The 72,089-nt window shown below is 40.2% G+C and overlaps 2 long non-coding RNA genes across 2 annotated transcripts in view; both read left to right on the forward strand.

Annotated features, from left to right (window-relative positions):
• Nucleotides 1-4,813, forward strand: part of LOC122564859 — a 7,170-nt gene extending 2,357 nt beyond the window's left edge. The window contains exons 2-3 of the long non-coding RNA XR_006316028.1: nucleotides 787-921; nucleotides 4,126-4,813. This is a non-coding gene — a long non-coding RNA (uncharacterized LOC122564859). The remainder of the gene's footprint in view (nucleotides 1-786; nucleotides 922-4,125) is intronic.
• A 22,979-nt stretch (nucleotides 4,814-27,792) lies between these two features.
• Nucleotides 27,793-42,497, forward strand: LOC122564858. Its single transcript, XR_006316027.1, has 3 exons — nucleotides 27,793-27,987; nucleotides 30,563-30,720; nucleotides 41,828-42,497. It is a non-coding gene; the product is annotated as an uncharacterized LOC122564858 (long non-coding RNA).
• The last annotated feature ends 29,592 nt before the right edge of the window (nucleotides 42,498-72,089 follow it).

The raw sequence follows: 72,089 nt of genomic DNA on the forward strand, positions 1-72,089 counted from the left end.
ATTAGCTGACTCAACTTGCTGTGGAATTCACAACACTGCAGATATTTACCATGAGCTGATCTTCCTTCACATTTCCCACTAAAAAGAGATGCAAATATTCAGAAATTATAAAGAACTATCACAGTTTTGGTCAACTTTTAACATGTACGCAGAAAGTCATAGAGATGTACAGCATGGAAACAGACCCTTCGGTCCAACCCGTCCATGCCAACCAGATATCCCAACCCAATCTTTGTCTATTTATCCTATCCATGCCCCTCATAATTTTGTAAACCTCTATAAGGTCACCCCTCAGCCTCCGACGCTCCAGGGAAAACAGCCCCAGCCTGTTCAGCCTCTCCCTATAGCTCAAATCCTCCAACCCTGGCAACATCCTTGTAAATCTTTTCTGAACCCTTTCAAATTTCACAACATCTTTCCAATAGATCATTCAATAATTAATTAATTTGTATTTTGGAATGAACACTTTACAGGTGATCATAACTACAGTTTAGTGCTTGTCTAAATCTGATTTCAAGCATCAAGGAAAAATCCAGTATTCATAAACATTTTCTTTTAAGCACACAAAACTCAAATAAGGACATCACAAAATTAGAATTGGTAAACCACAGAAGGAGGTCATTCATATCTGTAGCTTGTCTTTTATTAATGTGTCAGAAGTAAAATACCAATTTATTGCTGCAATGCCAAGAAGTAGAGTATTACAATCTTCCAACTACTTTATGTCTGACTTTTTTCTCAAAGGGTGAACCACAGAGTTTGATTAACAGACCTTTGATTTTCCAGGATTTGAGATACAGCCAAATGGAGACATGTTGAGCAACAGTTGTGGAAATCCTGCTCCCGTGGTCAGTGCTAAGAAGTTTGCTAGATGTTACCATTCTGGTGTGGTTACTTAGGTGAACAGCAGCAAGGTAAAAGGTGAGATCTATGACAGTACCATAGGACACACACCATCTTCAGAGAAGACTTTTGTGCTTTGATGCATTCTTTCACTTCAGCTTTGCCATGAGGAAGGCATCACAGTGGTCCGGGGTGACATGACTTGGGTAATCACAATTTTGAATATATTGGCAATCTTAACCCTTTATAATACCTTATTACAGTAACTGGAAAATTGCCTCCTTGCACCAAAAACACTGAAGTGGCTTTTATTTTCATCAATGTCAATAATGACAGTAATTGCTAATTATCTCTCACATCTTCCAGTAGAATGCATACATTTCCTCACTAATCATGAAACATAATTTTCAACAAGGGAGATATTCTTAGTGTCCCAGCCAATATATATCTCCCAGCCAACACCCAAAGTCAGGCCATCCAGGCATTATTCCATTGCTGTTTGAGTGACCTTACTGGGTGTGGATTGAATGCTGTGTTTTCTATATTGCAAAGTGACCAAACTTCAAAAGCACTTAATTCTTTTTAAGTGTTTTTGGGAATCTCAAGGATGAATGAATCTCCATAAAGGTGCAAGTCTTTTTAACACTATACCTATTTGGTTCCCAATGTCAGTGTTGTTTAGGGAACCCTTTGTCCTTTGCATCCTAATTTCATTGAGCAGTGAAATAGTTGATCACTGGAAGTATATAATAACTGAACTTTTTAAAGTTCCGATTGAAGAACTGTTTCACAACTAAAACATCCTGAACGCCAAAGCATACAATTAAAAATACTGTGTATACTGTGTGTTTACAGGGAACGATGCCCAGAGCTTGTCCATCATACTTGAATATATTAGATTTGATATGTCTCTGCAGATTCATTCAGATTGGCATAAATAACTGCTGTCTATTCAGTTAGCCACGCTGATTTGCTCACATACTTGATTGTCAACTGACAGGTTGGAAAAACAATGACCACAGATAAATAAAAGCATCCACGACAAAATTAACCCAAAACATTGCTTAACTATTTTAAGCTGTCAATCGATAACCAGTAATTATTAAAAATATTAACTTAACAAAACAAATTTTGCTAAGTCCTTCTAAATGTTAATGTTGGTTCTCAAAGCACTCAGTTTGAAGAGGAACATTTATTTTGAGTAAATGCATCATAACTTGCATTCTGAAGCAAATGCTAAAGATAGTTTTAAAGTCAACAATTATACATTACAAATGCATCCAAATAATTCCCATCACATAGGTTACTTTGAATTCTATTGAGCGCCTGAGTTCTGCTATATTGTGTAACTCGCATAATGCACCTGCGGCTTATTTGAATGCAGAAGTTAAATAAAGTAGCAGGGTGCTTGTGAATGGTGGTAGTGTCACTACATTTGAGCTAGGAGGCCTGGGTACAAGTCCTGTCTGCTCCAAAGATGCATAATAGCCTCTCTATGATGAGAAACTATTTTCAGTCAAGTAACAGGGAGTAATATTTAATTAGTGTCACTCTGTGTATGCTCCTCTGAAGTTCCAAAGCTTTCCTGCTGCTTATACCTTGTGTTACTGATCCTTCTGTCAATCATGGAACAGGTCCTGAAGCTTTATGGGCATACACTGATTGGATAAACATTTTTTTTCTCCTGAAATGACCGACTGACATTTTCCTCACAATAACTGCTATCATAGATCTTCATGTCCATGTTATTTGATCAGGTAAATTCATACTTTTCTCAGGATGCCAAAATTTCAATTTTAATTCTTTTATTACTTTCCTCAATGAGAGCCATTTTCTGCAAATGTCCCTCCAATCCTTGTGCTGTTCATTAGTTTTCCTATTTAATTCCTTTTTCCTATTGAAAATTGAACTATGTAAAACGTAATAACAAAATTCAGGCTTTGTCTGAAACATACCACAGGACACTTCTATCTCTGTCTAGTGGCAGACAAAGCAGATGCTTCCATAACTATTTTCTTCTGGAGTTCTGAAAAAGATTCATACAGGACTTAACATTAACTCGAATTTTCTCTCTGCACAGAACTTGCTGAGGAGATTGCAGCATTTTCCACTTTTATTTCAGATCTCCAGAACCAGTCCAATCTTGACTCTAATCTCCAGCATCTGCAGTACCCACCTCTGCCTACCTGCATAAGCGAGGCACTTGTGTGGGAAGGTTGTACAAATTGATAATCAACTTGTTTTCCACATTATGATTTTTTCTTTTGTGGCCATCAAGTCCTGCAGTTGGATTTGAACCCAGATCTTCTGGCTCAGGGGTATAGATGATATCCACTATGGCACCAGACCACCTAAGAGTTTGACTCATTGAAAATTTGCTTTGATCAATATTATAATTAGGCAAGTGCAGGATGTTTAATGTTAAAACTGAAGATGCTGAAAATACTCAGCATCTGTGGACAGAAACAGAGTTGCTACTTTTTTGTGACCTTTCATCAGAACTGGGTGGCACGGTGGGACAGTGGTTAGCTCTGCTGCCTCACAGCGCCTGAGACCCGGGTTCAATTCCCGCCTCAGGCGACTGACTGTGTGGAGTTTGCACGTTCTCCCCGTGTCTGGTCGGTGTGGACTTGTTGGGCCGAAGGGCCTGTTTCCACACTGTAATGTAATCTAATCTAACTGGTAAAATGAGAGATGTCATACATTTTGAACAAGGGGTGGCAAAGCAAAAGTGGAAGTCAGGAGAGTTTGAACGGCACAAGGATTAGTCTGCCAGAGTTAGAGGGAATGGAAATGGGTCAAGAAAAGAAATAAAAGCTGTTCCTGGAGGAGGTGAGTTATCAGCTGAATAAATAAAAAGAATAAACGCAAAGTAGAGGAAAAAGCAACCAGGGTTTATAGCCTCAAATTGTTGAACTCAATGTTGAGTCTAGAAGACTATTAAGTGTTTGGTTGAAAGATGAAGTGCTGTGCTTAGCACTGGCATTGAGTTTCACTGGAAACATGCAGTAGCTGAGGATAGAAATGTCAGCATAAGACAAGGTGCAGAATTAATGTGACAAGCCACCAACAGCTTGGGGTCATGTTTGCAGTCTGACCCTTGACATTTTTTTGAGAGGATGCTCTTTTTGTTAATATATAACCAAGCAAAGTAGCTTTTAAAGGAAAGTTATATTGATGATGACAAGCACATCATGGAGCTAGAGTGCCTGTTTATTCACAATGACGAACCCACTTGGCTCATTCCCCTAAAAAGTTGTGTCTTTATATTGTCACATGTAGGTCACACTGAGCTTGCAACAGGTGTCAGCCATGCAGCCTTTCTAAAAGGAGACTGATAATTGGAAACAACGTATGGTTAAAAGCGAACAACTGGTGAGAGAAGGCTTCAAGCTATAGATCTTACATCCACGTTTTTGTTTGTCATAATGAAAATTTCTGTTCTCCTTCTGGTTGGGATATATTCAGAAAGATGCATTGTGTCAATATAGTCCAGCCTTTTAGAAATATGTGTACATCCACTTTAATTTTGCAAAGCAAAACCTTTGGGTGCACAGGGCAGCGATAATTTGGTCAACGCTACTGCCGCTGATCATTTGCCAAGAGCTTGCGTGGACAGGGAAGATTTACCACAAACAAATTTGGTTGGTGCTTATGAATAAGTATGCTGTTTTATAATGTGCTTGCTTTAATGAACTGAATACATTTATTTAGACTGAAATAAAAGTCTCTGTAAAATAAAATTAAACTTGATGCTGCATTGCCCAGCCCAGTTGGCACATTTGTTCCTCTGATATCGACACTTTAAAGGTGCTGAAAGGCTCTCGACACAATAGCCTTAATTGTAATTCAAGTACTTGTGATATTTTGGTAACAATTACTATTGATTTTACAATTTGTTTACAGAGATGTTGTTTTATTACTAATATATTTAATGTACAAATCAATAGGAACACTTGTTTGGCTCACTCCCTAGAAGGTAATAAAATCAAATATCTCAAGAGTAAAATGTTATCTGATCCATAAATGGCAGCAGCAGATGCTTAATGTAATAGTTAAAGACTATGAAGCATTCTTGGCAGGAGACTATATTCACACCAGTAATGACAAAACTTACAGAATATACAGGCAGGAAAAATTTAAACTGCAATTTACAGCCTAAATTACTAAAGATTTATTTATTTGAAATGACTGCGAGCTATGAACACTACACTCCATTTAAAAGCTCTTTATTTTGCTCAGCCCCGGGGCATTCAGCGCATCTAATCTCGCCCGCAACTATAATTCTCAGCCAAACAGCCCTCACTTTCCACTGATTTCATTTTTGCACACGGTAATTTCACTACTTTATATTTCCCTGGATAAAACAACTGCTTGGGTTGGTAGAAAAAGTTGTAAGTGAGCAAACTTTTTTACTGGTTGGAAATGCCTTTTCATTTGCTGGATCCTTGGCACACATTCATGTAATGAAGGCTCCCAGCATTTGTTTGCTTTGGTTTTAGCCTCCATCTGTTTGCTGATGTTGTTTGAAGAATAATCAGACATCTATGTGGAACCTTTAAAGTGATGGCATTTGCCAGATTTTGCAGAGGAGAAAAATCAGATGAGATATTTTGCATCACTTCATATTTGTGAGCCAAGACTTTAACCCTTTCCAGACTGAAGATTGCATTATGCCTCCAATATCAGAGCCCCCTGAAGCGTCCTTTACTGGGTGTTCAGTGAACTCAGTCACTTGTTTAATATGAGTGAATGTGCTCCCTACTTGGACACAACTGGCTCCAATGGATTGCTGTGACCCTCAGACAGTGAACTTGGAGGCAGGAAATACACTAAATTAATGTGATGAAATTAAAAATCACACAACACCAGATTTTTTACCTTGTCCACCCCAGTCCAACACTGGTACCTCCAAGTCCTAGTGTGATGAGGTGCTCTAGTTTAGGTATTACAATGATGACCATAACATATAGGAGCTGAATTCGGCCATTCAGTCCATTGAGTCTGCACGGCCATTCAATCATGGCTGATAATGTTTCTCAAGCTCGTTCTCTCTTCCTCTCCTCATAATCCTTAATCCCCTTACCAATCAAGAACCTATCCATCTCTGTCTTAAAAACTTAATGACTTTGCCTCCACAGATGATTTCCATAGATTCACCACCCTCTGGCTAAAGAAATTCCTCCACATCTCATTTGTGAAGGGTCATCCCTTCACTCTAAGGGTGTGCCCTGAGGTTTTAGTCTCTCCTATTAGTGGAAAGATCTTCTCTACATCTGCTCCGTCTAGGCCTGACAGTACCCTGTAAGTTTTGATCAGATTCCAACCCCCCCACACCCCCACCCTCCCCACCTCACCTTTCTGAACTCCATCAAGTACAGATCCAGAGTCCTCAACGGCTCCTCATACAGCAAGCCTTTTATTGCCAGATCATTCTTGTAAACCTCCTCTGGACCTCCTCCAATTCCTGCACATCCTTCCTTAGATATGGGGCCCAAAACTGCTCTCAATATTCCAAATGCCATCTGACCAGAGCCATGTATAACCTCAGCTGTGCATCTCTGCTTTTGTATTCTAGCCCTCTTGAAATTCATGCTAACATTGCATTTGCCTTCCTAATTGCCAACTGAACCTACATGTTAACCTTAAGAGAATCCTGAACAAAGATCCTAAACCTCTTTGTGCTTCAGATTTCCAAAGCCTTTCCCCATTTAGAAAATAGTCTACACCTCTAGTTTTCCTACCAATGTGCATAACCTCACATTTTTCCACACTGTATTTTATCTGGCACTCTTTGCCAATCTCTTAGCCTGTCCAATTCCTTTTGCAGCCTCCCCACTTCCTCAAAACTACCTGTCCTTCAAATTGACAGGCATCCCCTTGCAGCAAGTTTTGTGATATCCACAATATCATACCTGCCAAGTTTAGTCTACGCTAGAAACTCATTTCCCTTGTTTCTTGGACCATATGCATTCAAGGGCAACACCCTCAATCCTGTATTGACTGCCTCCCATCTCATAGTTGTCCCCATATCTGCTTGGCATCGTACCTCTTTAACCTTGTTGATCTTGTGCCAATTTGTTCATCCCGACTGAATGCTAATTTGTATCTTGCTTCTGGAAATAAATTTTCCCTGCTGTTCCTTTTCATGGGATAAACGTAACAATTGAAAATCCCAAAGCAACATGCCCTCATGTGAAATAAACAGACTAATTGTTTTTAAGAAAAGGCCACACTTTCTGTAAAATTGAATGATTTGGAGACGCCAGTGTTGGACAGGGGTGTACAAAATTAAAAATCACTCAACACCAGGTTGTAGTCCAACAGGTTTAATTGGAAGCACTAGCTTTTGGAGTGTCGCTCCTCCATCAGGTGCAGCGCTCCGAAAGCTAGTGCTTCCAAATAAACCTGTTGAACTATAACTTCATGTTGTGGGATTCTTAAATTTGCAAAATTGAAAGTTGCAATTTTTACAAGATTATATTAACATACAGTGGATTGGAACTTTGTGGTTCAGAAAAAGATAAAGCCATGTGCACTTTGAAACCTGTGTCTAACCGTTGGGTCCAGGTCTTTGAATAGTGCAGTTACCCATCAAATAGCATCCTGTGTAGAGCGGAATCCTATAATTAAAGACAATTCTGAGAAGACCAAATCTCTGTGTGTGCAAAATGTTTTTGACTCATTGCAATGTAAAACTTTTAGCCCTAAAATGAAATCTGTGGAAAGATATCCCAATTAAACCTTTTTGTTTGCCACAGTGCATGGCAATTTAAGGCAAAGTTTGTCACCTAATTATCCTACCACAAATTGCAGTGTCAATAGGTGCCCTGTGGAAAATCAAAGATTACTTTTTCCCATTGACGAACAGCAGTACATTTTCTGTGGGCCTCGGGCAAAGAATATAGCATTGGTAATTTCTCCTATTTTCACTGATGCATCTGAGCCACTTCAATTAAATAATATTTATGTTAATAGGAACTGTGACAAGTGTAGGAATTGTTAAGAATTCTGCAAGAACTAACAGCCAGCCCAAACAGCCACTCTCTCAACTATCCATATAAATCACCCTTAACTTATTCCCTTGCTATTACACTCTGGCTACCTGGCTACCTGTCTGAGCAGTCATACCTTCAGCAGGTCTGGTGTAAGGTGGTGTCATGGAACATACAGTTCAAACTTGCGAGTCCAGCACATGACCTCTCCTATTTCATTCACTTTGTTCGCTAAATGCAGTGATACTACCCACCTCAGCCATCTCTATGTCTAATGTTCTGATCTTCCCTGGATTTAAAGAAACATTTCTGAATTTCCTGTTTGATCTCTTGATAACTATATCTGTGTTACTGATAACTATGGAATTCTTTATCATAGGGGACTGTCATGGCTGGGTTGTTATGTATGTTGAAGTCTCCAGTACACTGATTGTTAATCAGTAAGTGAATCAAGAGTTACAGGGAAAAGGCATCAAAGTGGAGTTCAAGATTATCAGATCAGTGATATCATTAAGTGCAGAGCAAAGTTGATGGACTGAGTAGCCTACATCCACTGCTATGTCTTGTGATTATAGTGTTATGTCTAATCTCTTGTTTTGCTCTTGTATACGTTATATATTTTTATATATCATGATAATCTCTGCTTTTACTTTCACCTACTGCAGAAACATTCCCTTTGTGTCTATTCTTTTCCCAAATTTTACAAAATCCTCCATAATTTTAAAGACTACTATTAGGTCATTCCCACCTGCAGTCTGCTCTTTTTGAGGAGAGAAAAAAGGCACAACTTGTGTTCGTCCCTTTTCTTCCATAAAAATTATGTTCTTCAAAAAATTTAAACAGGTAGGTGATGTAGTAGTTAAATTTGACAGTACACTGTGCAATATATGTTCAATAATTTTCATTATGTGGTACTCTGCCAGTGTAGTTAGGTACCTCAATTGTACCTGATATTTACAAGATAGTGTTACATGTCAAACATACAGCTGGAGGGATTTCACAAATCCCAACCCATTGGTGGAGGGACCTTAGTAAATGGGCTTTCCCCATTGAGCTTTTGCTGTGTTTGGCTCAAGTTTTAGTGCATCCCTTAGCATGGCATCTTGGACTTTGCTGTGTGCCATCTGCCGCTGTGGACATCTACTGGTCCTGGAAGACCAATGTATTTTGTGGAGAGCAGAGAATCTTTCACAGAGTTGGTCACCCTCCAGCAGTTAACTGTATGTTTGCCCTTGGTTGATAGATACATCTTGTATGTCTGGTCACATCCTTGTACTCCCAGATTTCTTCAAGTCTCCTCCCCATTTAGATTCTGAATTGTTAAAAGTAATACAATAAATGTAATAGCCTGTACTTTTCTCTGTTGATATTCATTATTTTAGGTCCATTCTGCACATTTTTCCTATCATCTTGTAATTTGTCAAGAGAGTGCTTTTTTTGGTGTGATGAACCAATGTATTTCTTTCTATTTCTGATGTGTACTGCAATTATAATTTATATTGCAGTCTAGGAGACACCTTTTTATAGAGTTATATGGCTGATTTTCATTTTTTTGGCTTAAGTGTCAGTTGTGTCAAGTTTTTCGGAGGGCCTTTTGATGCAAGGCATAGCGAGTTTTTGTGCTGTATCGTATCGAGTTTGCGTGTTTAACTACTCCCTCAATCTTCTTGATTGATTCTATCCAGTTTTAACACGTGCCATTCCCAGAACAACTCGCGCTATCAGGATATCCTCAAATTGACAGGTATCCCTCACATGGGCGCCATCTTTAAAAGCCTGTTGAGCACTGCCAGTCAGGACCTGTCCTGCACAGCTCCTGATATTTGCCCTGACAGCAGTCAGGAGGGAGTTGGTGCCCTGACTGTGGGCAGGGATCTGGAGGCCTGTTAGATGGAGCCCTGTGGAGGTGAGATGTCTTCATTTCCCCCTCCACATCTAGCAAAGGAGACCTCAGTACCAGACAACATCCAGCCTGGATTCAAGTAGCCTCAGCCATCTGAAGGAATATCCAGCATTGTAGGAGAAAGGTCAATGACCTTCTCCACTGGCCTGTATAAGCCACCACCTTGTCTCTAGCACCACACTGCTGCTATATCCATGTCGCACTAAAGCTCATGCTCTAAGAACTCTCACTACTGTTGACAACATCTTCCCTGACTCACTGTAGCCCACCCCAACTCCCAACACAACTAACCCTGCATGTCCTGAACTCTGCTACCTCACTTATTGGAGAAAGTGAGGACTGCAGATGCTGGAGATCAGAGTCAAAGAGTGTGGTGCTGGAAAAGCACAGCAGGTCAGGCAGCATCCGAGGAGCAGGAGAATCGACGTTTCAGGCATAAGCCCTTCATCAGGAACCTCACTCATTGGGACAGCTCTTCATCTACATAAACTCTAACAGCAGTGCCACCCACTTCATCTTCCTGAATACCTGCCTTTGTCGCATTCCTAGAAGAAAAAAGCCAGAACAGAGCAGAAAGAATCAAGAGGGGTTATGGGCCATCTGACATTTGGCTCCTCAAGCCTTGTGTGCAGAGCATCCTGACCCTGATTCCTCCCACATCTGACTGACTGTGTCCAATCCCTGAACTTGTATTTGAGACTGTCCTGGACCAATTGGGTCAGGGTCCCTTGAGCAAAGGCAATCACCCCTTGAGGGGCGACTGAAGATTGCTTCCAAGTTTTGTGTCTGCACTAGCAGCACAGCAACAAGCCTGTGTCTGAGGAATTAAAGTGTAAAAAGACAAGACAAGACAAGTTGATGTAAGGCAGGGATGGCTGTGAGCATTCACATAGTGCTCTCACACTCTAGACCTATGATAATGAGTGAAGAGCCTGGTCCAGTCCATGAGCAGTATACAAGTCCCTGAGCACACAATGTCCTTATTGCAACATTACAGTGATAATCACCCGTCTAGCATTGATGTACCTTTGCATTTTGATAGTGGATCAGGGCTATGCAATGTTCCCACTAATTTTTGTTCCAGCTGCACCGAAAATAAAAACATGCTTGGTGTATTGACACCGATCACCATACATGGAGGCTCAGAGAAGCTGGGCAGCTTAGGGGCAGCATTGCTTACCAGCCTGTCTATATTGTCCTGCAATCGAAGGCTTCCCTACTCACTATTTAGCATTTCAGCAATTTTCCAGAGAAGCGTTGGTCATTTCCCCATGTTTATGCCTGGGTCATTAATGACACTGCAAACAGCAGGGAACCCAGCACGGAGCCCTCTGGCGCACCATTGGACATGGGGCTTCCAGTCACAAAACCAAGCTTCAAAGGTCAACCTCTGCCTCTTGGCAAGAAGCAAATATTGGGATCCAGTGGACAGAGAGAGCATTTCTCCTGCTTTGAGGAAGAGCATAGCTAGATAGTCACCAGGAAATCAAATAGGGCATTAAAAGAAACTTCTTTATACATAGAAAATTCCACATTGTCACCACTATCACGGATAATGGTTGCAGCAGATGAGTGATGGGGATGAAACTGGACAGGTGTTTGAGGGCGAAGGAAGTTAGATGGGTGCAATGGAGGATTTAGATAAGGAAAGATTGGAGGAGGCTTGAGAGAAGCATTAATACTAACATGGTTCAGTTGAGCCAAATGGCCTGTTTCTGTGCCAAGTATCCTATGTAATGCTAAATTTAATAGCTTAAGACTTGATTTTATTTTTATATGTCATCAATTCAAGTACAAAGATGGGTAGTTTGTTATAAAGCATCTGCAACATGCTTTTTACCCTCAACTATACTCAAGGCCACTGTTTACTGTTTTCAGGAAACTTGACAGAATTGTGAATGGATTCCATAAAACATTGTTTTTAAAAAAATCCCAGAACTTCAAGTAATAAAAATAGGGTTTGATTTATTCTCTGTGATTCAACCTGTGGCCTTGATGATAGAAGGAAATACAGAATTCATTCCCCAAAGCCACTGATAAAATTCCATGGATTTCGACTTACTCAGTCACACAAAACATGAGGCATTGTTTATTGCTGTTTCTGCATTGTGCTGCCTCCATCAGAAAATGGCAGCCGCGGCACAGTTCAGTGATGGTTGAGTGGTGCTGTTGGAGAGAAAATTCCTGTGGCAAAGCTCTGCAGGAATCAAACTGAAACCTTACTATAAATTAAGCATTTCCCTGAATAACTGCAATTTACAAAATTATTTATTTTGTTTTGAGTTCAGAAGAAGCCTGTGACAAACACACACCAAGTGAACATTAATGAAGTGGTCAGGGATATTGACAATAAAAAGGACTACAAACTGGATAAAGTCATATTAATCATATTAAATGGTAAAGTCACCAGACCATAGGGCTGCTCTCTCATTAGACAACGTGAAGGAGAGAGAGATATCTAAAGGTGTTTTAACCTGAGGGTGACCAGTTGAGGGGCAGAAGTTGAGAAAGAGAGTCTTTCATGGTAACCTCAGCCAATGCAGGAATTAAACCCACATTGTTGGCATCACAAATCAGCCATCCAGCCAACTGAGCTAACCATGTTCTGCTTTGACAGTTGGATTCTACAATTCTCCTTTTTAAGTTTAGAAATTCTGCAGAAGAGACAGGGAACTTGTTTCAATATTTTTGGTCTCTGTTCACAACAGTCAGACTGACATAATGGTAAATCTATTTGCTGTTTTTAGATTTTCTGAAATCTCTCTGATGTAAGCCGTAAAATTTTACTTATTTTTATAACAAACATCATGATCAAATTTTGGTTTAATTGGAAAACAACCCAATACAAAGATAAACGATTTTTATAAAAACATAAGTGTGTCCAAGATGATTGGTCATTTACAACTGCCCGTGTGTCCAAATGAATGGTAGATAACGAGACTTTTTGGATTAAAAGCATTTAATAGATATGGCAGCATGATTGCCTAAAAAAAGTTTGAATTGATTTTGGTATGTGTTTCAGGGTTTTAATATTCCCTTAGCTGTTGTTTCACAGTATTCAACAGCAATGCAAAAAATGTAAATACAAATTAGAAGCAAAACCTGCATTGTAAACCACAGCAACACTAACTGTTTTTTATTCGCTGTCACAGTCTGAAAGCCATTGAACCTGATGCTAGGTTAATTGGACGAATTTTCTTTCACAAGTGCATTCAGATTTCAGAATTATTCCTTTTAAAGCCTCCTGCTGAAGATGTTTGCACTTCAAAAGGTATTAATACCATTGTCCTGTATGATAGGATACAGCTACATTTCAAAAGCAGCCATAGTTTTCCAATGTGATCTACATTTTATTTAAATCTGTAAAAAAGAAAGGAAGCTGTAATTGTGAGTAACCTTTGTTTATTTGGTGTTTTTAACCCCCTGAGTCCCAGTCAAATGAAACTGTTTCAAACAAAGCCCAGAAATGCAGGAACTATGTATAGGAGTGACACTGACTGTTAAGTGTTATAAATGCATTGAATTTTTATTCAGCAGATCAATTTTGTAATCATGCCATTTTGGTGCTCCTTTTCCATTTACTCTTTCGTTGAATGGAATAGATTGAAACCAGACATTCACTTCTTGTTATTATCTTTCAATGACCATGAATGGGTTACAACAGACTGATTATTTACACACTCCTCCATTTCGATACTGTCTTAGTGAGGATCAAGCTGCACTGTACCTTTTTATTATGGAGCAGAAAGAGTGCTCTTGCACATTTTACAGGGTGTTGGTTTTGCTTCTTGTCTTTTTAATCCAGCTTTATAATAACAGCTTTACAACATATTGCAGAGTTGTTTGGTGATAAAACTCTCTTGAGTGTTGCAAAGTGGTCATTACGAAGCAACCAGTATCCAGTTTGCAACCCTGAGTTAGCTTCATTTCATTACGATCAGATATCAGCATTTTCTTAGAGCTTATGCTTTTTGATGATATTTTCCTATATACTTTAATCAAAGAACTTCCCTATGTCCATTACGTTATTATTAATAGATTCTCCCAGAATATTTAATACCAGCTGGTTAACACTTTGAGGACTGCAATAACACTATATTCATGCAAAAATGATATTTTTGCAATCATCAATATATTTGTAAATAATTAGACGGAAGAGATCTTAATATATTTCTCAATAAAAAACTGAAAGAATTCCAGGTGCTGTAAATCGGAAACAAAAACAGGAATTTCTGGAAAAGTTCAGCAGGTCTGGCAGCATCTGTGAAGCGAAATCAGAGTTAATGTTCCAGGTCAAGTTACCCTTCCTCAGACCCTTCCTGGTATATTTCTCATTGTCTTATCATTCAAATGCATACACTGGGAGTGATTTGTGAGATAGATTTATGGTGGAAAACGTGTATGATCTTTAAGCTACAGATGGTGACATGAAATGCATTCCATTAAAGTTGGACAACATGAAGGATAATTTGGGAAGTATTTAGCACTAATTACTAAACTATTATTCTGCAGGTAAGTGAAAAATACTTCTTTATCCACATGAGAGCTGAGCAGACCCGTTATCCAACAGTTTTAAGAAAATGCAAAAGGTTACATCATGTCATGCCTTAAAAAAAATCTAATACTCAATAAGTTAAAGAGTTAATTTTGTGTTGGCATGTTATTCATACTTGAACAGGAAGTGAATAGCTGTAACAAGAATGATATTCCTTAGGGCGGGTGTCTCCAATACAGGGGTATGCAGAGAACTAACATTACCACTCAATTAATGCCCCAAGGCAGGTCCCCATTAGTATTCCCATTTGTGAGTTCAGTTCATAAGACTAATGGAGTTGCTACCTGGGGACATTAATTGTGAGTGACACTATTGCTGGCTCCTTGTAAACTCTCACTAATATTGCTGTGTGGTAAAGACAGAAAAGCCTATGAAGATTATAAAGAAAACTGCAAAGCTGCCAATATCTTGCCTTTATTTGACAGCAATCTGCACGTTTAGTTCGAAAGCTCACAATAAAGCAGAAGCCTTAAACTCACAGGAGTGGTATGTTTCTCAGAGTGCAATGCTTCACAAGTCTTTTAAAAAGCTCAAAATTACCTTTGGAATCCATTTAAGCTTTTTAGTTACTTGAAATCTGTCACACTTATCAGCTGTGTTTAGAAATTTGAATAAAATACGTATTGTACTCTATCAAGTTATGTGCTTCTGTGAAAAAACTGGGGGTGGGGTGGGGGCTATGTAGTGACTTACCTGTATGTACATTTAGCAGGCTTACAGTCCATCTATAAATGGACACATCATTTGGCTGACAAGTTGAATTGCTTAAATACACAACTTAGCAGAAGGTAATGTGGTGCCTGAAATTCTGGGACGTTCTTTAATTTTACCAGTCATTGCTTTAGTTGCCAGGTGGCACCCACCTTCTTCAGCAAGGTGAATTATGGGGTGTTTTATCTCAACAAGGTGATGAAAACAGATTAAATTATCAACAGAGTGACACTGAAAAGCCAGTTGCCAAGTGCATACTTCACAGGAAGATCCAGTATAGACTTCTATTTCTGATTTAGGCTTTATATCAAATCCCAGATGAATGCTGTTTCACTGTAATAGAAACTAAATGAAACCATGAATAGGATATATGAATGTGTTCTTAACAAATCAGAGCAAACAGTCCACGTTTGACAGACTGAGAGCCACTTGCAACATTTTTTTTAATCACTTTACATTTATATTACAGGCCCCTGTGTGAACATGAAAGGATGGGTAGCCGTGACAGTACAATCAGATAATTACACCACCTTATCAGTAACTATCACGGCAACAACAATAACAACAGAATAATGATGTATATTAGCCATGATCTGTGGGAAGAAGTGATATAAATAACAGATATTACTATTACATATCATCTTAAAAAAAAACATCACTCTGTATTGCGAATGATGGGCCATTTCATTTCAACGCATAAGACATGCCAGGCAGGAAAGTCTAACCATCTAAACTATTTGATAAATAGAGGATTTTATTTCATTCTAGGAAAAAGGAGAAAGAAAATATTGCACGCTATAAATTTTTATGGCCTAAATTTTCTGATGCTTGCTGAGTAAAACTACAGTGATATATGGTCAGTGAAATTTTTTTGGTCTTCAGGGCTACTGGTATGGACTTAAGGGCAAACAGTAAACGGTCTAATGGACTCTCACATCAGCACATTAAAACCAAACAGCAGCTCTCCAATGCCATAGCTCTTGTGTCAAATACAGCTGAAATTAAACAAAATAAAAAAAAACGTATTAAAAAATTATTAGCTTCTACAAGCCATTAGTCTACATCGTGCCTGTCATATCGTGATGGATTTCTCATTTAGTTAAATGAGAGGTTCTAACGACAGTGATAGAAACCTATAGAATAAAAAAAATTTTGGAAAAGATTTAACCCCCTAGAAACTCCACACTCTCTCTGAGACACTCTGCAGTGGCTGAAGGATTCCATTCAGTTGGTAGCACTCTATGTTGGATGTTTTATTTACATTTTTATCAAATATTCAAGATCAAAAGCAATATATTTTGCACATTTCATAGGATTTCAACATTTGCAAGGAAATTGCAACAGTAGCAACAAATCTACATTATTGTTTGATTGCTATGTGCATGATATCCACTTGATAGTAACCTCTTTTCTGCAAAGACATTTCAGCAGAGTACAACCAGTAATTTGGTTGTGGCAAAAGTGATAACTCTTTAGGGGCCAATTATAAATGTAGTTTTGGATACAGCTGAAGTCCGTATCAGCCAATGCCAAACAATAAAGCTGAACTCAAGTACTTTAAAACTATAGTTTGGATTTATTTTTAGATTACATAATATTGATAGTTGTATGGTTAAAAAAGTCTTTAAAATTCTGTAAATTATGATGGGCAGATACAAAATATGCTATGTTGCACATGATCAAGGGCACAAATTGAATATGCTGTGTTTGTTTTCAGTGTTAAAGACTTTCATTGTGTGGACTAGCTAGAAGTGTATTTGTAGTTTTACCATATCTGAATTCATTTTACTCCTCCACAATCTATAACAAATCTTAATGGCCTGGATGATGAGGCTTATAAAACAGACACTAAAACCAGAGGCAGAGAAGGAAAGGGTAGCAGATAGTCATCTTTATTAACTGTGCAAGAGCAGTGCAGAATCAGCTACTACTAACTGAAGGTTGCATTTATACTGGAAGTTCCATTTAGCTTGGAATACTGTAATTGTAATGACTTGAGTCCAGACATGTTTCCTGACCTGATACTGCAAGTATAGCTCAAGATGACTCTGGACTTAATTCAGCCTCATTTTTGAGTGAGTGTACTCCTTAGGGCACAAAGACTTCTGTTTGAGTGAATGGGGCACTAAGAATATCTACATCCGTCCCCTCTGACACAATGCCAATCAAACCAATTAATGCAAACCACCCCCCTCTCTCCTAACGACAGCTGCTGTGACAATTTTATCCATGTGCTGTGCATAAACAAACTCATCCATGACTTTACTGCCCGTATCCTAACTTTAATACCAACCATTACCTTATTTTTTTATTTTTCAACTTATTCTATGAAGTAATGCTGAATGTTTTAACACTGTTACAACTTTGTACCCAAGCTTTTTGTACCTAGCTAGCTTGTTACCTGAGATGGTGCCCTTTATACACTTTTCACTGTACTCCTGTACTTCTGTACTTGACAATAAAATCCAAATCTAAACCTAACACTCACCAAGCCCGTTTCTGAGGAATGGTGTAATCATATGATCAACTGAGTTGTGAAGAACAGCCACTGGACTTGAAACATTAACTCTGTTTTCTCTCCGTCGATGCTACCAGAGCTGCTGAGTTTTTCTAACAATTTCTGTTTTTATTCAGATTTCCAGTGTCTGCAGTTCTCTGTATTATGTAAATCCTATTCACTCATCGCTACCACGTGTTTTCATTAAGGGTGATTTTTTTTTTAATAAAGAGGAAGGGAGAGCCTTTCAAAAAGAAGAAATTGCTGTGGAATGGTCTGACAGCTGGTATCCCATCACCAGGTTGCCCTCTATTGACACTTGGAGAGTCCTTGCCACTGATCCAGCTGCCTCAGAGCCAACTCGCTGAGTGAACATGATGTCTGACCCTGCCGTTCTTATTTGTCAGCCAGGGCTCCCTGACTGTACCAGATTAACAGTCCAGTCAGGGAACTTATCTTCTATGAGATTCACTTGGCTGACCTCATTACAATCTCTACATCCCTCCACTGACTCCGGGCATATAGGTCAGCTCTTTGTTTTTGTAGCACTCTCGGGATGTTCCAACTCTGCCTCGGATATGGGCAGGGTGTAATGTACAATAGTTCACCTCTTACCTCCGGAGCATCTCGGAGGAAATTTATACTCTTTTTCAGGTGGCAAAGGCAGTGACATCAGCTGTTTCCTTCTCAGATTCTGAGATCTCTTGAATGCTTGGCAGAGAGGGAGAACCCGCAGGTTCTGCCAGCTTTTCCGACTGTTCTAAAGAGCGACACATTTTGCTCCCGTTTGTGAGTTTGCAGCTTTCATATGATCCTTATGTTTGTTCTGGGCCCATCACACTGCACCAAATTTTATACATCTTTAGACCTGACCTCGTGTCAACCATGCCCCTTACCCATCCAGGGCCAACCCTATGGTTCCTACACTAAACCTCATCCCCTGAAGTAAAGTGTCTCTCTCACCTAGCAGAGTCTTGTGTCTGGCATTAGCATTGCTGATGCAGTTTCACCTCTGCCCTCGATTTACCCTGTACAGCATCTCCTCCTGCTTAGCAACCCTGCTGGAGCTATCACTGTACTCGTATAAGGGGTGGGCCTGTAATTAAATAGGAAATGGGTCAGTCTGGTATCTAGTGAAGCTGTTTCTTTAAGCCTCGCATCAAAGTTTGGACTGCTCTTTCTGCCAGATCATTGGATGATACATGATATGGAGCTGTCCTTACATGTCTGATGCCACTTGACTTTAGGAAATGCTCAAATTCCCTGCTGGTAAACAATGGTTCATTATCTTTGATCAACACTTCTGGGACACTGTGTATTGGAAAAGATGTGTTCGGATCTCCTATTGTTGGCCCCATGATTGACAAATGAACTCTGTGCAAATCCAGCCACTTTGAACGGGTGTCCACAATGACTAAGAACATTGAGTCCATGAAAGGACCTGCACAGTCAAAGTGTAACTAAGTCTAGGGTTGATCCAGCCATTCCCACAAAGGAGGGGGAGCACTCTGGGTACTGCTCCACTCAGGTGGCTATGTCTGCATCCAATCCTGCTACAAGACATAACTTCTCATCAACACTTTCAGTTTGGAAACCCCTGGGTGACCCTGGTGGAGTTCAGCCAATATTTGCTCAGAGCAGCTACTCTTGCTCCCTCTAATAATATGCCATGGTCTACTGTGATCTGGTCTCTCCGCATTCTAAAAGGTTTCAATTCTGGTTGTGATGTCCTTTTGCTTTCCTCCATCAGCACCAGCTGTTTCAGTTTTGCCAGGACTGTATCTTTCTGCATCCAAAGTCTGATATCGTCAGCTGTGACTGGAGGTGTGTTCAGAAAATTTAAAACTATTATGGACTCTTCCAGTGGTGCTACCAGCATTAGTGCATCTGCCAGTGGGAGATGACTCAATGCATCTGCTACTTAGCCTCCTGATGATGTTCCAATTTTGAATTATACAAACAAAGTATTAGAGTCCACTGCTGAATTCAGCCTGAAGCTATGGTTGGCACTAGCTTGACTTCTTTAAGCACACCTAGGATGGGGTTTTGGTCCATTATTATCACAAATTTGCATTTGTAGCTATGTTGGTAGAATTTCTTGACTCCAAATATGACTGTAAATCTTCCTTCTCTTTCTGGGTGTATTTACACTCTACATTAACCAAAGTCCTGGATGTGTATACTATTGGTGTTCCTCTCCATTGGACCACCTTAGAACTAATGCTACCCTTATGCCATACAGGGAGGCATCACACCTGAATACCAGGTCTCGCTTGGGATCATGGTGTGCTAACACCTTAGAAGGTGCGAACTGTTTCTTCACTTCCCTGAAAGCTGTGGCTTGGCTCTGCAACCATTTCCAAGGCTGACCCTTTTCGTAAAAGTTGATAAAGTGGTGCCAGGCTGGAGGCCAGCTTATATATGAACTTTTCATAATAATTTATCATCCTAAGGAAAAACTTATGCTCTGGTACAGACGAGGAGCTGAGGTACTTTTGATCACCCTCATTTTATATTTGGACGGTGTAACCCGGTCTTGTCAACTCTGTAGCCCAAGTAAATCATTTGGGGTGCCTGGAACATTCATTTTTCTCTTCTAAGGTGTACGCCCTCCTGGGAGAACCATCTAAAGACTGTGTCCAAGTTCTCTAAGTGCTCCTTATCGGTTTTCTCTATTACTAGCACATCATCGAGATAAATGGCGACTTGGGGTAGACCTTGTAAAATGTTCTCCATTGTCTACTGAAAAATTACACAGGCTGACGATACCCCGAATGGCAGTCTCGTATATTGGTAAAAACCCTTATGGATATTAATTGTAGCATACTTCTGAGAATCCTCATCTAACTGCAGTTGCAAGTACGCATGACTCATAACCCAACTTCGTGAAAGACAGGCCCCCTGTCAGCTTTGTGTATGAATCCACCAAGCGAGCGATTGTGTATTTATCCAGCTGAGAAAGGTGGTTTACTGATTGTTTAAGATCCCTACAAATGCAAACTGCCTGTTGGGTTCAAAATCGGTATGACCGTGATGCCCATTCCATAAACTGGACTGGTTTGATGATTCCTTCACTTTCCAGCCTTCTAATCTCTGCTTCTACTTTTGTAGTAGATGTCAATGTTTCAGGTGTAACCCTTTTCCACCTCCTGTTGCTGCCTGGCTTGTTGTGTTCTTCCAGCCTCTTGCTTGTTTACTTTGGATTCCAGCAACTGCAGTTATTTTTGTCTCTACTTTTGTAGTGCCTGTTTGAAGTCCATTTGGGCTTCAGCTATTCAGCGCTTTTGTGTGGTTACCATCATTAATCTTGCATTCCAAATGATCTCTCAGCATCTCATTAAGGGCTAAACTAAAGTCACATACCCCTGTCAGTCATCTTAACCTAGTCAAAAATCCCAACACAGATTCCCCTGTTCTCGAATTGGCGAGTAAAAGTGATAGCATCTCAGAATTAGAGGAGACGTAGGGTCATGATATTCCTTAACTAAATCTATCACCTCTTGAAAGATTTTAGTATCTGGTGCCTCAGGGAAAGTCAAGCTCCTAATAACTGAAGAAGCTGTGGGTCCACAAGCAATCAGGAGAATTACTCATTACTTTACAGCTGCCCCAATGTCTCTGATCCAGAAAGAAATAGCACATTCTTTCCACATACTGGGCCAGTCTTTGGCCTGATTGAGCAAGTCAAGCTTGCAAAATAATGGCATGATGCCAGAAATGCTTACCCCAAATCAAAAGATGACAGTTGCGAGCAAGTTTCTTTAGGAACATGCTTTATTCTTGTCACCACTGAAATGCCTCTACAGAGGCCGGTATCCCATCACCAACATGTCCTTTATTTAGACATGGAATGTCCTTGACAATGGTCCATCTCCTGTAGAGCTAGCTCTGAGTGTCAGGATGTCTGACACTCCTTATCTGTCAGCCAGGGCCCCCTGATTGGGACCGTTAGTCTGGTCCGATCAGGGAGCTCATATTCTGTGAGGTCCACCAAGCTGACCTTGTTACAATCACTACATGCTCATTGAGCACAGACAGAATCTAAAAATTACAATACTGACATTTGGAGGACAGGAAAGCCAGGAAAAATATAGGCAGGCGACGGAACCGAATACAATTAACAAAGCTAAGCTTTGGATCTCAAGCCCAAAGTTGTCCATCATCAAGAACAAAGTAATCAGCACTTATTGCACAACATAACCATTAGTCAAGTACTCCAAATTGCCCATTGTTTTATGTCATTATGGCCTTTGAATTTCAAAATGCTTGAATAGTTAAGGTATGAGCAGGCACCAATCCCAAATTCTTTGGAGTGTATAAACACTGCATATTTTTAACTAGTTGCATAAATTCAAAGTTATATCCAGACCAACTCTCAAGTATAATCATCCTGTACCCACCTCACATCACCTGGAATGTAAATATACAGGAATATCAGCTCTGGTTTTCCGTACTTTACAAATATATCTCAGCTTGTTATAAATGTTCAAAGCATCTGTGCTTCCTGCCCCAGTGCCTGAGATTTTACTTGGTGAGAGAAACCGCAACTCTCACAGCTCTTTCACAAGGAAGTCAGTGTGAGCTCCAGCCAGGTATGAGTCAAGTAATGTGAGTGTGGTTCTGCTTGGCTGGAACCTCACCTACAGCCATCAGTCTCACACCAGTAGCTGCACTGCAAATGGCCTCTTAGGAAAGCAACCAAATGCCTTAAGTCATTTGTCATTGGGTAAATTTACAACAAAGGTTCGGTCTTATTTTCAGACAGGAAGTAATTCTTTATACATTGTTAATCTATTTCACCATCTAAAGTGTGCAGCTGCTTCTCCTCCAGTTGAGTGTTACACTACAGAAAATGGAACTCTCCCATTGTTATACCAATCAGCAAAAATCACTGGGGTTTTGTACCTAACCGGGAAGTCAAGGCTTCCCTCTCTGGAGGCAAAATTAACAATAGAATGCAAAGGAAAGACTGATTTCTTACTATTGTTTCACCAATGCACTTTTATTAAAATAGCTAAGTTTTGGTCTTCTATCACCACTTCAGTAAGAAAGAGACCAATCTCACATTTTCATGGCGATTTGTGGGGTTTGCCGTATTACTAATTGTGAGTTTTGTCATTCAGTTTGAGCTATTTTCTAGCACTGAATCTGATGTTGTCTGCATTTAACCAACTGAACCTGCAGAAGAATGTTAATGCTAAAATCATGGCTTTAATTTCAGTAAAAAGAATAGCTTTGTTTCATCAGAGTGAGCTAATAACATTTGTCAAAGATATGCCAGCAGCCTAACTGTTTAAGTAAATACTTCTGTTGCTTAGCCATATCTTTGTTATCTCCTGAAATTATGACTCCACCATTCCCTTTGTCAGACTCTGACAATTTGAACTTTTCAAACTGCAACTTGTCCAGAATTTTACCTGTTTCCAGTTCTGCCTTGATCTTATTCTCCTTTCACCCTCTGTCTTCGGTAACTTTGACTTCATATTTGTTTATGCTTTAACTTCAAAGCCATTGTCCTTCACTTCAACTCTCTCTGTGAGTCCTCACCTCTGCAAAACTTATGTTCCTGTTTATACACCAACCAATTAGACTCTCGTATAGTATAAATATTAATTTTCCTTTGAATTGGAATTTCCTGCAAGTTATCCTGATGAGCGAAAGATAAAAAGATAGGATGTCTTTTTTCAGCAATACTCAAATTCTGACCTTCTTTATGTTATTCACTGAATATTTAGCTGCAGAACTTTCATCAATGTTCAAACTATCTTTTGCAACCTCCTTCCTTAGCCATTACTTTTCTGATTGGCCATTACACCTCCAAAACCTTCTCATCCATCTAGTTTGCAGTCATCAATTCAAACCTCTTCCCCTCTTCCTCAGTGCCCAGTTATTTCCACTTTCTTTGAATATTTTATGGTATTACGTTGTTTTAATTTGTTCACATAAAATGAAATATCTTTTTTAAAAAAATGTTTTTAATTGTAACCTTTTTGAGATGTTTTCAGATTATTTATCACGAACAATTTGTGACGCAGGAGAGGTATCCAGAACTAAAAAGATATTTCTGTCCAATGTTCCTCTTCTCCCTTCCCTGCCCCATGTTTACTTTAACTTTGCATACAGTATTGTTCAAGTGTCTTCCAAAGGTAGAGTTACATCTTCAGTCTTTGACTTTATAAAGCAAACCTTTAGCTTGTGATTCATTTGGATATAGTTTCAGTCTAATGTTTTTCTGAAAGAAATATTTTCTTTCAAATGTCAATGTATGGTAGAGGGTGCTGTAGAGGCCTGTGGCTGAGACTGAGACAAGACCATAAGATGTAACCATGGAAGTAGGCCAACCAGCCCATCAAATCATAAAGTTTTTACAGCATAGCTGTAGGCCTTTCAACCCATTGTGTCCTTACTGGTCGGTAAACCGCCATCACGACTTGCAGCCTTGTGTACTTGGGTGTTTCAAGTGTTCACCTAAAATGTTCTTAAATATTTCCACAGCTCCTGCCTTTAGGTGGTGAGTTCCAGATATCTACAAACTATTAGGTGACTATCTTTTCCTCTCAAATCCCATCTAAACCTACAGGCCCTTACCTTGAAACTGTGTCTCCTGGTTATTGACTGCTGTACTAAGGAGAAACATTGCCCTCTACTTCCCCTGTCTATTCCTCTCCAAACTTTGTACACCTCAGTCAGACCCTCCCTCAGTCTGGTGTGTGGAAAACAACCCCAGTCTATCTAGTCTCTCTTGATAGCTGAAATGCTCCAGCCCAGCCAACACCCTGATGATACAAAAACAGAAATTGATGGAAAGCTCAGCAGGTCTGGCAAAGAAGTCAGAGTTAAAATTTCAGAACTGAGGAAGGGTCACTGGACCTGAATTATTAACTCTGATTTCTCTTCACAGATGCTGCCAGACCTTCTGAGCTTTTCCAGAAATGTCTGTTTTTGTTTCTGATTTACAGCATCCACAGTTCTTTCCATTTTTAACACCCTGATGATTTTCCTCTATACTCTCTCAAGTCAAGGGCATCAGCAATCACTTGCTAACAAGTATGATTGTCCACTCTCTTGTGTAATCACCTACAGCCTCTGCCATTCAATGAGATCATGGCTGATCTTCAACTCCACTTTCATGCCTCATTCCTAAAACCCTCAATTCCTGTCCTGATTAAATATCTATCCATCTCAGCCTTGAATAAACATAAATAACCAATCTCTGCAGCCCTGCTGCAGTAAAGCATTCCACAGATTCATTATCTTTTGAGAGAAAAAAAATCCTTCAAATCTCTGTTTTAAATAGGTGACACCACAACCTGAGATAATGCCCCCTGATTCTGAATTCTCTCACAAGGGGAAACAACTTTTCCACATCCTCCTTGTCAAGTCCCCTAAGTCATCACATCTGTTTCAATAAGGTCATTTCTCATTCTTCTAAGCTCCAATCTACTCAATCTCTTCCCATCTCCCCTGGGATCAGCGTTGTGAACTTTCTCTGGACTGCCTCCAATGACAATGTACCCTTCCTTGGATAAGGGATGCAAAACTGCTCACAATATTCCAGCTGTGATCTGACTAGTGTCTTACATAGTTTCCACAAAGCCTCCTACTCTTTATATTCCATTCACGTTGAAATGAAGACCAACATTCCATTTGTCTTGTTTTACCCACTGAACTTGGTTGCTAGCGTTTTGCACTGTGACCCCCAAACGTCTGCAGTTTCGGAGGTCTCTCTCTATTTAAATAATATGCAGACTTCTGTTCTTCCTGGAAAAGTGCACAACCTCACATTGTCCCGCGTTGTATTCAATCTGCTAAGTTTTTGGCCGTTCAAAATTATCGACACTTTGTGTCATCAATTATGTCGACACATGGGATCATCCTCATTTCTTGGCTTCCCATCTACTCCCACCTCATCCATGAACATACTGATATCTGAATCCTTTTCCCACAAACCGAACAGACAAACCCTTTTCCTTTAATGGACAAAGTCGAAAAGTATGGCGCTGGAAAAGCACAGCAGGTCAGACAGCTTCTAAGGAGCAGGAGAGTCGATGTTTGGGGCATAAGCCCTTCATCATTCACATTCCTGAAACGTCGATTCTCCTGCTCCTCAGAAGCCGTCTGACCTGCTGTGCTTTTCCCGTGCCACACTCTTCAAGCCTGACTCTCCAGCATCTGCAGTCCTCACTTTCTCTCAGTCGCTTTAATGGTCAAAGCCCTGTGATGTTCCGATGTGTTAAAGTCGACTTGGAGAGAGCAAGTTTCGAAGCTGATGGTTTCTTGCTGTGAGTTGGCCTTTCAATTGTATTTCTTAATCCAGCTCCCGGGCAGTGTCAGAAACAGTCATTCCATTAGGAGGGTCAGTACATCCCCCTCCTACCCCAAGCCCATAATCAGGAGCTTGCCACATCAAAAAGAAATCTCAACAGATTTAGGACGAGATAAAGGACGCCCAAGTTCAATAAAAACAGAACATGCTGAAACTACTCAGCCAGTCAGGCAGCATCTGTGGGGAGAGAGAGAGAGAGACAAAGGGAACAGTCCTTTCACCAGCCCTGGAACATTGACTCTGCAAATTCTCTCTCCTCAGATGCAACGTTTCCACAAATGTTCTTTTTAACATTTCTTTCCGATTTCCCGCAGAATCCTGCAAGGGCAGCACCAGTGGTTTGCTTTGTAAAGAGGCATCTTATAGAGGGGGAGCGAGTCTGGTCTTTTCCGCTGTTGTGATGGCCAGCTTCAGAGTTGACCAGCCGAGGGGAAGCGAGTTCAGCTCCTGACCTGGGTGAAAGCCCTCATTCCTCGAGCTGAAACCCGCAACAACAGCAAAATGTCCTTGTGATGTGGAATTATTTCAAGCAGCTTTTTTTTTTACCCGAGGGGAAAGCTTTCTGAAAGACATGCATCCTAATCTTCAAATTAGTTGGAAAATAAATACTCCAGCTGTAGACTGTAAATCAGTTGGACTTAACGCTGCATATTTTCTACCATAAACGCATTTATCGATTGGTGTGACCGTTGATTGAAGTTTGGCCTGGCAAGTTGATATTTAAATTACCCCACTTGCTTATTCAGTTTTACACGGGGGCTGTAATGATTTCTTTATAATTAAATTATGCAATTACAGACAGCCATTGCCCCAAGTATGTGGTAAGGAACTGGTTAACGCACTGCAGTAACAGCTATGCATTATTTACACATAGCCTAATGAATAAAACATTTAAGTAGTTGGCTAATAAATTTTCGAACACAAAGCAAACCCAGGTATGATTTAAATATATGTCTGTGATGAATATTACTTGAATTATAGCTGAGGCACGGTGGGAGACCTGCCTTTTGCTAAGACGCCATCTCAAACAAAGAGGTATCTGTTGACTTGCAGAAGAAAACATAGAGTAAAAAGAAAAAAAAGGGGAGAAATGTGAGGCTGTCAATTTTCTAACATCGCTATCAGAAAAATTACATTTCAGGCAGACGAGTGACTAATCAACGCAACAGAAACGCTCCTGCAATAAATTACTCTGCAGTGAAATAAACCACACAAACAGACTGATGATAATAAATGTAAATTATTTCTCTGAAGAAATTTTCTTGGTACATGAGTAATAAGAACCATCAGGAAGGAGTCTTCCTTAACATTAATTACAGAAAATGACAAGTGAGCTGACAACTGCAAAGTCTCATTATCTGGAAACATATTCACAACTTCGCAATTTGCGTGAGATGGACTTGAGCTAAATTAATCTCCGCTCTTTGCATGAGGCTGTTCTAATTTTCATGTTATTAACAGGTTTGCAGTATCACTCAGTGCTGTCACTCTAATCAGGTTTCAGCGTGTTCTCAAACCTTGTGTCATTTAAAAGGATAAGCCCTCATAATGTGCTCTCTTTCATGTAAGGAATTCTACATCGTATCTGTAATAAGGTTCTTTAATCATCTTCCAGCGCTCAACTTTGGCACTGCTGGTGTGTGTGTGTGTGTGTGTTTTTGAACAATCATGAAAAGACTTTGAACTTTATGGAAGTGTATTTATATATTTTTAAAAGTCCCGTTTTCTGCAGACCGTGAGCAAAATAATTGTAATGGAAATAATTGGTTTTAAATTTATGTTTTAAGTTTAACAAACATTGTATTTATCAGTTTTTAATATTATTGTTTAGTAATCATCTAAAGTTTGTTAGATCTGCTATTTATTTTATCAAAACAAGCAAGTTGTGGGAGCTTTTATTGCCATGTTAACATATTCTGTTTGGTTTAATTATAATGAATCTACTTTTTCACCCAGGCAAGCAGAACTCCACTCTATTGTACGGCAGCTGGAGACTTCCTGATTGTCATCTAGAAAGCACGCCGAGACTGCAGTTGATACCTTTCTGCCTCAGGTCTGTTAGTACAAGTGTACACAACACCACACTCCAAGTAACCATCTGATTACAAACACAAAGCAGTTGTGTTGCAGCAACTCCACTTGGGTGTAGTGCAAAAGGTAATAAACTGGTCAATGTGAGTGTGACAAGTAGATCTTGATGTTTCATTGGCAATGAATGCAAGCTCAAAATACTGATTTCACAATATTGCCCCGCATGAGAGATCTCATTCTGTAGGAAGTCAGATGCCCAGGCATTCCTCCACACTCTGAACAAGCAGTTAAAGAGAAAGGGGCAGGTCAGGAGGTAGTTTCTTCTCAAAATTAACCCTTATCCTGAAATGCTATGTGGGACCCCCAAAGAGAAAATCTAGTTTTTAACAAAAAAGTTCCTGTAAATTACAAGAGAAGTTTTTATAACTTGGGGGTGCCCTGCCCTAGTTGGGAAAGTCCCTGATATTAAGGGGGTGTGAAATATAAGCAAAATTTTCAAGATACTCAGATGGTCAGGCAGATTTGTGGAGAGAAAATTAACGTTAATGTTTCAAGTCTGTGACTTTCCAAAACCATTCAAAATTATTTTGCCATTGTGTTCCTTTGAGGATGTATCCACAAAGAGGTGTCACTGGTTATCTGGTGATGTTAGTGAGTACAGAGGATTAAATTGTTGTTTGCTCTTCTCCTTGAGAAATAAATTTGTCCACACCAACATCATCTCATTGATTTTAGATGTTTTCTTTGCTGCAAATGGATGAAAGTTTCACTTCTGACTAGAGTTGAAACCGAGTGTATTCATTATCCAATTTTCTCGTTACTGTCTCTAATTCGCTTCTTCTGAGAGAGCACTAATTCTTTCCACAATTTCAGTGTCAATAGTATTGTGTCCCAGCAAATAGGAGTACTTCTTTTTGCAGGATAAACTTCTGCGTGGCACTTTGCCAACACACATTTTTGAAAGCATGTAAGTTTTCCATTCAAAAGCTAACAATACACTTTTCAACACACCTGTCCCTTTCAGCTTTGAGAAACCAAACCATAAGTGCAAGTTTGTAAAGTGAGCATGATATCTGTTGCACTCTCACGTTATCAAAGTTGCACAGTGTTGCCAGGCCACAATACTGACCGACTGATATTAGCAGCTATTATTGACAAATTGTTGCCTCCCCAGCAAGTACTTTGATTGATTTATTCAATATGTCCACTGTGACAAGTTTTGGAAGATTTCTCCATTTTACTAAATACTAGCTTGTTCCTATATTTTTGTTTTGAAGGTGGTAGGAGTTTCTTTCTTTGAACGTGATAGACTAATGACTGATGATAAAGAGTTCCGGAAAATCACACTGGACTCAAAATGTTGTTAATTCTATTCCTCTGTCCAGAGAACCCAGATCTACTGGGTGTTTTTCGCCTTCTCTGTTTTCATTTCAGATTTTCAGCATCTGCAGTATTTTCCTTTTAGTATATTGATGATGAAAAATTCCTTGGTTACAAGATTTAATAGAGAAACCTCTTGTCAATTTAAAATACGTACAAAAATTCTAATTGTTAACCTATAATGTGCTGCATTGTGCTGGATTCTTTTTCCATTCATTCATGAGATGTGGGTGTCGCTAACCAGGCCAGCAGTTATTGTTCATCCTGAGTTGCCCTTGAGAAGGTAGTGGTGAGCTGTCTTCTTGAACTCCATTTGGTGGAGGTAGACCCATAATGCCACGAGGGAGGGGATTCCATTGTTTTGGCCCAATGACACCAAAAGAATGGCGTTGAGTGGCTTGGAGGGGAACTTGCATATATCTGTGGCCCTTGCCCTTCTAGATGGAAGAGTTTTGTGCTTGGAAGGTACTGTCGAAGGAACCTTGGTGAATATTTGCAGTGCATCTTGCAGATTGTACACACTGCTACTGAGTGTCAGTGGCGAGGGGAGTGTATGTTTACAGATGTGGTGCCAATCAAGTGAGCTGCTTTGTCCAGGATGGTATCAAGCTTGTTGAGTATTGTTGGGGCTGCACCCATCATGCAAGTAGGGAGTATTCCATCTCCCTCAGAGCAGCAGCCACACAAGATTTGCCAATCTGAACATGGACTGAACCCACTTCTAAGCACGGTTGAGGCAGGATTCCAGGTGGCTCAGGGTTCAGTGACAACTCTTGAATAAGTAACATGAAAGCAATAAGAAAATGTTGATGCTCAAGAAATAGAAGTAAGAAAAAATAATTGTGGTTTTTCAAGTTAAACAAATCCATATCTTGACAAGTAAAAACATAAAAGGTACTTGGGCTCTGCTCCATATTCTCAGGGAGTAAAAGACTATTCACCAGTGCACTTGTGTGCAAGGAACACAATCGGGTTGTGAGATCTCCAGTTTTTGCGATATCCTGCACCAGGATATAAGTTCTGTCACTTACTGGTTATACTGGAAATTACTTAAAACATTGTATTTTTATATTAGTTATATATTGGCAGTATTCTAAGTTATAGAAGGAGAAGCAGGAAGTAAATCAAATAGAATTTGGGTTAAGCACTGAGACATTATATTGCCGAATTGTGTGTTTGTGGGATTGTGCAGAATTGTGCATGGATTAGAATTTAAAATTGAATTCAAAATTAGCAGGAAAGGTGCTGGTTGTCCTGATGTATATCTGTAGATGTCTATGAATATTTATGTGCTGACAAATGTTGCACAATTTCTTTCCAGTGCAATTTGCTCAGAATCAGTCAAACCACGTGAAAGTTTACTGAAGATCGAACACAGATGACATTGAATGCAAATCAATTGTCTGCAATCTTTTGGGCTAGATTCAACAATATTGAATGTGAAACCAATACAACCTACAAAGTTGGCTAAACCCTGAGGTAGGACATGTAATTTTCCATTTGCAAGCTTTTGAGGATGCTCCTAAAATTAAGCTTTTTTTTTAGATCAAATGCACTTGCATTTTAAAGTCATTTATTTAAAAGAAAATTAACGCACTGACTTCTCTGCACCAGTGTAACTTGTGAATTGTTCTGTGCACTTTTCAAAGGAGTCTTTCTCAATTATTTAACATCAGGTGTTTCACAAGTAGTGGACCAGACATTGATTAACATAGTTAGTTGTTGTGATAAATTTGCTTTCAGCTGTATTAATAAAACTGAGGCAGGTTGTCATCCCTCAATATATCGAATAATGCCTTTGTTGCAAAATTTATTAAAAGATGCCCTAAAAGGCTGCTCTACTGTACTAGTTCAAAGGAGATTTTATGTTTGCTGATTTGCAAATGTGTGTGCGAGCTAACTTGAGCGAAGTGATCTTACCTGAGGAATTATTGAATAGGCTGGAATTCTTTCAGTTGGAAGGAAGGGAAGACACCATTTGAACAGAAAGAGCCCATTCCTCCTGGTTATAGGTTTAGAATGGATAATGGGAAAATTTAGTTTCATCCAGAGTGTAGTGGGAATCTGGAACTCACTGCCTGAAAAGATGGCAGAGGCAGAAATCTGTATAATGATAAATAAGTTACCCATTTTTGGTAGTTACTAAGTTACCAATCCTCCCAATTTTTATAGATGCCCCATTCTGTCCGGATGCTTCACAGTGAGATTTGACAACTGCTCATCTCAAGACCACAAGAAGCTACAGAGAGTTGTGTGCACAGCCCAATCCATCACACAAACCAGCCTTCCACCCACTGACTCCATCTATACTTCCCAATACCTCGGGAAAACATAATCAAAGACCATAGTCTCACCCCAATTATCATCTCTTCCAAGAAGATTTAAAAGTTTGAATACTCATATAAATAGTTTCAAGAATAGCTTTTCCCCCACTGTTATCGGACTTTTGATCAGACCTCTCAAATACTAGTTCTGATCTCTCCCCCTCTCTCTCTGTCTGCACATTCTCTGCAGCTGTAACATTGTATTCTGCACACTGTTCAGCTACTCTGATGCATTTTCTACGGTATAGCATGCAAAACAACACTTTTCACTGAATCTCAGTACATGTGAAACAATAAATCAAGAAATCAATCAATCAAAGTGCTTGGTTGTGCACTTGAAGCATTAGAATCTGCAGGGCTGTGGTCTAAGAGTGGGAAAGTAGGACTAGGCTGAATGGCCACCTGTTGGTCATTGCAAGCCTGATGGGCTGAATGGCCTCCTCTGTACTGTACATTTCTATTATTATGAAAACTATGATTCTACACCTGAACTTTTAATTGCACTAAAAAGGTAGGTTCATGATTTATTTTTAGAAAGCAAACAATATCCTATTTAATTTATCTCCAGCATTATCTCTCTGCTCTCTTTCTTGTGTTCTACCCTGTGTATTTTTTCCTGGCAATCATAAGATCCCCAATAAAATATAACTCTTCAGACCATGTGTTTTTTCCATTACTTGTGTTGCCTTGCTGTGACAAGCAGAATGAAATGTAATTTAAGTGATGGAAACCGAGTGAGTGGTCTTTTTGATTCCACATCCTTCCCCAGCTTAGCTTGCTAGCACATAGTGTTCAACTTCTTCATGAGGAATATTTTATAATCACATTGTGCTAACCATGTACTGAGGAGTTTTGCTGACATTTTGATGTAACAGTCATATACCTGGGGAGAACTACTCTGCAGTTTTGCCACCACTTTGCCACCCACCTGGGTGCGCGTGTGTGTACACATATTTGTGTGTGTATGTGAGTGAGTGTGTGTGTATGTGTGAGTGTGTGTGCTCGTGTGTATCTGTGAGTGAATGTGTGAGAGTGTGTGCATGTGTGTATGTGAGTGAGTGTGCGTGTGTGTGTGTGGACGGTCATTGCACCTTTTCTGCACACTTTGGGTTCTTATGTGACTTTTATCAAGTGGCAGTATCCCTTTAAGAATGTGTATGAACCTTTTTATATCACATTGGATTACATTGTAGTTCAGCTTCACATGAGTGATGTGACAAGACTCGGGGGCTGAAATGTAATTGTGCAGTCCCAGACAGATATCCTCATCTTCGATTAAGATGTTATTCCCACATACAGTGTAAAACTTATGTGAAGCCAAGAAATCAGTGGAGAAAACCTATTACAGTTTAAATAACACATTGAATTAGTAATTGTACCTATTATAAGTCTGATTTATGATGCATTGGATTATTACAGCACACTGGAGCAAATTTACATAAAAACAGGGGGGAATGGCAGCTGTCAGTAATTCCTCAATAAGGTATGTGCTTGAATCACTATGGAGAATGAATACTTGCTGCCTAGACAGGTGTTTCGTGATGTCAAGAAAACCACAAAACACTCGTTTAACCTGTTTGTTCCTTAGGTTTGACAACAAGATCAATATCTAATTTTTTTAAGGGTGGGCAATTACTTTTTGTTGGATTTTAAATCTTGTTTGGTTTTGGGTAAGGTTAAATGGAAACAAAAAGTAGGCTTTTGCTCTGTAAATGTGTGCGCTTGCGCCAAATTGGGTGGTAATTTGAGAGATGGCTTCCATTAAATACACACAAATGTTGCCATGAATCAACAATTATCTATTTTTCACTTTATAAGAGATATCATTTCCCTGAAAGTGTTCAGTTCATTTGGGCCAAGTTCTGATGGCATTGAAAGGCTAAGCTAATGCAATAATAATGACTTGTGCTTTGGCTAGCATCTAAGCAATCAGCCTGAGAAACTGCTTACTGAGAGAGCCAAAGAAATAATCTGAGACAAAAAAAAAGCTTCCCTTTCAGTAAATCACAATCTCTTTTTTGGATTTGATTTTTTCTTTTTCAGCGGCCTCGATGTATAAAGACAAAACACTATGGAAGTGTGTCATCTCCTGCCTGAACTTCTATAATTATTACATCTTTGTCTTACTTTCTTAAATTTTTTAAAATTGTATTGCAGTCAACAGCTGAGTGATGAAGCTCACCTCTGATTCAACCCCAGCACACAGCAGAACTGGTTGGTTGATTTAAAATTTATGAAATTGACCTAAAACAAGAAACCGAGGCTTTTTGCTGTCAGACTGCACTAGTGGAGAATGCGTGGCAATATGTCAAGAGTGGCTTTAAAAAAACTTTCAGGATTATATTTGTGTAAAACACACAGAGACAATATGAAATTTTTCATTTTAAGCTGGACTGTAAAACAGGGGACAGCCAGGCACAACCCTGTGTTACATCTCGCTGATTTCAGGCTGCAGTTGGCTGTGACACCAAAGTCCTCCTGACACACTCTGCTTTACATTTCGTTCACTCTGCAGCTCCCACAGCCAATGCACAATTAAGTAGGTCTTCTATGGGATGCACTGCCAGGTTTTAATTCTGTTAGATTGTTTAAACAAGGTGCAATCTTTTGCCAACCTGTAGGGGTGAAGAAAACCTCCATGGCTTCAGATGAGGCGTTAAACTACAAACCAAGCAGTCTGTGCAGGAGGGCGTGAAGGCACTGTTTGAGAATGAGCAGGGAGTTCCCTCACTGACTTGGAACAACATTCCTCCCTAAATTAATGCCACCAACTCCTGATCCACTCATCTCCTTTATTCTTTGTGAAATCGTGTTGTGCACGGATTGGCTCCTGTGTTTGCCTACCTCACAAAGGTACTTCAAAAACAATTGCAAAACTCTGATGTCCACGAAAGATGCCGAGTCTACGGAAATTCTTTTTTTCTCTAGGGATAGATGATACTGAAACAATCTCGATTTAATTGCAGATATTCACTTAATGTCAAACCTATGATACATTAATGATGGTGTTTTATTTTGAGGGCAGTAATTTCATGGTTCCAGGCTTAATACTGTTCACCTGCTTAAAAAGAGATTGGACATTAACACTTTGTTCAAGATCAAGTTGCCCCCATGGCAAGTCATTGCTTGCTCAAGTGCTCCCGTCACACCTTCCCGAACCTGAGCTGCCACTTATACAATCGACCTTCTGTTGCTCAGCTGTCCAGCACTTATACACCAGAGAAACCTGCCACACAAGCTTTCCGTGTTTAAAAAGAGCTGTATTGTACGGTGATAAATGGCTCGGTGACAAATACCTCCTACGTGTTGGGGAATGAGTCGTGTATGTTCTGATAGGGAAAGGAGAACGTGAGGACTGCAGATGCTGGAGTCGAGAGTGTGGCGCTGGAAAAGCACAGCAGGTCAGGCAGCTTCCGAGGAGCAGGAAAATCGACGTTTCGTGCATAAGCCCTTCATCAGGAATTATTCAACTTCTAATGAAATGTAGATCTATTGACAGAATTAAATCTTGGTGGTCAGAACTATGATTTCTACCCTGTGGTCTCTTTTAATGTTACAATCTTCTCCAAGTGAATAAGCCAATTGGATTTTTGACAAATCTGGTCAACGTTTAGTAGAATGACAGAATTGCAAGAGACCTCAGCAATGGCCAGCACAGGTGACAGTGAGTTACAACAGTATCTTTTACAAATAAGAAAGGTCCATATTCCATTGATGTCTCTGGTGAACATAACTTACAGGGGTCATTAATGCAACCAAAGGTACATGACCAAAGGTACATGACCAAAGGTACATACCCCCCCCCCCCAAAAGGGCCACTGAATTTTCCTACTTTTCTTTGAGCCCATATGACTCAATGCAACATTCCTGATGAAAGGTTTATGCCTGAAACGTCGATTCTCCTGCTCCTCGGATGCTGCCTGACCTGCTGTGCTTTTCTGGCACCATACTATGTTCGGATGAAAGGCTATCAATCTGACACATAAATTCTGTTTCTCTCTCCAGAGACGCTGGCTGCTCTGTTGAGCATTTTCAGCATTTTCTGGGTTTTTTTCCCTCTGAGTTTAAGTCAGGCTATGCTTAATTAGCTGATCTTAATGGGAGCAGATTGATTTCTGTCTAATTAGCTTCTGCGTTCCTGAGCTAGTGAGGAGAACATTTTGATCAGGACCATGTTCCTGGTTCACACTGCTGGACAGCAGTCATGTGAATCTTTGATAAAGAGAAGATCAGATTTGGCTGTCATTTCCTGTCCTCTCTGTTTACAGCAGGCTGTCATTTCCTGTCCTCAACTTGTTTACACTTGGCTAGGGTCCCACATGATGTGCAGCCAATTGTGGAAGTGCAATTGAATTTCCAAAAAGGAGCAATTAGAAAAGAGGGCAATAAGAGAACTGCTTAATATTGCATTGGGTGAAAAAGGGCTCCAAGAGAAGTAGGAAAATTCAGTGGCGAGTACAGGGGACAGTGGATGGGAATGTACCTTTGGTTATGTACCTTTGCTTGCATTAATGACCCCTGTAAGTTATGTTCACCAGACACCTCAATGGAATAGGGATCTTTCTTATTTGTAAAAGAAAATGTTGTAACTCACTGTCACCTGTGTTGGCCATTGCTGAGGTCTCTTGCAATTCTATAATTCTACAAAACTAAGGTGGTAAACTGGGAGGTGTGTTGGGGAAGAGTGGTGATGGCTCAATACAGCAGCAATCCCCCCTTTTAATGGAGTCTGGGGATGGGGATTGCTGCTGTATTGAGCCAGAGATATGGGGACCATCTTTGGCAGGCTCCTTTTTTAGCTTGGCTTCAATGGACAATGCACACGTTGCCACAACTTAAAATGGAGCTTAGATTCCCATCTATTCTAAGAAGCATCTATCATCTACACAGGCCAGTACTCAAGCCAGCAGCTTTCTAGCTAGGGGCAGATATTTGACCAACTGGAATGGAGCAAGTTTCCTCCTGATTTGAACTCAAGGCATCAGTACAATTTCTGCTGGGTGGGTTATGTCATAATTCAAAAATTGTTTATATAAATCTCTGAACACAGTTTTGGAAAGTAAATAAGTTAAATGAAAGAGGGACAGACAGGATAACTTGGCCCACATAGAACATGAATGCTGCTGGAGACCAGTTGAACCACAGACCTATTTTTGTGCCATAATTACAGTTAGCTTCATTCTTTTTTATGTTCTGCCATGTTCAGTATCTTGCTTTAAATGGTCTTGTCTGTATATTATTAACTTTTAATAAATCAGACCTTGTAGCTTTAACGTGTACACCCTGATCAGCAGTGGATATCATGTCCCATTGTCAGATGCCAAATGGTGGGCATCCCACACATTCTACTGCAGTTATTAGCTAATGGTTAAATATTTGTACAAAAACACAAGGTGGTGGTCACTCAGAGTTCAGGTTTCTGTGGCTACATACAGGTTTACATGCATGTTGTCATCTGGAGCTATGGTTAGTGATGATCGAGGCTCCAGTTTTCTTTCTGTAACATATCAACCCAGAAATTTCTCTCACTTTCTGTTGCCATGAGTTGGAAGGTTGGAATGATTGGAGGGTGATATTCAACCAGCATGATGAACACACATTCCTTGGCTATCAAAAAATGGGATGGGATGGGTACCCCAAGTTTTTGACTCAGAGCCAGGGATGCTGTGCACTGTGCTGTAAGACTTCTTATATTCTTTGTAAAGTTGGGTGTATGATGATGGAGGCTTGTTCACTGGAGACACTTGTTAATTGTATTACCACTGAGGTTAGTTATATTTAGGCTGGGCATTAATTGTAAATCCACCTGAGCTTATATACATACTCAAAGACTGAATTAGGTTGGAAGTGCATGATATATAATGTGTGTCTCTATAAATAGAAGTTTGGAAGTGTATAAAGACTCAGCACCTAACTATTGCACTACCTGTGCCTATTTGAATTTTAATGACACATATTGAAACTTCTACCTGGCAGTGTAAACAAAAGTATCAAGGAAAATCCTAACTTGTGATATTGTTTAGTACTTAGAACAATGATGTTAGAATGGGAGATGGTATAATGAGTTATGAATAAGACATAGGGTGGTGCAAAGTTATTTAGAAGCAGCTACGTTGCTGTAGGCTAAATGATGGTATACACTGAGCTTTCCATTGTGAGGTTTACTTGAATGTAGATTTTTTCTAAGAAAATTCCTCTTTGAAATCTCTACTTCACTGAAATGTAGAAGTGAATCAGTAGAAGTTCAATTAATACTCCAGGACCACCTGAAAGTGGTAAATTCCAGGTGTACAACAGCTTCAGTTTAAATCTCTTTTCATTCAGAATTCACTGGAATATGACTTCAATAGGGTCCCTATGCAACATCTATGCCAGCACGTTCAATGCACAGTGTCTTAATACAGAGTGTTGCAAATGCCTTACTGCTGTGTGGTTACTCAGCACCGAACTTGGTCATCTCATAAGACAGTAACAAATACATTGGTCAGAAAAAACTCTACTGAATAGCTTTTATTTCTAACCCCACATTGCTCACAAAGGCCGTTCCTATGATGCAAGTGGAATTTATTTCCAGGAATTGATACAAGCGAACTGGAAGGCAGGCACTTCAAATACACTTATATCTACATACTATTAATCTATTTCATTAATAATGCATCATTTGTTTGAAACATAAAAAAAATGTTGCATACAAATGTCTCTTAAGGAACTATGTGGGTTTCTTAAGTAAGATTTCAGGAAATTGAAGTGTAAGTTTAGGAAGCAAAATTATGTGAAATTAAATAACCGATATATTTTTGTTTATGTTACAGTGGGGCATGTTCATATATTGAAGGTGATGAATGATATTTTTACATTTTTGAGGAAATTACAATTCTATACTTTACAATTAAACTCAACATGTTCTAACAAAGCCACCGATGTCACGAATGTATCTTATAAGAAATACCTGTGATAAACTTAAATAATGCTAATTGTATAAGGATATGGGTTGAGTTGACTGAAGTGGATTTAAAAGGAGGTTGGTAGAAAAGATGTTTGAGGAACAATGGCAGATGTTTAAGAAAATAGTTCATAATCCACAGCAACGATATACCCCAATGAGGAAGGAGTCTGTGGAAGGGATAAACTGAACACAACAACCAAGAAAGTTAATGATAGTATCAAATTGTAAGAAAAAAACATATATTGTGGCAAAGATGAGTTGTAAGCCAGAGGATTGGGAAAATCTTAAAAACCAACAAAAGACGAGCAAAATAAGAAAAGTAGGAGAAAATAAACTATATGGGCAACTTAACAAGTAATATTAAAAACAGGCAGTAAGATCTTCTTTAAATATACACAAAAAGTGCCAAAGTGAACATAGGTCTTTTAAAGAACCAGGCTAGGGAAATAATGATGGGGAACAAAGAAATGGCAAAGAATCCAATAAGTACATTACATCAGTCTTCGTAATAGAGAACATCAATAGTATTCCCAAAATACTAAACAATAAAGGGGTTAAATGCAGCAGCGGAAATAAACAAAACAACTGCCACTTGAGAAAAAATACTGGGGAAACTGATGGGGCTATACACCTTGGACCCCATGGGTTGCATTCTAGGATTTTAAAGTAAGCAGCTACAGAGATGGTAGATGCACTGGTGGTAGTCTTACATGTAGCCCGAGATTCTGGAAAAGTCTCAGAGGATTGGAAAACTCCAATGGAACACACTTCCTCAAAATATGAGGGAATCAAAAATCAGATGATTATAGGCCAGTCAGTTTAACATCTGCCATTCGGAAAATGTTAGAGTCTGGAGTAGAGGATATGATAGCAGAGTATTTAGAAATGCGTAACATAATTGAGTGGAGTCAGCATGGGGCTTACCAAAGAGGAAATCATGCTTAACAGATGTAATACAGTTCTTTGAGGAGGTAACATAAGGAAATAAAAAATAAGAGTAGGCCGATCGAGCCTCTTCAGCCATTCAATAAGATCATGACTGACCTTTCTGTGGACTCAGCACCACTTACCTGCCCGCAGAGCATGACCCTTATTTCCTTTACTATTCAAAAATCTGTCTATCTTTGCCTTAAAAACATTCAATGAGGTAGCCTCAACTGCTTCACTGGGTGGGGAATTTGCAGCTTCGTAACCCTCTGGGTGAAGAACTTCCTCCTCAATTCAGTCATAAACCTGCTCCCCCTCATTTTGAGGCTGTGCCCCCTAGTTCTAGTTTCACCCACCAATGGAAAAAACCTCCCCGCTCTTATCCTAGCTATTCTCTCCATAATTTTATATGTTTCTGTAAGATCCCCCTCATTCTTCTAAATTACAATGAGTACAATCCCAGTCTGCTCAATCTCTCCTCATATGGCAACCTCCTCCATTCTGGAATCAACCTAGTGAACCTCCTCCAGTGCCAGTAATACTTTCTCAAGTAAGGAGACCAAAACTGTACACAGTACTCCAGTTGTGGCCTCACCAGCACCCTATACAGCTGCACCATAACTGCCCTATATTTAAACTCCATCCCTCCAGCCAAGAAGGACAATATGCCACTTGCCTTCTTAATTAACTGCTGCACCGGCAGAGCAAATTTTTGTGATTCATGCACAAGGCCACCCAGGTCCCTCTGCACAGCAGCATGCTGCAATTTTTCACCATTTAAATAATAGTACATTTTGCTGTTATTCCTACCAAAATGGATGATCTCACATTTTTCAAATTTGTACTCCATCTACCAGACCCTTACCCACTCACTTAACCTATCTATATCCCTCTGCAGACTTTCAGAGTCCTCTGCACATTTGCTCTATCACTCATTTCAGTGTCATCTGCAAACCTTGACACATTGCACTTGGTCCCCAACTCTAAATCATCTTTGTAAATTGTGAACAATTGAGGTCCCAACCCTGATCCCTGAGGCACACCACTAGTTACTGATTGCCAAACAGAAAAACAGCCATTTATCCCCACTCTTTGCTTGCTGTTAGTTAACCAATCTTCTATCCATGATGAAGCATTACCCATAACACCATGCATCTTTATTTTATGCAGCAGCCTTTTGTGTGGTACTTTGTCAAATGCCTTCTGGAAATCTATATACACCACATCCACTGGTTCCCCATTGTTCACCATGCTCATAATGTCCTCAAAGAATTCCAGTAAATTAGTTAAATATGACCTGCCTTTCATGAACCAGTGGATGTAATGTATTTGAGGTGTGTCCTCATGCATGAATCACAAAAATCTATTGTTGCAGTTCTACTGGTAATGGGGAATTCAAATGGACTGTTGGCCTTTACTTAGAGTCATAGAGTCATAGAGATGTACATCATGGAAACAGACCCTTCGGTCCAACCCGTCCATGCCAACCAGATTACCCAAATTAATCTAGTCCCACCTGCCAGCACCCGGCCCATATCCCTCCAAACCCTTCCTATTCATATACCCATCCAGATGCTTTTTAAATGTTGCAATTGTACCAGCCTCCACCACTTCCTCTGGCGGCCCATTCCATACACGTACTACCCTCTGCATGGAAAAGTTGCCCCTTAGGTCTCTTTTATGTCTTTCCCCTCTCACCCTAAACCTATGCCTTCCAGTTCTGAATGTCCCCATCCCAGGAAAGGGGATTAAGTATAAAATGAGTGAGGTCTTGCTAAACTTATACAAGGTGCTAGTCAGATCATAGCTGGAATACTGTGAATAGTTTTGGTCCCGTTATCTAAGAAAAGATCTCCTCGCATTGGAGGCAGTCCAGAGAAGTTTCATTAGATTGGATTACAGGCATGTAGGGATTTTCTTGTGAAGAGAGCTTGAGTAGGTTGGGCTTGTTTTCGCTGGAATTTAAAATAATGAGAAGAGAACTGATTAAAACACATGAAATATTTAGGGGGTTTGACATGATACAAGCAGAGAGATTGTTTCCCTTTCTGGGAAAGTCTCAGACCAGAGGGCATTATTTGAGTTAGGGAGTCACCCAGAGATGAGGTGGACAATTTTCTTTTCGAATGTAGTCAGTCTGTGAAACTCTTTTCTGCTGAGGGCTATTTTGTTAAGCTTATTCAAGGCTGAGATAGACAGATTTTTTAATCAGTAAGTGAATCAAGGATTATGTGGATAAGGGATAAAAGTGGAGTTGAGAGTTACAGACCAATCATGGTCTCATTGGATAATAGACCAGACTCAATCTTATTGTCTTATCAGAGCTAGGTTAGAGAATCCTAACTGGCTAACATCATATTTCTGTTATTTTTCTCTTTTCTGTTGATAGGTTATCATAAGAAAGATCCGGCAGTTTCATCAGACAGTCTGTTATCCACAAATTCTTGGTCTGTGTATGGTTCCAATGTGATGCAGATGAGGCAGCCCGAGCTCCCACCTGATTGAACCTACAGGAATACCCAAAATCTGAAGAAGGCTTATGCCCGAAACGTCGATTCTCCTGTTCCCTGGATGCTGCCTGACCTGCTGTGCTGTTCCAGCAACACATTTTCAGCTCTGATCTCCAGCATTTCTCACTTTCTCCTCTAATCTCAATAAATGTATTCTTTGGATCCCAAACAGAAAAGTGGCCAAGGTATGGGCATATTCACAGGAGACAACCAATTAGAAAATCAATTCAATTTTCACTCTCCGACATCAAGTTACTTACTGGTCTGAAAATAGTGAATAAGCTAGAACAATGTAGTCCAATACATAACCAACTAGCCAGATGTGGCTAATTGCATTTCTGATTTATAAATATAAGATGATCAATTAACACTCTCATTAAATTTGTTATATATTCATACAGAATATAGTTTTAGCCTTTTTTGTTTATCTGATTTTAAGATGCACAGTAAAATATCAAACTTCTTTTTTTATAATGTGAGCCATTTAATCCCCTGCTAGCTCAACAATGGCAGATAAAGGGCAGCACTGTGGCTCAGTGGTTAGTACTGCTGCCTCAGAGTGCCAGAGACCCAGGTTCGATTCTACCCTTGGGTGACTGCAAACTCCACATACACATTCTGTGTGGATTTCCTCGGGGTCCTCTGGTTTCCTCCCACAGTCCAAATATGTGGATTGACCAAGCAAAATGCAGGTTTACAGGGATAGGGTAGGGGGTGGATCTGGATGGGATGCACTTTGGAGGGATAGTGTGGACTTGATTGGCTGAATGGCCTGCTTGTACACTGGTGGGACTCTATGATTTGTTTGGCAAATCCAACAGCTCAGTTGGCTGGTTTGCAATGCAGAGTGATACTAACAGTGTGGGTTCTGTTCAACATGCCTTCTCAACCCTCACATTAAACTGCAAACAGTTGTCTCTTTCTCTCTCTCTCTCTCTCTGATCAGTAAAGTCGTCATGGTGCTACTGGACTCTGTAATGGACAAGAGTGAATCTGGTAAGGCTATGGCAACTTTACTTTTTTTTGACATGAATCGTGTACTTGTGCATTCATGACTGAAATTATGTGGCTCAAACACTGTGCCCAGTTTCATACCTGTGGCTAGTCAGCAATTTCTTTTTAACCAGTCCTAATAACAGAAATGTGCTGCTCCCTGCATGTGAAAGCTTTCATCGGTTGACCAATATTTAGCAACTAGATAATACAGTAACATTCTCATTCTAAATCCTAGAACCGTGTTTGAGCTTAGAAATGCATGAAGTGTGATTCTGTTGAATATAAATGTTATGTAATGGAAATAAATGGTAAGAGATTGAGAACATTTGAATTTAGTGGATAGCAATGAATATCAATGGTGTTTAATACTGGATCAATAAAATTTGGAATTGAATTATACAATCAATTTTTTTATTCATCAAATTGAGCCTTCATTCCAAATTTCTTCCATACCTCAACAGTGATAGTAAAGCTGTCATACTGGAGTCGGGTGAAATGAAACTTTTCTAATTTGCATATTTGTTTTTCCAATCGATATATAGCTTTAATTTATGGTTTCTATTTGTTGAATATTTAAGATTGCAGGAATTCCTCTTTTGAGCAAAGATCTGTTTGGTATTTGCTGTAACATTCATCATAGAATATTTGACTACGGAAGGCAAAACAGGAGCAGTTTTAAACAGAGAGCAGGTCTCTGAGGGCATTGTTAACATGTAGTTTGGGTAATGATGTTTAGCTTCTACTCTTGGCTGTGCCTCTACACTGCTCTAAATAGACTAAGTCAGGCAATTATTAGCTATTTATAAATTCCTATGATTAATCAGAGGATAGTTGCAATAAATTCAGATTTCAGACTGAAAGTTCTGTCTCTTTATTTGTTGGATTTGGTGCAACCTATATCTGGAGTATCATGGCTACACAGTAATTGCAAGATTTCAACGAGTGTGTCTCATTGTTGAGATAGACATATGTATCTTATGCATCATTTCTCTCAGTATTTTTTACAATAAGTCAGATGATATATTGTTTTCAAAGGACAGAGCATCATATGTAAAAGAAAATATATTGTTTTTACAAAATCAAGCTACGGTCCTATCAGGGCCATAAATTTTAACTATTGTTTAATTAACACCTGCTTGGGTAAAGCAGAGTTTATTGTTATTTGACAATCAATAGAATCATGGAAATTTCCATCAAAGATGTAAGTTATTTGTCCCATCATGTCTGTGCTAGATAAAAAAGTCTATCCAGTCTAATCTCACTTTCTGCTTCTTCATCAATAACTTTCTAAATTACAGCTCATACAGTGCATAACCAAGTGTTTTTTAAATGAGATGAGCGTTTCTGTTGTTATCACCTGAATCAGACACTGAATTCCAGATCCCTACTATCCTCTGGGTGAAAATATTTCTCCACAGTTCACCTTTAATCCTTCAACCAATTACTTTATATCCATTTCATCTCTTTATTAGACTTTGCTATCCATTCTAACTAAGACCGCCATACACTTGAATGAAAGCAAAACATTGTGGATGTTGGAAATCTGAAACAAAACAGAGAATTCTGGAGAAACACACCAGCAAGTCTAGGAGAGAAATCTGTGGAGAGAGAAACATTTTGAGTTTGACATGACTCTTTTTCAGAACTTTTACACACCTCAGCCTTTTCCTTTCCAACCTTTCCAATCTAATCTTCCTGCATAACCTAAATTCTCTAGTCCTGATCACTTCCTCTTAAATTTCTGCATTATCCTTTTTTGTTAAATTTACAGCTTTCCTACAACGTGGTGACCAGATCTGTGTGCAGTACTATAGCTGTGGCCTACTTAGGGTTTTACACAGTTGTAGAACAACCTTTGATATTCTATGGCTTGGCTAATAAGTGTCCCTTCTGCCTTTTCAACCATCACATTTACTTGACTTATTACCTTCAGTCATCTGTTGAAATACAATCCATGATCACTCGCTTCTTCCACAATTTCAACATCCTGCCATTTATTGTATATTCCTTTGCCTTGTTTACTCATTTGACTATTTTTGCAGCTCAAAATGTCAGTTTAGGGCTGTGATAGCTACGATGAGGCAGAGGACATTTTGGTTTTAGAACTTAGATATCAGGATAGAAATATAAGAAAAATGTGGATCTATAAGTCAACAGATCTGGAAAAAGCATTCTAAGCTGTCTATGATAAAAGTAAAGTACAGTGGATGCTGGAGATCTAAAATTTAAAAAAAAATGATGCCAGAGAAACACAGCAGGTCCTGCAGCATTTGAAGAAGAAAAGTCATGCTGGACTCAAGTTGTTAACTGTTTCTCTTTCCGCACAAGATGCCAGCATTTTCTGTCTCTCGGGCATCTACCTTGAAATGGTGAAGTAAGTCCTCTGTAGTACCTGAAGAATTATCATTTCCCTTTCTTACTGAAGCTACATACATCAGTTAGGATTTAAATACAGATTGTTTTTGAATTCTCATTATAAACATATTGAAACTCAGGCACGGCAACCATTTCCTGCAACCTGTCTGCCTGCTTCCTTCTCTTTCTCAAGTGACAGGTAATCATTTTCTTGAAAAAGTTTAACTTAAACATATTCTAAAATTCAACTTTTTGTTTTCTTTATCAAATCATTTTGGGGAAAACGTATGATATTATGGATGATGACTACATTTTTTTCATGAAGAAAACTGCATTTTCATATAAACACATTAAAAATGAAAAGCTAGCCTTGCCTATGTTTCTCATGGTGTTAATCTCTCTGAAGTTAGAAATTAAGCGCTGCTAATGGTTTTCCTGCTCAATTTGACTTGTTGAGGCCGAGAGGGTCTTGAAATGTCATTTTGAGTGATTTGTTCTGTTCTCTTTCTGCTTCTATTATTGGTAAATGTTCTCAGTGCTCATTGTCATTGAGTTCTCATTTGTCACTGTTGTATAAGTATAAAATCTGAATGAAACAATTGAGGACGTAACCACAGATCCTTCCATACTTTAATGCCTGAGGTACAATGAGCAAAGTGGGTGCTAAATGTACCATTTTATAACAGCATTTCTTCATCTCTCTGAGTAGAGCTGACATTTGAAGTGCCACGGAAAAGTATTATCTCTAATAGATGAAAAAAATGTTCTGTCTTTATGCATTTCTCCTGTAAATTCTACTACCCATGGTGATAAGGGAAATTGCTAATGGAAATCTGTACTCCTGAAGTTTCACCTTTCTGCCAGTGATGGTGCTGTGATACCTCAGCTCTACATCTGCTGGTTCCTCAGCCAGTCACTAAAGAACCTCCCATGCTGCTGCTTCTCAACATCCCATCAACGTTGCCATTTAGCTATGGAGAATAAAGTAAAATTAATACATTTTTAGTTGAGGCAAAATATGTGAATTTACAATGGAGCATGTTTTGACCCACCAATGTGGCGTGCCTTAAATCGAGCCTCACTACTTCTGAAATCGTACCAAATGTTAAAGTTTTTTTAAGGTATGAACAGTTCCCCAATTTACTTGACTTTCAGATCAAGGTAGATAGGAAGCACAGACCAGATTTCTGTACTAAACAGGGATGATTTTTCTTATAGGTAATTAATATAGCTACAGACAAACAGATATATACCACTGGCATGTAGCACTACTAATTATAAGTCTAGTCCTCTTACAAGCTCTCCCTTACAGAAACTAACACAGACAAACAAATAAGGAAATAGATTATTGATGGGCATAGAAGAAAAACTGGAAAATCAGTGCAGTGGTCTTTGCCTCCTGATTCTTATGTTGAAATATCCTTCTTTGCCTAGCCTGGCCTTTGGTGTTCCATTGTTTTTCTCTGAAAATTTACGTTAGTTTCCAAGAAGTTCAGAGTGGCTGATTCATTTGGAAAATATCTCTTATTTATCAATTCAAAAGTCAAAATCACAGTAATTGCTGCAGAGAAGGTATATGGTTTTCTTCAACTTTAACTGATCCTTTTTACTGCAGAGAACAGGCAGCTTCTCTTGGGGACAACAGCAGTACACAGTTCTGTGTCTGTCTCTATATCTGTCTGAGTCTTTGTGCCTTATTTCCAGTTCCAACTTGCTCAGCTAACTGAGCATCAATCAGCTTCACTTATAAAGATTTCCTCGGCTCCTGATTGTCTGCATATTGTAGTAACATACAGCATCAAAAGCAGTTCCCAATAAGTATCAAATTCCTTGCTGTGAAAGTATGTATCTGTCTGGCAAATTCATGCTTTCAAAAGCAGTCCTTTCTTATTGTAGTCCATAGTTTTGGAAGGCACCAAATCAAAAGAAGATAGTCTTTACAAATTAGATAAAATTAATAAGCTTCGAGTCAATTTGCCTAATCATTGTGGAGGCCATAACCCACTACCTCCAACAACTAAGCCAATACTCTATGTTTGATATTAGCTTCTCCACACCCCTCTGAGTTTCGTATTGCATCAATGTCAACAAATGTTGCACAATGTCGATTTGCAATTGCCTCTGAGCTCTAGAGTATCCAAAACCATTATATTTTCATTTGTTTCTTATTTGCCCTAAAGTTCAGGTCATGTTGTGCAGAATAATGTTTTTGAAACTTAACTGAGTTGAGTTGTGTCAACCCTTTTCTAATTGTAATCTGCAGACCAAGTGCTCAGCAAATCTGAACAGAACGGCTGTGTGTCTACTGTTAGATTATGATATACAATTCTAATAATAGGAATGCAATTCTTCTTCTCTATGTGATAATAAAATTCTTTGAAATAATACAGTTACTATGTTGCCAAAGATGCCAACCTCCCTAGATCTCTTTACTCTTTGGGCATACCTTCAGCAACTTAGGATCTGGGACAGGGCTTCCCAAAGTGGTTGTTGTGACCCCAAGAGTGCTCATGAGCTTTATGGTTGCAACAATGCCAGCCATGGAACTCCTTCTGAGTTGTTATAGCCGTGCCTCCACTTCAACGGTCCCGAAAGCCCCCACTCTGTTCTCACTGAGAAGTGGTCACATTAATTTTCAAGCCTCAAGATTGGGATTGCAGTGGGAAGCACTGTGCTAGGAATTCCTTTCCTCGTCTTCTTTGTACCGCCACCTTTTGCTCTCCTTTTAAGACCCTTGTAAAACTCTCCTCTGATCAAGTTTTGTTCTCCTGTGCCAATAGTTCGGAATGCAGCTTCCTTTCAGATATTCTGTGATGGTGCTCCTCTGATGTGCCTTAATTGGGACACTTCACAATGTTAAAGGTGCATGTGTACAGTAGCATGGTGGCACAGTGATTGGCACTGCCACCACACAGCACCAGGGACCTGGGCTTGATTCCAGGTTTGGGTGACTGTCTGCGTTGAGTTTGCATTTTCTCCCTGTGTCTAGGTAGGTTTTCACCGGGTGCTCCAGTTTCCTCCCACAGTCCAAATATGTGTAGGTTAGGTGGATTGACTGTGGTAAATTATCCCAGAGATGTGCAGGCTGGGTAGGTTAGCCATGAGAAATGCAGGATGGTGGGGTTGGTCTGGGTCGGGGTGCTGGTCGGAGAATTGGTGCAGATCTGATGGGCTGAATGCCCTCTATCTGCACTGTAGGGATTATATAATTCTAAATTGGTTTTTAAACTTCAATGAGCTGTTCTGAAGATGGCACATATCCCTTTCAGGTTTTAAACATGTACATTCCCCTGAGGTTTCAAGGTTAACGGCATTGCTTAGGGTAGAGTTTTCAAGTCCTATGCCACCATTGTGCTAGTGCTAAAGGAACCAGAGGGAGCCAGTAGTTGTGGTTTATTTGGTCTTTCAGAAGGACTTCGACAAATTCCCATGTAAGAGATTAACATGTAAAATTAAACGCATAGATTGAGGGTAATGTATTGAAATGTTTAAAAATCAATGAGCAGACAGGAAGCAAAGAGTAGAAATAGTTGTGATAATTGTGTCCTTTTCTGAATGGCAGGCAACTGACTAGTGGGGTACAAAGAACAAAGAACATTACAGCACAGGAACAGGCCCTTCGGCACTCCAAGCCTGTGCTGATCCAGATCCTCTATCTAAACCTGTCACTTATTTTCCAAGGATCTATATCCCTCTGCTCCCTGTCCATTCATGTATCTGTCTAGATACATATTGAATGAATCATGCCCGCCTCTACCTCTTCCGCTGGCAACACATTCCAGGCACCCATAACCCTCTGCATAAAGAACTTTGCACACATAGTGTGCACCCTTAAACATTTCCCATCTCACCTTGAACTCGTGACCCCTAGTAATTGAGTCCCCCACTCTGGGAAAAAGCTTCTTGCTATCCACCCTGTCTCTACCTCTCATGATTTTGTAGACCTTAATCAGGTTTCCCCCCCCCTTAACCTTCATGTTTCTAATGAAATTAATCCTAATCTACTCACATCTCTTCATACCTAGTGCCCTCCATACCAGGCAACATCCTGGTGAATCTCCTCTGTACCCTCTCCAAAGCATCCTTCTGGTGATGTGGCAACCAGAACTGTACACAGTATTCCAAATGTGGCCAAAGCAAAGTCTGATACAACTGTAACATAACCTGCCAATTCTTGTACTCAATACCCGACAGTCTGATGAAGGAAAGCATGCCGTATGCCTTCTTGACCACTCTAACAACCCACATTGCCACCTTCAGAGTACAATGGATCTGAAGATCCTGATCTCTCCATACTCAATTTTCCTCAGGGCTTTTCTATTTATGTTATAGTTCGCTCTGGAATTGGATCTTCCAAAATGCATTAGCTCACATTTACCCAGTTTGAACTCCATCTGCCATTTCTCTGCCTGAATCTCCAATCTATCTGTGTTCTGTTGCATTCTCTGACAGTCCCCTTTGCTATCTGCTACTCCACCAATCTTAGTGTCACCTGAAAACTTGCTAATCAGACCACCAATACCTTCCTCCAGATCATTTATGTATATCACAAACAAAAGTGCTCCCACCACTGATCCCTGTGGAATACCACTGGTCACAGGTCTTCATTTTGAGAAACTCCCTTCCACTACTACTCTCTGTCTCCTATTGCTCAGCCATTTCTTTATCTATCTAGCTAGTGCACCCTGGGCCCCATGCAACTTCACTTTCTCCATTAGCCTACCATTGGGAACCTTATCAAATGCCTTACTGAAGACCATGAATATGACATCTACAGCTCTTCCCTCATGAATCAACTTTGTCACTTCCTCAAAGAATTCTATAAAGTTAGTAAGACATGATCTTCCCTGCACAAAACCATGCTGCCATCACTGATAAGCCCATTTTCTTCCAAATATAAATAGATCCTATCCCTCAGTATCTTCTCCAGCAGCTTCTCTACCACTGATGCCAGGCTCACCGACCTATAACTACGTAGATTATCCTTACTACCCTTCTTAAACAAGGGGACAACATTAGCAATTCTCCAGTCGTCTGGGACCTCACCCATGTTCAAGGATGCTGCAAAGATATCTGTTAACGCCCAGCTATTTCCTCTCTCACTTCCTTCATTAACATGGGATATATCCCATGCGGACCTGGGGACTTGTCCACTTTAATGCCTTTTAGAATATCCAACACTTCCTCCCTCCTTATGCCGACTTGACCTAGAGTAATGAAACATCCATCCCTAACTTCAACATCCGTCATGTCCCTCTCCTCGGTGAATACCGATGCGAAGTACTCATTAAGAATCTCATCCATTTTCTCTGACTCCATGCATAACTTTCCTTTGTCCTTAAGTGTGCCAACCCTTTCTCTAGTTAACTCTTGCTCCTTATATACGAATAAAAGGCTTTGGGATTTTTCTTAACCCTGTTTACTAAAGATACTTCTTGGCCTGGTTTTGCCCTCTTAATTCCTCGTTTCAGATTGGTCCTACTTTCCCGATGTTCTTCCAAAGGTTCACCTGTTTTCAGTGACCGAGACCTTATGTATGCTTCCTTTTTCCTCTTAGCTGGTCTCACAATTTCACCTGTCATCCATGGTTCCCTAACTTAGCCATTTTCACAAGGACATGTCTGTTCTGCACTCTAGGAGAAAGTGAGGACTGCAGATGCTGGAGATCAGAGCTGAAAAATGTGTTGCTGGAAAAGCGCAACAGATCAGGCAGCATCCAAGGAGCAGGAGAATCGACATTTCAGGTCCTGAAGAAGGGCTTATGCCCGAAACGTCGATTCTCCTGCTCCTTGGATGCTGCCTGACTTGCTGCACTTTTCCAGCAACACATTTTTCTGTTCTACACTCTAATCAACCTCTCTTTAAAAGCCTTCCACATATCAAATGTGGATTTACCCTCAAACATCTGCTCCCAACCCATATTCCCCAGCTCCTGCCGAATTTTGATATAGTTGGCCTTCCCCCAATTTAGCACTCTCCTTTCAGGACCACTCTCATCTTTATCCACGTGTGTTCTAAAACTCACAGAATCGTGATCACTATTCCAAAAGTAATCCCCTACTGAAACTTCAACCACCTGGCTTGGCTCATTCCCCAACACCAGGTCCAGTATGGCCCCTTCCTGAGTTGAATTATTTACATACTGCTCTCTAAAACCCTCCTGGATGCTCCTTACAAATTCCATTCCATCTAAACCTCCGACATTAAGCGAATCCCAGTCAATGTTGGAAAAATTAAACTCTCCCATCACCGCCACCCTGTTGCTCCTACATCTTTCCATAATCTGTTTACATATTTGTACTTCTTTCTCATGCTCGATGTTGGGAGGCCTGTAGTACAGCTCCAACATTGTTACCACACCCTTCCTATTTCTGAGCTCTGCCCATATTGCCTCACTGCTCGAGTCCTCCATAGTGGCCTCCTTCAGCACAGCTGTGATATCCTCTCTGATGAGAAATGCAACTCCTCCACCCCTTTTACCTCCCTCTCTATCCCACCTGAAGCATCGATATCCTGGAATATTTAGTTGCCAAACTTGCCCTTCCCTCAACCAAGTCTCAGTAATAGCAATAACATCATATTCCCAGGTACTAATCCAAGCCCTAAGTTCATCTGCCTTTCCTACTACACTTCTCGCACTAAAACAAATACACCTCAGGCCATCTGTACTTATTCGTACATCATCTGCTCTCTGCCTACTCTTCCCCTTAGTCACGCTGACTTCATTATCTAGTTCCTTACAGGCTTTAGTTACTGCTTCTTTACTGTCCACTAACCCCTCATTTGGTTCCCTTCCCCTGTCACATTAGTTTAAACCCTCCCCAACAGCGTTAGCAAAAGCACCCCCTAGGACATTGGTTCCAGTCCTGCCCAGGTGTAGACCATCCGATTTGTAATAGTCTCACTTCCCCCCAGAACATGAATCAATTTTCCAAAAATCTGAACCCCTCTGTCCTGCACCATCTCTCAAGCCACTCATTCATCCTGCCAGTTCTTTAATTTCTATTCTGACTAGCATGTGGCACTGGTAGCAATCCTGAGATTAGTATCTCTGAGGTCCTACTTTTTAACTTGACTCCCAACTCTCTAAATTCTGCTTGTAGGACTTCATCCCATTTTTTAACCTATATCATTGGTGCCAATATGCACCATGACAGCTGGTTGGGTAGCCACTGCCCAAATATTATCAGTTCACTCACCTTCCCAGAGCTTAATTCGACCACTCCCACTCAGCTCCTTGCTCTCACCACACCCACTGCTGCTGCAAAATGGAGCAGGAGTTGGTATTAGGACCCCAGCTATTTACAATATATATTAATGATTTAGATGCGAAAATCAATACTAAATTATTCTCAAAACTTGCAAATAACACAAAGCTACAGGGAAGGCTAAGCTGTGAAGGGGATGCAGAGATGTTGCAGTGTCTTTCAGATAGGCTGAGTGAATCAGCACATTTTTGTAGATGCATTAAAATATGGATAAAATTACATTATCTACTTTGATAACAAAAATAGGAAGGCAGATTATTGAAAGGAAGGTCGTTATAAGTTACTGCAGTGGGCAGTAAGGAAGGCAAACTGTATGATGGCCCTCATGACGAGAGGATTCGAGTACAGGATCAGAGATGTCTTGCTGCAATTATACAGTGTATTAGTGAGGCCTCAGTTGGAATATTGTGCAGTTTTGGTCTGTTTATTAGAGGAAAGTTGTTCTTGCTGAGGAGGGAATACAACAAAGGTTTACCAAATTTATTCCTTGGATGGCACGACTGATGATTGAGGAGTGATTGAGTCAGTTAGGATCATATTCACTGGAGTTTAGAAGAATTGTGGAGAATTTATTAGAATCCTACAAAATTCTAACAGGACTAGTCAGAGTCGATGCAAGCAGGATGTTCCCAATGGAACCAAGGGTGATAGTTTAAGGATAAGGGATAAACCTTTTAGGACTGACAGGAGGAGCAATTTCTTCATCCAGGGGGTGGTGAACCTGTGGAATTGACTATCACAGAAAAGTGTTTTAAAGAAGGAGGTAGATATAGCTGTTGTGGTTAAAAGGATCAAGGGATATGGAGGGAGGGTGAAATTAGGGTACTGAGCTCAATGATCAACTGTGATTATATTGAATGTTAGAGCAAACCCAAGGGTGTCGAGGGACCTACTTCTGCTGCTATCTGCCATGTTTCTATGTAATTTCTGGTTTCAAAAGAACAAGCTTTCTCTGAGCCAACACTGGAAGTGTCTGTCTATTTCTTCTTATAAATGTAATGTGTAGCAGGGTTTGGTAGCATTCTAAGCCTTCACATTTTGTTACACACATCTCTACATAAGATCAGGCAAATATGAAATAGTAAGGTTTATTACCTTGTTAACATCATTGTACAGGTGGGAGACAAATGGGGGTGCTATACTTATCTTCAGCATATCTGCTTTAGAATTGGAACGATCAGCCAGGATACTCTGATCAGGATCCAGTGATTGACTGTGTTTGCACATGTCTGTTCGCTGAGGACAGGTGTGGTGACCCTGCAGTTGAACAACCAATTGAGATTTATTACTAAGACTCACATCTGAATGATAACCATTGGGAGACATGCTGGAAGGCCGTCAGAATGCACCAAAAGGAAAACAGGAGTCAGCCATTAAGTTCCTTCTGCACCATCTTTCAATTAGATCGGGACATCTACCTCCAATCCATTTATGAGGCTTTACTCCATATATTCCATGCTAATACTCAAAGCAAATTGATCAATCTCAGTCTTGATAGCTCTGAAGGTCCTAGCATCTACTGCCTTCTGGATAAATGTGAGGTAATGCATTTTGCAAGAAGGAGCAAGGTAAGGAAGCACTCAACGAATGGCAAGATATTAGGTTGCGTACAGGGATCTTGGGGTGCTTGTCCACAGATCCCCAAAAGATGGTAGGACACATTATTAGGGTAGTTAAGAAATATTGAATGTTTGCCTTTACCAGTTGTGGCACAGATTATAAGAGCAGGGAGGACAAGTTGGAGCTGCACAGAACGTTGGTTAGACCACAGTTGGAGGATTGTCTGCAGATGCGGGCACCACACTATAGGAAGGATGTGATGCACTGGAGGCAATGCAAAAGAGATTCAGCAGGAAGTTGCCTTTCCAGTATTTCAGCGATGAAGACAGGCTGAATAAACTGGGGCTGTTTACTTTAGACTAGAGAAGGTTGAAGGGGAATCTGATTGAGGGATTATGAGATTATGAGAGGCCATGGACAGGGTGAATAGAAGGCAGCAATTCCCTGAAGGGTCAATGACAAGGGGGCATCGTTTTAAAGTGAAAGGAAGGAAGTTTAGGGGAGTTTTGAGGAAATATGTTTTTACCCAGAGGATGCTGGGAGTCTAGAATACAGTGCCTGGGAGGGTAGTTGAGGCAGAAATCCTCAACCTTTAAAAAACGCTTAAGCACTTGAAATGGCATAACACCCAAGGTTATGTGGATAGTATGGGGAAGTGGGACTGGGAGATAGTGGTTTATATTTGGTAATGCATACTTGATGGGCAGAAGGGCCTCCTCTGTTCTGTATGATTCTAACAGAGTTCCAACTTTCGATATCCTATTGTGTGGGAAAGGCGTTTCCAGAATATTGTCCAAAATGGCCAGATTGTAATTTTTCAATTGCATCACTTCCTTCTTGGTCTCCTTCACCATCAAACTCTTTTAACATTTTAAAACTTTCAATCAGATCACCCTTCAATTTTCTGTACAGACTAGCCATTAGTCACATGAAATATTGTAAAGGCGTCCTGCTATCAGAGTTACTTCTTTGACAAAACACAAAATGATCATAGGCTGTGTAATGCATTCTTAAAACAAATAAAGAGCAAGTTTTATAATTTGGAGGTACACTATTGCTCTTGCACCCTTCCAAAACAGCTATTATACTTGTAAATTTGATAGCTAGAAGATTAATTCCCTGTCATTGATAACCTTGAAAATATGTTCCTATTTCAGCCCTTTCAATGACCTGTTCTCGTCAAAGAATTGATGCTATTTGTGATCTACTGGTTTACCATAGTGAACAGAAGAGCAATTCAACTTCTGTCATGACTAAGTGGTAATAAAATTTTAATGCACAAGTTTCAATGATGAAAGACCAGAAATAATATTTTATTTGTGCTGACTTTGTGGTCAAGATGAACATATAGTAGGTTGCAGAGTAATTGGAAGGACACGCCTAATGTGAGGCCTTGTTAGCCTGTGGGTTCCAAATACACTTAATGTAAATCAACAGAAATGAACTAAGTCTCTGAATCATCCTGGGCAATCAATTTCAACCAGGGTTTTACATCGTAATTTTAAAGAACTGAATTGAAAATTGAACCAATTTCTCTGGTATCTGTTCCATTAAGACATCTTGTCTGTTGAATTTCTGAGGAGCTCTGCTAAAGTAGAAACTTTGCCTCAAAATTCAAGATGCATTCTCACTTTCAAGCCCCAAAAACAGCACTTCAGCATCCAGTACAGCAGGTGGGGGATGTGGGGAAGGGGGTTGGGGGGTGTTGAGGGGGTTCATACACATGTTAATCACCAGAATTGGGCCACCCTCCATATTGGAAGTCTCCATAGGTGCAAAAACTACATGCCAGTACTCTTCAAATTGAACGGTTATAGCACAGAAGGAGGCCATTAGGCCTGTCAGATCTATGCCATCTCTCTGCAAGGGCAGTTCAGTTAATTCCATTCTCCCCAAACTTTCTGTTGAAGTGCTTATTCAATTCCCTTTGGCAAACCACACTGTCTGGCAGTGTATTCTGATTCACCAAATGTCTGGAATTGTTCATTATGTAGTGTAAGACAGTGCTTCCTCAAAATGCTATTGGGTCTTTTGACACTCCTCTTTATAATCCTGTCCTCTGGTTCTTGACCCTTCTGCCGATGAGGACAGTTTCCCTCTATTTACACTTTCTAAGCCCTTAGGATTTTGAACACGCCTATCAAATCTCTTCTTTAAGGATAACAATCACAACTTCTCCAAACTAGCTCTCATTCCTGGAACCACTCTTTGCCCGGTCTCATAAGAATCCCAAAAATAAGGTGCCTGGTAAATGTTTTAAGTAAGAGTTCTTTGGTTATTGTGGAACATCTCCATGGTACTTGGCTCCAATGACTTGCCACCTGATTAACTTTCTCAGCTTCATGTGGCACTGATCTGATGCTGGATTGTTTCAGTGGCATTCACATCCTTCTACAGGATGTGATCAGGATGTTAAATGTGATCAGGTGGGCCTGGAAGTTGGCAAGGTGACCAGGTGAAAGCAGGTACAGTGGGAAGGAGAAGGAGGAGAAGCAGAAGAACACTGCACAGCCCCATGTCCTCACCAGTTCTTCAGAGCATACTTCTCCTACTTCATCTTCACTGAGGAATACAGCCCAGAGTGCAAGGTGCTCAGTGAAAACTCTTACCAAGCTACATCATCTGCTACAGCCATAACTGGAATATTGCATTAGAGCTTGAAGAACATTGCATGTAGCTGTGAGAATGACGGTGAGCCCTTAACCTTCATGTGACAGATTAGTTCCACCTTTAGCAGGAGGTATTGCATAGTTTTCAATCCTCCCCTGCATTGGAGAAGTTACTGAGACACTCTCTACACCAAGCCGAGGACTTCCATTGCACTTTCCCAATCACAGTGTGAAACAGAACGAGAGAACACAAGCATTGACTAATTCATTCATGCCCTTTAGGGAAAAAAGCTGCTGTCCTAACCTGGTCTGGCCTACTTGTGACTCCAGACCCACATGAATATGGTTGACGCTTAACATTGCCCTCTGGGTAATTAGGGATGGGCAATAAATGTTGCCTGGCCAGTGATGCCCTCATCCAGTGAGCAAAGGAAGAAAAAGAAATTTGTAATTTCCCCGGCCCTGGTTGCACCTGCATCTTCTTGCATGCTCCCCATCAGAATCAGGTTCACTCAGTGTTCAGCTGGTTTCAGAAAACATGCAATGCAACAGTAGATCTATTGGCTGGAAACAGTCAAGACTGTTTCATCCTCTGCCAATTGTTTACATTATCGTTATTCCAACCAGGCTAGCTGCTTGTAACCTGCCCACTAAACCAAGTTCTAACCCCTTTAGGTTTGTGTGTTCAGCAGGTGCCTCTACTGTGTGGGTGAAGAGAGTTAGCATACTTGCTGCAGTTGTGGTTAGCTTGCTTCTCAATTTCTGTCCACGCCACTTGCTTGCAGTAATGTGTGGAAGAGAGTTAAATGTGTAAGCCTCTTGTCAGAACAGTCTCTCCATTGGCAATCCATCTACTATGCTCTTTCATGACAACACACAGAAGTTTACCTGGGTCCCTGGCTAATGCTTCAGGGGAACCCAGGGGTGGCCCTAAACAGGCAGCTTATACGATTACTGGAATGTGGACATCCCCAGGCACTCACCAATCAAACAGGAGGAACAGTTCCATTGCCTTGTTGATGCCTCGGGAGATTTGAAGGGCAAGGGAGTAAACCCTAACTAAATACCTGGAATGGAATCCAAAGGCCCACTGGTGCTAAATATATTATCTGTCAGACAACTTGCTGTAACAATATAGAACACTGTATTTCTGTGGACTCAACCAGGATCTTCAAAAGGGGTACCCTGATGTCTGGCCGTCCAGGGTTTTTAAACATTCCAGTTTCATGTAAAACAGGAGACAGCAGTTACAAGTGACATCCAACTCCATTAGTGTAAAAGATGAGTGCCACATGCTGTCTCTGGTGAGGATAATTGGTCAGCCATTACCCAACTCAAGTCAAGCAGCTTTTGACTAGTAAGGTGCTGACATGCTGTGATACATCTACTCAATGGATGCTTCAAATGACACTTGACTTGCAGCTAATCAGTTTAGATTAGATTACTTACAGTGTGGAAACAAGCCCTTTGGCCCAACAAGTCCACACCGACCCGTTGAAGCGCAATCCACCCAGACCCATTCTCCTACATTTACCCTGCCCCTAACACTACGGGCAATTTAGCATGGCCAATTCACCTAACCTGCACATTTTTGGACTGTGGGAGGAAACTGGAGCACCCGGAGGAAACCCACAGACACGGGGAGAATGTGCAAACTCCACACAGTCAGTCGCCTGAGGTGGGAAATGAACCCAGGTCTCTGGTGCTGTGAGGCAGCAGTGCTAACCACTGTGCCGCCCAGTTATGTGCGAAAGATAGCTGTAATTGACATGGAAATTGCCAGGTTGAACATCTATAGAACATTCCTTCAAAAGACCCAGCTCAGTGGATCACTGAAATAAAAAACATTACACATTCATCTGTCATGAGAAGACTTCTAAAGAAACCATGAAAACTGTGCAAGCTTTACTATAAGGAACTCACTATTCTCATTGATAGAAACCCCCACATGGTTCAGAACGTGTTCTCTCCATTTACCTCTCAACTTTAGCAAAGCCAGTTAATCTCCATTGCATAGGTGAAAGATCAATTCTGTGAAGAGATTGACTTTGATATCAGCAGAATACCCAAATTATCTTGAATCTACTGAGTGACCTCAACAGAGGAGTGGATGTAGACCTTGAGTTCTGGCCCTCCTATTCTTAGAAAACCTGGCTTTGGAAAGAAAATGAGTGTGGACAGAGACTGTGAACTTTACGGCTTCCATGAGCTGTGTAGACAAGCAGAAGGGCTGAAGAGGTCACGGCACTGTGGCAGTGAGAGAGGGACCCCTGCTTGTCTACCTTGGATTCCAGCATCTGCTGGGTTTTTTTGGTCTCTCTCCATTAGCTGTGTAACAAGTACCCTGTTTCAGAACAAACATACAATAAGGAGACATACTGGAGCTGCTCAGGATTCAGGCATTGGTGTCACCTGAATCTGATCATCGTCAGTTATTGCTCATTGAACAGTATTTTCAATGCATGAAATTGCCACAGTACTGATGATGATGAAGAAGATCACTAGTGTGCACTAGGGTGAAGGGACAACGCTTGAAGTTCTTTCATTGAAAGCAGAGAAGCTACTTTAGTGTCAATGTCCATTTTACTGATTACCCAATAAATCCAATTTGTTTGTCACTTGATTGAATTGGCATCGTAGAGCATTCTATATGGAGTGCAGAAGCAAAATATGAAACATATGAGACATAATCCAGAATACCATATTCTCAATGAATGGTATGAAAGAGGGCAAAATTGTTGGTTGGTTCAAAGTTAACACCATTGTAATAAAACTTGTCAATGAAGCAATGTGATTTGTTTTCATGAATTACAAGAGAAGTCTGAGCAACAGAACTCTGAATGTACTCAAAGCCACTCACCATCAAGTCTATCAATTGCTAGATGGTGCACCAATTATATCTGTTACAACTCAGCCAGAACCTCCAGATATCCTCTGACAGAGAGAATGCCAGGGACATGAATGAAGGGATAAAACAAACAATAGGTACATCCACAAAGAAAATGGCTCCTTTGAAAACAAACGTATGGGAGGTCATCATCAACTGCAGTAAACAGTTGGAGTAGGTGGAAAACTATCTTCACTTGTACTCCATAGAGAACGCTTCATTAAGAAAATTCCATGCACCTTAGAAAGAAATAAAGCAGAGCTGAACAGCTCGGCAGTGATGGAATTTAGCAAAACTATAATGTGTTCAATGGGCAAAACTGTAGGGGTTAATGCAATGTAGCCTTATCTCATCAAGAATGGGAAACCAGCACTGCTGTAGCACCAACACATCACAACCACCATTGTTCTTGCTGGAGGGAAGGTGTGGTGCCCCAGGATTTAAACTCCAGAATGTAAAGACTTTGATCCTATGCAGCAATCACAAAGACTGTCAAGGAATCTCCCTTGATACCTGACCGTAAGAGGGAATCTATTTGCTTATGTGCTCTTATTAGACTCCAGATGCATCGTCCAGAATCCCAATGTGACTGCAGAAGCAGAAGATCCACAAAAATTACATTCTTCCCGTCTGGCAGCTGCAAGAGAAAGTTTGGGAACAAAGGAATCCGCGTGGTATTGCCTTCATCCATCTCACCTTGGCATTTGATCATCGGAGCAAGGGACAATCTATTTAAGCCACTGGACAAAATTAGCTCCCCGCTGAAGTTGATCCAGTTGGTCTCCTCTTTGCATGACATCATTAGGTAAGTTCGGCTGTGATGGAACGACATTGCAACACACTGAGATCCACAGTGGGACAAACTGGCACCTAAAATCTTTGGCATTACCTTCGCTCCACTTCAGGAGATCCCAAGAGGGTGCCTACATACATGCCAAAACTGAAGAAAAGCTGTTCAGCTGGACATGTCTGAGATTCAAAATGAAGGTGCACCAAATCCTCATCAAAGAGTTTCTATAGCTGATATTGAGAAACACGTACAGTGGAAAGTAGACAAACTCTTACATCTATAGATAGTTTGTTTTAACTATCAGCATCGGGAAGACAAATTTCATTGCCCAGGATGTTCGCATCCTGCCACCTATCAGCATTGACAATATGATGCTGGAAGATGTTGATAGTTTCACATACCTTGGCTCCCTAATCACCATCAATTTGTCACTTGATGCTAAGATCCACAAATGCATCTCAAAAGCTTCAGTTATTGTATCCAAGCTGCATAAGAGAATATGGAATGACTAATTGAGAGAATCAAACTGTGAGTCAATCCAGTCAGCACCTTCAGTGCACTCATTTACAGGGGATGAAACCTGGACAGCATATGCTAGGCCGATGATAAGGCTGAACCATTTTCATCTTCAGCATCTCAGATGTTTCCTTGCCATATTTGCAGACCAAATCACCAGTTCAGAGGTTCTTGAGCATGCTAGTCACATTAGCAGACACAACTAAGCTAATGATATCTGCACTGGTTCAGCTATGATCATTGAGTGGATGATAACTATATTCCAAAAGACCTTGTGTACAGTGAGTTGGTAACTGGGTCACAACCTTACTGACATTCATACATCCATACAAAGGACCTCTGCACTTAAGGTTTGAAGATGGCAAGCTTTGACACTGACACGTGTATCCTTTGGAAACTGACAGGAAGGGCATTGGAAGAAGTGAGCATAAACAAAAACATGTTGAGATGAGGGCCCAGAGAAAAGGCGATGAATTATCTACTTTGTTGGACCACTGTATTCCTCTGCAGAAAACAGAGCAGCGATAGCCAAGCTTGTCTGGGGCTTCTGAGCTACAACAGATTTGATACCAGAGTGCAAGCTATCACCTATCAAGAAGGAAGTCTGCCACCTGGCAAGAACCCTCACATTGCTCCTGGGCCTTCAACAGGAGATACCAGAATCATTATTGAATGGACTCTTTGGCTGTTCATGCAACATTTTTCTAGCTTGCACCAGGAATTATGAGCCCTGCCCTCTGGGAACAATTATTGTTCCTATGTTAGAGAAGAAGAGTTCCATTGCTGCTAAGTGCACCTGTTTACAAGGCCCACAAAAATCTGGAGTTGATAAAATACAGATGAGCAGGAGCATTGTGCACTCCACTCAGTGTCAGCAACAGGTGTAGTACATTTCAGTGTCAGCATTAGGAGTAATAAACCCAGTGTCAGCATGAGGAGTAATAAACCCAGTGTCAGCATGAGGAGTAATAAGCTCAGTTTCAGCATGAGGAGTAATACACCCAGTGTCAGCATTAGGAGTAATAAACCTAATGTCAGCATTAGGAATAATACACCCAGGGTCAACATTAGGAGTAATGCACCCAGTGTCAGCATTAGGAGTAATAAATCCAGTGTCAGCATTAGGAATAATACACCCAATGTGAACAACAGGCATAATACACCCAGTGCCAGCATTAGGAGTAATGCACCCAGTGTTAGCAACACGAATATTACACCCAGTGTGAATGGCAAAAGTAATTTACCCAGTGTCAGCAACAGGAGTAATACACCCAGTATGAGCAATAGGAGTAATACACCCAGTGTCAGTCACAAGACGAAAGCTCCCAATGTCAGTAATAAGAATGACATACCTGTTGGCCTGGGATCGGCCACCCAGCTGTGTAAAATCCGGTTGAACACTTCTTGTAGACCATGGGTCTTCCTTTTGAGTTGACCTTTTCATGTAGGTGGATAAGATACTGCCCGAAATAGCAATTTTGATTCTCGCTGTTCTGGTGCCCTTTAACAGGATTGGCAGAGTAAGAGTCTGAGAGTGCTGTGTTACAGTTTATGTCATCGCCTTATGGTGCTTGAAAGTGAAATAAATGGTTCCCATATTAGAAAAAGGAAAGAAAGCGCTATAGTGTACACAGAGCAGTATATCATTCCAAACTATCTCAAACTCATTTCATTGAAGGAGTGAGCAGTGCTCCTGACATGACTTTTCCAGATATCAATTTTAGTTTTAAAGTGTTTATTTTGTACCAGAGAGAAAAGTTCCATAAGGGCATCTATGGACAAATATTTAATTAATCTTTTGAACAAGTGCCTTGACTTTTACTTTTATATCTTGAAACAAGTTTTCTGAATTCTCCCAGATATGGTTAAAAGTAAAGGTCGAGGCACATGTTAACACTAAAATCTCATTTGGCTCTTGGGTTCCCGAAGGCCTTTTTACCATACAGTAGCTTGAGAGTAATGCTAAAGGTCACTCAGTAATGTGCAGACAGCCTGTAAACCAAAGACACTTGTGCAGACACAATCACATTCTATTCTAATCAACACTGGTACCATCCTCAGCCAGCATCTCCCCATTCTTGCATGGATTAAATAACAAAACTAAGTGTTATTCAAACAAAATCTGGTAAACAGCATACTAGTTAATTTTGTCTGTTTGCTTAAATGTCTGATTTACTTCCCTGTTGGTTCTTAATACTGCCTCCTTGTGCTATTATTTTTGTCTTTCCACCAAGTGACTGGGATGATCTTGACCATTGAAGTCTCTACAGATCTCTCAAGCCCATTCCAATATTTTTTTGAGCAAGCACTTGCAGTATCCAGCACACACTTGACTTTTCAAAATCCAATGTGCAGTCTCCCCGCTGATCTTCAATTAACCATCAATATGTTTTTTTTTCAGATTTATTTTTATATGCTTGAGGAGCTGTTGACAATCCCTTTGTCAAAGTGAAGAAGGTTGGACGGATGGCCTGCTGGATGGCTCCACCCTTGTCATTAGTGATGATTCATCATCAGCGCACATTATAAAATTCCTGGTGCCAGAATGGTTAGACATTGTTCCTTTGTACTCTTTATTTAGAGGCACTCTTTTAAAATAAGAAATGCTGGTGTTGGTGTTGCATTTTATCAGCCCTCTGGGGATGGGCTGGGATGGAGAAAGATGGCAAAATTGCAGGACAAGGCATCTGGTAGCATGCCACCACTGACAAAATGGCATGGCAGCAAAAAGACATTGAGCCCAATGGAGCTACTTGTGTGTCCTACTAAGCACTTTACCAACTATGGAGGGGAAGTGGGCAGGTGGTGGTGGGTTGGCATTGCTGTCCAGGGAGACTGTTTGATGGGAGCTGGCAGACTTTTGAAGGCTCTGGTAGGCGAGAGCCTTTCCTTCTGGCACTCTTTGGCCAATGGAGAGCCCGGCCCCCTTGCTCAATCAGCAAGCTGCCCTCCCACAACCAGCTTCACTGGGACTTGCCTATTTTGCTTTGGCAGCTGGAGATGGCGCTGGTATTGAATGTACATAACTGGCCATCAATGCAGCCTCATCTTCCAATTGCAACCCCAGCAGCAACACTCAGTTATGGTGATGCTGCTGAGACTGATAGGGTCTGTGCTCAGACCCAGCCACAGCTTTTTCTGGTCTTCTTTTGTTTAGTTGGAGAAAGTGAGTGGTGGATAAGATGAAAAACATGTTGACAAAGTGAAGCTAGTTGTCAGTAATGCACATGCAGAGGGCTAGTCGTGTCTGCAAATCATGTCACTCAAGCTCACAATGTGTCACTGAGGAAGAGGAGAGAACTGTGGGACAATGATAGATTTTGAACAAATTCCTTGGATAACAAATGTAGTCTCAGAAGAAACTTGAAACTAGAGATAGTAAGCTCTGCTCAAAGGTGCTAATAGTGGAACCAGGTAAAGGCAGTTCCACTAAGGAGAGGTTTGAGTGATGGTGTAGCCAACTGTATCAAAGGCTAAGGGGGATTTGAAGATGATTAGGAGGAACAACATAACTATTGCCACACTCTCAGTCCCAAAGTGCCCAGGTTATGTGGATTGGTCATGCTAAAAAGCCTCAGCGTCCAGGGACGTGCAGGCCAGTTGGGTTAGCCAGAGTAAAGATGGGGTTACAGGGATAGGATAGATTGGTCTTTGAAGGATCACTACAAACTCAATGGACAGAATGGCCTCTATCTGCACGGTAAGGATTCTATGATTCAGAATGTTGTTTGCAGTTTTACTTTGAGCATTTTAGTGCTGCCCTGAGGCACTAACATTGTTGGAGAAATTCAATGAGAGTCATAGGAGCCAAAGACACAGGTTTGGGAGTCAAGGAGTTTGGAGAAGGAGCAGATTTGGAGACAGGGTGGTAGTTTCTCAGGGCATGACAGCCAACAGTATTTGTTCTTAAGAAAATGTTGAAATTGATATTCGAAGAGAAGGAACCAATGAGACTCGTTAACTTATCTGCATGAAATATTTTAGTTCTACTGTTTTGAAGGTGCTAAAATAAAGCAGTTAAAAATCACTTTATCTTTTAAAAACCAGACAAAGGAAATACAATTGAACATATTTGTGCACTCATTATTTTTATTCTTACAGCCAAATCCACCCCAAAGACTTGCGGAATTTCTGACATACCTCCTGTCTGGTAGATAACAAGAGGCTATCTAGAAAGCTCTGTTTTCCATTTAGTGCAAAAGATATTTCTCATGTTTCTGTCAATGGAGATATTGGCTGCTTGATATGAGTGTGATTCTTTCCAAGAAACTTGGCTATACAGACCTGTCCAGGTAGTGCCATGAGTCATGTTCTAATACAGTGCTCACAAAATGATATTGTATAGTGAGAGTGGACTTCATGTAGCGATACAGGACATTGTGGATGAGATGCTCCTTCTGAATGTCTGGAAGATCCTCATGGTATGAAGCTGAAGGAAATGAATGTTCACTGACACCGATAGAGCAGTAAGAATGATTTGCTGTACTGACAGGCTATCATGGGTTGGTATAATACAAGGCTGACATACTTAGGTGGCTGACTCTGTTACAGTACATGTCCTGCCAGAGGAAGTATCAAATGCAATTTGTTCAGCTCCAATGACTTCTGAAATTTTGGTTTTCCTTGCACTCTTCCTCTTTTAAAGTGAAGTATCCTCCGAGAGCTGCTCCGTCTTTTTTCCACACAGAAAACTGCTGCATAGTATTTGCTTCTCTCACTGATGTTCCACAGTTTGAAATCTTTGCCTTGGTTGCACTTACTAACAGCATATCTGACCCATAGTAAAATACTCACACTCTGATTTGACCCCGGATCTGCGGAGTGTTTCAGGGGTTCATCACTAATGAGCTTAAAATGCCTTTGACCAGTTAAATTGGCCTTTTTCTTTCTCTTCTGTTCCTTGGCTTTTTTTTGTTGGAAGCTAATAACTGCTTAGAGCTGCATTGAACACAGACAGACATTGAATATTACTTTCTCCGAGAAATGTCACTCTTCCTATCACATCCATTGTTTTACCAATGTTGTTAAATACATGACATTTATCTTAAGATGTGGTTTGTGTCCAAGGATCATAAACATAACAGCAAACTCCTGATCTCAAAGAATCATTCGATACCCGGGAGAGAATTCACAACCTCCCTCTGGGTAAGGACAGAGTGACAGTACCATAAATGATGGCGACATTTTTAATCAACCTTTTGAAACATGATACGACACACCTCTGGAGCAGGTGAGACTTGAATGTGGAGCTTCTGACCCAGAGGTAGGGACATTACCACTATACCACAACAGCCCATAGTTTAATTTGGAACATTTTGAAGTCATGTATGTTACATCACTTCAAGTGATCATCTCATGTGTTGTGATGGTTCCCACCTCTACCATCATTTCAGGCAGTGAGTTGCAGGTACACAACCAGCTTCTGGGCGAAAACATTATTCCTTTAATCCTCTCCAAACCTCCTACCATTTATCATAAATCTATGCCTCAAGGTTATTGATACCTCTACTAACAGGGAAAGTTTCTTTCTATCTACCCTACATATGCCTGTTATGATTTTGTACACAAGATCTGTAATACATGAAGTTTTCTACAGCTCTGAGGTTAATTGAGTACTGTATTTTAATTGCAGCATTCATTGACTGCATTACTTCTTGGTCACTAACTGGGGGTTATCATCTGATACACTGCAGTCATCACCACATAATCATTCTTGCATCAGCTCTATGTTGTCAAGCTTCAGACACATAGGACTATTGATACGCAGCAGGAGCACCCACTGACGGTGAAAGCAAGAGTGCCACAAGTCAAAATCAAGTCACTTCACAAACTGCGCAGGTCACCAATAATCACAGCAGAATGGAAATGAAGAAAAAGCTAAGGATTTGTTTTCAGGGAATCAGGTGTTGATTGTAAGCTGTTGTCTCATGGCTTATGTCATTTCATACCCTAACCTAGAGTGGGTTTTTGTGGTACAGTGGTAGTGTACCTATCTCTGAGCCAGTTCAAGTCCCACCTGCTCCGGAGGTGTGTAATGACCTATCTGAACAGGTTGATTAGAAAATATTATAGCTTACCCTCACAGAATTGTTACAGCACAAAAGGAGACCATTTGGCCACAATGTTGCACTGACTCCATTACCTATGCCAATCTCCTGCCCTTTTCTTGTATCCTTACACACCATTTCTATCCAAATAATCATACAAAACCCTCTTGAATGCTTCAGTTGAGCCTGCCTCCACCACATTTCCAGGGAGTCCATTGCGTATCCCAACTACTCATTGTGTGAATACATTTTTTTTCACCATCACCCTTGCTTCATTTTGTAGAGACCCTCTCTATTTGTCTTTCATTTTTCTCATATGTTTTGAAACTATGAGTTGAGGTTAATAGTTGAACTTTGAATAGTAGCATGTTTTAAAGTGGAAGGGAAAATAAACATGGAAACTGGCCTGAAAGATAATACAACTTAATTACTGTCCTAAGGACACTGTACTTGAGTCAGCACCAAGTTGTTGCCATGCTCAGGTCTGGCACGTGGTTGGATGTTGAATTGGTCACACAAGGGAAGACCAGCAATAGCCAGCCAATCTCAGACAATGTTGACTGAAAAGAGAAGAAAGAGAGAACAGTTTCTGACTGAGCTTTTAGCAAGAGGCAGTGTGATTTTTGAAGACTTCTGGAAACTGCTGTAGTGTTTTATTCTCTCTGTCCAGTTATCTGATTGTTGAATGTTCTGGGAAAAGAATCCTAGACTGTAAGAAATAAACAAATATTTTTTAGGAGACTGCTGAAACTATATGCATTAACTGATGGCTTCAAATTTCAAGCAAGATGGACAAGTCTACCTGCCTGTGAACAGCCCAACGTCCACAGATTTCATGAAGACCTTGTATTTATTCTTGGAAACTGTTTATTGAACTGGGAAATTACAATTCATTCATTTTATTTTTAATTTTCCTTTAACTGTGTCTATCTGTCTGTTAGTGGGGGTTTTGATAAAAAAGATTGAGCTTTAGTTTGTAGATATTAATTAATGACCTTATTGCTTATTGGTGTTCTGCTAAAATTACATTAATAATAAATTGTTATTTTTTGATTAAGTTACAAGCTTGATGTCCAAGATCTGTTCTTTGTAAAGTCTGGTTAGTAACAATTGAGCAATTTGGAGCATCATTGAATGTTCTAATTTCGCTATGTAGTGAATCTAGTAAGAGTGAGGCTAATTTGGTTGGGCTGGATATTTTTGTTTCAGAACAACTTGTACATTACTTTAAGCCATACTCAACCATTGAAAATCCATGATTTTATTTTGCATTGTGCAAAACCTGATAGTCATTTGCAGGTCATTTCACCACATTCATGGCTCCTCTGGCTCGTTCGTTTGGGTGAATAAATTCAGAGCTGCTCCTCATTTGGGTTATTTGACTGTGGTGACTGTGCTTGACTATCATGCCACCTCACTAATTAATAACACACTAACAGCATGACAGAACCACAAGACAGACTGGGGAGATATGGATCCTTTGTTGTGGAGTGTTAATTAGATAGTCAATGCCAGATTTAAATATATTGAAAAAGTGATTGACCTGGTGGTGGAAATTTAAGGTTGAACAACTGGTTTTAGCCATTACTATACTTGCAAATCAGTGTGCCCACACTCTTCAATTTATCAAATGTTGAAATATGTCAAACAGTTCATGCATAGACTATTGATTGTGGCTTCAAGGCATAGTTGACCAATAATGGCTAAAAACTTTTAACATTCTATTTTAGATTAATCTAGAATTTCCACCTGAATAATTGTAGAATTTATTTTGAAAAATATTCCTAAGGTGTTTGAGAATTGAAAGGACCCTGGTTTATTTACTGCAATCAATTTCAACCTGGGACATTGTTCCAAAAAAGTTTTTTTTTGTTAAGAAAAGTGTTATAATGGAATAATTTATTGTTTTCCTCCCTTCCCCATGCTTTAGTGACCTACACTGGACTTACTGAGATTAACAAGGAACATGTGGTGCTGCTGAGCTCGACTGACTGTTTTTTCAGTTGCTACTAGCATTGAACAAGTGATATGCAGGGAGTATACAGGAAATATGCAGTGAAAACTCTATAGGCATATGCGCAGGGTTGATCAGCCCCAAACATCAAATGAGCCACCCGTCACTTCATTAAGACCTATCAAATTGACCACCCACAAACGAATAGAAGTCATGTGTTCTGAGTACAGTATATTCAACTGCCTCATTATTGAAGTGGAGAATTTGGGCAACTCACTGTCAGCAGATCAATGAGTTGAACAATCCATTATTCGTAACCGACACATTCTTGTCTATGTGTGAACTTGCTTTGTCCCCTATTTTAACATTAATCTGTTCAAACTAATTAAAACCTGCAATACAATAATGGCAGCTTGTGAGTGGCTTATGTGACATAGTGGTAGTGTCCCTATCTCTGAGCCAGGAAGTCCCAGGTTCAAGTCCCAGCTGCTCTAGAAACATGTAATAATATCTCTGGAAAAGATTAAATTGAAAATGTGTTAAATTTTGATAGTGGGCTTTTGTATGAAGAGTTTCTCTGTTTGGCATTAACATTTCAGCTCATAGGCAAAAGTGAGGACTTGCAGATGCTGGAAACCAGAGTTTAGATTAGTGTGGTGAGGGGAAAAGCACAGCAGGTCAGGCAGCATCCGTGGAGCAGGAAAATCGATGTGCCTGGGCTTTTGCCCGAAACGTCGATTTTCGTGCTCCTCGGATGCTGCCTGACCTGCTGTGCTTTTCCAGCACCACTCTAATCTAAATTTCAGCTCATATATGTAACTTAGGCTGTCTTGGCCCCATCCCCACTCCTAAAACATTATGCATTATTGGCTGAATTCAATTCAGGATGTCTCGATCCACACATCCTGTTCGCACATCAACAATAATCGGGAATAAGAATCCTTGTTGATCTTCTTCTCAGCTTAGACGAGCTAACTCAGCATCTACTATGAATCCTGCCCAAGCTCTTCTGCCCCAATATCACATAAAGATACTACGTAATCTCACTGATTCTGTGTGCAACTTTAAACCACAGGATATTGTTCTGCAATGCTGTGCATTCCTGCAGTCTGGTGATATAAAACTCATCCTCCGCCTGGATTTTTGAGCACTCATTTATTTTGCTTCTTAGTTCATGGTCTACATGTCTGGGACCGTCAACAGTACAAACTTCAACCTGAGAGGACAGGGAGAAACTTGCATTTATCTAGCAATTTTCACCACTGCAGGATTTCTCGCAAGCCCTTTATCTCAAATGAAATGCTTTTGCTATAATGTAGAAAATGTCTCTCAAAACAGCAATGTGATAATGACCAGACAATTTTTTTTTGCATATGATGTTGGTAGAGAGATAAATATCAGCTAAGACAGCCTCTTCTTGTGCCATGGGATTGTTTGCGTCCATCAGAAAAAGTCAATGGGGTTCCAAAGAAGAGTCTTGGCACTTGAAGTGTGACATTAAGTTTTGTTTCTCTCTCCACATATGCTGCCAGACCTGCTGAATTTCTTGAGCATTTTCTGTTCATATTATAGGCAGATTGGGACCTCCATTTAAGGTCTTCACTCAAGAACTGCATCTTGGTCAGTGCAGCACTCTATAGATACTGCAATTTCGTGTCAGCATTAATTTTATGCTCCAGCCCTAGAACATGACTTGAATCTTATGAAGTGGAGGGAACAATGCAACCAACTCAATGTTTCGGTTGTGGCATTTCAAACACATTAGTGAAGTAAATACTAGAGTAGGCCATGTGATACCAGCATTGCAGCAAAATCTAAGACTGAAGATCACAGTTGGAACTTCGGTGAATGACAAACATCAAGTGGAGAAATAAATCAATGGAAACAAGTGTCACATTACTGTGATCAATTGGTGCTCATTTTTTGTTTACACTTTAGCATGTTGCAAACTATTGGTTGGTTGATATATGCCAATGACAGTCATCAAGTCACTGAAGCTCAGAGTTGCGCTACAGCTGGTGCTTTCTGAAATATTGCTTGTTTTACAAATGAAACTGGCTTTATTTTATCAGATGCATTGCATGTATAATTTCAGCACATGCAAAATAATTTAATTTATACTTTGCTGGCAATAATGTTTCCCAGCTCCTACACTATAAAGTAAGCTGGATTGTTGAAATCTCTGTTAAGTTTCTTTATTTGTAGCTTAACTATTTGTATCCTTATTTATCAGAAATAAAGACTTGTATTTTTCAAGTACCTCTCATGACCACCAGATATCTTAAAGAGTTTTACAGCCAATGCACTTTCGAAGTGTAGTCAGTGTCAGAATGTGGGAAATGCAACAGTCAATTTGTATCCAGAAATCTCCCACATTAGATGACTGATGGTGGGTTTAACCTGAGGGGCACAATGCCTTAGGCAAGGGGGCAAGGTTCAGGAGGCAGAACCTTCATGGTGACCTAATTGTTAATTGATTGAGGGATAAATATTGGCCACAACACAGGTGCAAACTTTACAAAAGTGTGCTATTAGATCTTTTACATCCACCTGAGAGCATAGAAGGACAAGAGCAGAACAGGCGTCGTGGGCTATGGTTCTATCCCAGAATCAAGCACATTGGGACCCCTGCAGCCCTGTGTCCTGGTTATAAGTTCCTGATGTACAATATTCCTCATTGTTGTTCCAGGCCCTGCCATTGGGACCTCAATTTTTACCATCTCATCGAAAAGACAGTTCCCATCTCTGCTAATGTAGCACTGTCTCTGTAATATATTGGCCGGTCAATTCTAATTCTTATGCATGAGTTCTGGACTGGGTCTTGAACTTTGTGAGTCAGAGGTGAGAGGGCAGATACGTGCTGCTTTTTACCTTGCATTTTTCTGATACAGTTTTGACTGTCAGAGTTTGTCAGATCTAGGCTACTTCTGAATATCTCTGCGTTTGGCTTTGGTTGGCAGGGGATAAACTTGAAACAGGGAGAACCAGACTATGCCCATTGACCCTCCAAAAAGATGCAGCACAAGTTAATCAGGAGTGTAGCAACAAAGGGCTCAATCAAAACCTGGTGTGAAGTGAGATTTGCTGTTAAGCTGTGGTGCAGCAGCTCAAATGACAGGAACTTCTCAGATTCATATCCTTGAGCATACATAATCTTTC

Source organism: Chiloscyllium plagiosum, chromosome 30, assembly GCF_004010195.1.
Source record: "Chiloscyllium plagiosum isolate BGI_BamShark_2017 chromosome 30, ASM401019v2, whole genome shotgun sequence".
In the NCBI taxonomy this organism is placed as follows: Eukaryota; Metazoa; Chordata; class Chondrichthyes; order Orectolobiformes; family Hemiscylliidae; genus Chiloscyllium; species Chiloscyllium plagiosum.